General features: G+C 46.1%; 5 protein-coding genes across 13 annotated transcripts; 1 reads left to right on the forward strand and 4 right to left on the reverse strand.

The window, feature by feature from the left end:
- Positions 1 to 3293: 3293 nt before the first annotated feature.
- Positions 3294 to 7783, reverse strand: SUOX (sulfite oxidase). 2 transcript variants are annotated; one of them, XM_036762015.1, is made up of 4 exons: positions 7700 to 7783; positions 6467 to 6529; positions 5932 to 6103; positions 3294 to 5298 (listed from the first exon to the last, which is right to left on the reverse strand). In XM_036762015.1, exons 2-4 carry the CDS (start codon positions 6511 to 6513, stop codon positions 3889 to 3891), a joined length of 1629 nt encoding a protein of 542 aa, XP_036617910.1. In that variant the 5' UTR covers positions 6514 to 6529; positions 7700 to 7783; the 3' UTR covers positions 3294 to 3888. The 2 variants fall into 2 exon arrangements, with proteins under 2 accessions (XP_036617910.1, XP_036617911.1); XM_036762016.1 differs by having other exon boundaries at positions 7653 to 7742.
- A 363-nt stretch (positions 7784 to 8146) lies between these two features.
- RAB5B (RAB5B, member RAS oncogene family) lies at positions 8147 to 28201 on the reverse strand. Of its 2 annotated transcripts, XM_036761714.1 has the most exons (7): positions 28081 to 28194; positions 23516 to 23709; positions 15436 to 15676; positions 14636 to 14787; positions 13998 to 14120; positions 13187 to 13280; positions 8147 to 12881 (listed from the first exon to the last, which is right to left on the reverse strand). In XM_036761714.1, exons 3-7 carry the CDS (start codon positions 15596 to 15598, stop codon positions 12766 to 12768), a joined length of 648 nt encoding a protein of 215 aa, XP_036617609.1. In that variant the 5' UTR covers positions 15599 to 15676; positions 23516 to 23709; positions 28081 to 28194; the 3' UTR covers positions 8147 to 12765. The 2 variants fall into 2 exon arrangements, with proteins under 2 accessions (XP_036617609.1, XP_036617608.1); XM_036761713.1 differs by lacking the exon at positions 23516 to 23709 and having other exon boundaries at positions 28081 to 28201.
- Positions 28202 to 29131: 930 nt separating this feature from the next.
- On the reverse strand, positions 29132 to 36574 carry CDK2 (cyclin dependent kinase 2). 2 transcript variants are annotated; one of them, XM_036761716.1, is made up of 8 exons: positions 36306 to 36574; positions 35401 to 35478; positions 35108 to 35228; positions 34188 to 34358; positions 32587 to 32688; positions 31429 to 31584; positions 30929 to 31132; positions 29132 to 30541 (listed from the first exon to the last, which is right to left on the reverse strand). In XM_036761716.1, exons 1-8 carry the CDS (start codon positions 36419 to 36421, stop codon positions 30437 to 30439), a joined length of 1053 nt encoding a protein of 350 aa, XP_036617611.1. In that variant the 5' UTR covers positions 36422 to 36574; the 3' UTR covers positions 29132 to 30436. The 2 variants fall into 2 exon arrangements, with proteins under 2 accessions (XP_036617611.1, XP_036617610.1); XM_036761715.1 differs by lacking the exon at positions 31429 to 31584.
- A 2248-nt stretch (positions 36575 to 38822) lies between these two features.
- Positions 38823 to 47030, forward strand: PMEL (premelanosome protein). Its single transcript, XM_036760750.1, has 10 exons — positions 38823 to 38859; positions 42030 to 42146; positions 42300 to 42446; positions 43127 to 43288; positions 43606 to 44409; positions 44770 to 44856; positions 45176 to 45260; positions 45425 to 45630; positions 45724 to 45811; positions 46895 to 47030. Exons 1-10 carry the CDS (start codon positions 38823 to 38825, stop codon positions 47028 to 47030), a joined length of 1869 nt encoding a protein of 622 aa, XP_036616645.1.
- A 211-nt stretch (positions 47031 to 47241) lies between these two features.
- On the reverse strand, positions 47242 to 60065 carry DGKA (diacylglycerol kinase alpha). Of its 6 annotated transcripts, none has more exons than XM_036759937.1 (25): positions 59940 to 60065; positions 57652 to 57702; positions 56044 to 56122; positions 55457 to 55533; positions 54953 to 55085; positions 54656 to 54736; positions 54187 to 54236; positions 53718 to 53792; positions 53393 to 53512; positions 53123 to 53240; positions 52866 to 52954; positions 52571 to 52690; positions 52206 to 52304; positions 51829 to 51900; positions 51415 to 51488; positions 51158 to 51232; positions 50595 to 50680; positions 50412 to 50501; positions 49724 to 49884; positions 49286 to 49350; positions 48921 to 49011; positions 48347 to 48542; positions 48094 to 48214; positions 47817 to 47877; positions 47242 to 47524 (listed from the first exon to the last, which is right to left on the reverse strand). In XM_036759937.1, the coding sequence occupies exons 3-25, from the start codon at positions 56105 to 56107 to the stop codon at positions 47444 to 47446; spliced, it is 2199 nt and encodes a 732-aa protein (XP_036615832.1). In that variant the 5' UTR covers positions 56108 to 56122; positions 57652 to 57702; positions 59940 to 60065; the 3' UTR covers positions 47242 to 47443. The 6 variants fall into 6 exon arrangements, with proteins under 6 accessions (XP_036615832.1, XP_036615829.1, XP_036615833.1 ...); XM_036759934.1 differs by having other exon boundaries at positions 56044 to 56194; positions 59940 to 60027; XM_036759938.1 differs by lacking the exon at positions 57652 to 57702 and having other exon boundaries at positions 59940 to 59990.
- Positions 60066 to 62276: the final 2211 nt, after the last annotated feature.

Below are 62276 nucleotides of genomic sequence, written 5' to 3' on the forward strand. Positions count from 1 at the left end.
AACAATGTTTCATTTAAGAATCCACAGTATCAAGTCAGAACCAAGTTTAATTGTCACAACCAGCAAGCACCAGAAAACAAAAGAAGTGTGGAAACCAATGGACAAAAAGAGAAAGATGAGAAAAGAAGGCTGCAGGGGAAGGATTAGATAGATTGGTCCTAGGATCCCTTTAGCACTGAGGAAGAAACAACTTCCCATCCTTCTCCAAATCTGTTCCTTCAACTTCATGCCTTTGGTCCTATCTGGACCAAAATCTCCCTCTTCCAGACATTTCTTATTATCTGTCGCTCATAGATTCTGTACCATTCCCAGCCCTGCTTTCTGGATCTCCTAGATCTCTCAATGAATAAAGCCCACTTCATTCTTCCACCCCTAGGCATTTCTTTCTACCATGCAAATCTTCCTTTCCTGCTATTTCTTCCCCACCTTCCCTCTTTACTTCTTAGCCAGGACCCCAAGTCCCTTAAACTTTCTACCTCCCACTCATCCTCTCAGTCTCATTGTGCTATCTCTCCCCTATCCTCTCAGGCACCCTGTACTTTCCCCTCATCCTCCTAGTCCCCTTGTACTTTCCTCCATCCTCTCTGTCCTTTTGTACTTCACCCCCATCTTCAGTCCCTCTGTACTTTCTCTGCCCCCTATCCTCAGTCCCCCTGTGCTTTCTCCCCCCATCCTCTCAGTGCCCTGTATCCTCCCCCTCATCCTCAGTCCCCCTAGACCAGAGGTGGGGAACCTTTAGCCTTGAGACTACATGTGGCCCTCTAGGTCCTCAAGTGTAGCCCTTCAACTGAGTTCAAGTTTTACAGAACAAATCCTTTTCTGTGAAGTCTGGATTTAGTCAAAGGGCCTTATGTGAGGACCTAGAGGACCACATGTGGCCTCGAGGCCACAGGTTCTCCACCCCTGCCCTAGACTATCCTCCACCCTCTCAGTCCCCCTGTACTTTCCCCCCATCCTCCTAGTCCCCTTGTACTTTGCTCCATCCTCTCTTTACCTTTATACTTTCCTCCCATCTTCACTCCCTCTGTGCTTTCTACCCCCACCCTGTACTGCCTCCTCATCCTCTCAGCCCCCAGCCCGTGCCTTCTCTCCCCCCCTCATCTTCAGTCCCCCTGGACTTCCTCCCCAGCCTCTCAGCCCCCCTGTGTTTTCTCTCCCCCTATTCTCTCAGTCCCCCTGTACTTTCCCCCCACTCTTTCAGTACCTGTGCACTCTCCTCCATCCTCTGGGCCCCTGGACTCTCCCCCCATTCTTTCAGTCCCCCTAACTTTCCCTCATCCCTTGAGCCCTCCTGTCCTCTCCCCCAGCCTCTCGGCCCCCCTGTGCTTTCTCTCCCCCAATCCCACTTGTTCCCCCCCACACCCCGGGTTCCTCCCCCTCCATCCCTTGCCCCTCTTTCTTTCGCTCCGCGCCCTTCTCGGTCTCCCCTCCCTCTAGGGCTACCGACCAACCCCACCCCCAACCCGGCCCATGGGGGCCATGCCCCCTTCCCCCCTCCCCACCTCTTCTCCCTTCGTCGCCTCTGCTCACCCCCAGACCCGGGCCCCGAGAACCCGAGGCGTCCCAGGCCTCCCCCCCGCCCCCCCCACTTCACGCCCTTGCCCCCTCAGGCCCCGCCCCCAGGCTGCCAGGGCCCCGCCCCCCGCCCCCCGCGCGCGCCCAAGCCCCGCCCCTCACTCACCTGAGGCGGCTCCGCGCGCGCGCGCGCGCGTGAGCGGAGGGGCAGGGAAAGGGGGGAAAGTGTTGGGGACGAGGGGGGCGGGGCAGTGGGGGGGAGCCCCCCGGCCCGGCCGGCTCGGGGCTGGGGGGTCACGGGGGGCGGGGTCACTGAGGCGGTGGCAGCCGGGCTGGAGCCGGGGTGAGGGCGCTCGGCGGCGGCTCCATCTCCATCGGCTGCTTCACCTGAGGAGGGACGGACCCCCCCCTCGAGCCCCCCCCCATCACAGCCGTCCCCCCCTCCCCCGAACAACTTCCGGTCCCACTGCCAGGCGACAGGCTGTGTGGCCGAACACCGAGGGCTCCGGCGCCGGGGAGGCTGCTGGGGAAAAGGAGCGGAGTCAGGTAAGAGCAGCCGAGTACCGAGGGCATCGAGTTAAGCTGGCACCCTCCGGGAGGTGGCGGTGCGCTACGTGTACCAGCCTCTATATCTACCCGTATGATCTGCATCGTCCTCATTCGGCTGTGGGACACCCCTGCACGCCCCCCAGGCTTTCCCCACCCGTCTCTTTACTTCGCCCTGGAGAGCCTCAGAACAGTCTCCAGTCTGTTAACAAGTAATTTAGAAAGGGGCGGGACAGGGAAATTCTTTGCCCGCTTGCTTTCTGGTAGTTCTTGCCTCGCTCTCAGATTCAGTTCAATCTTTAAGTGCCTTCTGGGTACCAAGCTCTTAGATAAAAGGAGTGAAAACGACACCGCCCCTGCCCTCTAGGAGTTTACAATCTCCTGGGGTTGGGGGGCGGGGCTTCAAGAGCGCCAATGAAAGTACCCACCTCCGCTGCTCTCTGCTACACTAAGTCCTTAGGATCGCAGAGTTAGAAGGCTCTTTAAATACTATTTATTCCAAGGCTCTCATTTTCCGGATGAGTGAACTGCAGCCGAGGTAGATTAAGCAAAGAGCTGAGCGACTGGGGAAAGAAAACTTAAGGGACACAGTTTCCTTAAACTATATGCGACCTTGAGCAATTTGGTCGGGATTTAAAAGCCAGGTCGGCTAATTCCAAATTCAGAAAGTTTTAAAAAATCAATTTTGTTGAAATCTTTTGGGTTTACATTGTTTACATTTACCTATAAGTATTATCCCTCTTCCTCCGCTAGAGAGCCATCCCTTATAACAAAGGGAAAGAAAATAAAAGCAAAACTAACCAATATTGGGGGAGAGGAGTCTTCTGTTATCTGCGTTATTCCACACCCAAAGCCACTCACCTCAAAAAAATAAAAATAAAACGCAGGAGGTGCCTTCTCTTCTTTGAGGTCAAGTTTGTTAATTATAACTTCACAGCATTTAGTTTGGATTTTGAATAATTATGTATATTGTTTTCCTAGTTTACTTCATTTTACATTAGTTCATAAGTCTTCCCGTTTCTTTGTATTCTTCATACTCATTGTTTCTTACAGCACAGTATAATTCCATTACATTAAATGTGTCAGGCATCTCCTTTGCTGCTGGTTCTTTGTTGTGACCATGCTGCCACCCCCTCATGTGTACACAGTTCACACGTGTGTAAAGCCTCCTACCCTGTATTTCTTTTCCTACTCCCTTCCTGGCCCTTCTGCCCAGGCAACAGGCCCAAGAATAAGCAGAATAAACAGAAACTTTATTGATATAATTAGAAAAATAAGAAGGGGCTACAATCCGCCTTTTTTCTTCAGAGTCCCCTCTGCTCTGGGAGCTGGGGGCAGGTAATAAACAGCAGCATTAAAACACATTATGTATAAAATGGAAGACAAAATAAGGCCCCAGAGGTAACATGGAAATTAAGACTGGAGAGAGAAGAGGTGGTGGCAGCTGTTATTAAATTGGCTGATAACTTCCACCCAGTTCCAATTGCTGCCCAGACAGCTTGCAACTCAATCTCAGAGTCTGAAGGGCCACAGAATATGAGGTAGATATCACAATGGAATATAGAGAAAATCATAGGAGGAAGGCATGAATGGGAACGTGTATGCCTGGAGGCAGTTAGGGAAGGGGATATGTATTTATATTTGGGGAGAGGAGGTGGGAAGGGGAGGGCTATCCCAGGGATAGAGTCTGAGAAGTAGAGAAAACCAGAAGATAGAAGAGTTTTTGAATGTCTATAGAAAAGGGAAGAGTCCAAGATAGAAATAGGTTGGAAGGGTAAGATATTGAGAAGGGTGGTTTATAGGGTGTCAAAGCTGCAGTAATTATTCTTATGGGGCCACCAGAACATGGATACGGTGCCAGGCAGTAGTGAGCACACCTCGAAGGTTCCAGATAGGGGCCACAGTGTCAGGTTGCACATTATATCCATCATCCACAGCCTTGCATATAATGTTCAGTTCCTTGCACTCAGTAGGCACTGGTGTTGTCAGCTGCCAAAGCTGCCATGCCCAGGCTCTCCTTGGTGCCTGTGCCTCCCCTTCCAGCTTTGCTTCTTGCCAGGTCAGCCCACCATCCAGAGATACATCCACCCTGACTATAGCCCTGCCACCCCCACTCCAAGCATAGCCCTTTATGGTCACCTCCCCAGGCTCTATTGTTTGCCCTTCCCTGGGCTCTGTGATGACTGACTGGACAGGGAGCTCCTGAATGGCTGGAGCAGAGTCAAAGTCCACTTTGTCCCAATCTACTGAGGGACAGAAACCTTTGTAATCACGCCGTTGCCAATGGCTAGAACTTTCCTCAGGGCTGACTCTCACCTTCCCCAGCCACTTGACGTGTCGGGCACCCACTACACCAGGCACCACGACCCTTACTGGGAAACCATGGTCAGGGGGCAGTGGCTGCCCGTTCATCTCATAAGCCAGCAAAACATCGCCTTCAGGGTCCATGGCCCGAGCCAGGGGGATAGAGGCTCCATAGGCTGTCCCTGTGGGATCACAGTCCAGCCCTTCAAAACATACATGGGCTTCAGAGCCAGAGAGTGAATGGCCAGCCTGGATCAAAACATCTCGGAGCCGGGCACCGCCCCACTGGGCTGTGCTAATGGCTCCTGCCCCCCAGTTTAACCCTTTTACAGGCTTGACTTGGGCCATCTCACTTCGACGGTTACCAGCACACTGAATGGTGACTGTCACCTGGTGCTTGGGGAAGCGACGGAGATCATCTAGTGACAGGCTCAGTGTCTGACCGCCTGGGGGCCCTTCCACTTGCAGATGGTATGTGGCAGGGTCTATGGTGGGTACAGGCAGGTGATTTCGAGTGAAAAAGAGAGGATTGGGTGTGATGTAGCTGTCACCCAAGAGCTCAAGGGGTGGTTCTGCATTGAAAGGCTTCTGGCTGTTGATCTGCAAAGCAGGATGTCTGGGGGGATCACTGGCATAAGGGTCAGTGGAAACTAGGTCAGAAGATCTTTCCTCATCAGGGCTTAGTTCCCCAATCTTATACTCAGCTAGGAGCTCACGAACATGTGGCTGGTTGTGGGTTGCATAGAGAGCCCAGAAAGGCTCCAGTGGTCCCCCTGCAGCAAGCAATAATTTAGATGGTCCACCTGGGTGTATGGCCACAAAGTCTGTGACATCAAAGACCTCATGACCCAAGGTTACCCAGACCCGTGTCTCAAGACTTCGATGACGACTCACTTCTGCCTTTGTGTATACAGGTAGTGAATCTTGGACAGCCTGTGGGGAATGGAGAAGACAGAAGGAAAAAATTGTGGGGGATGCTGTCAACCTTTTCTTCTCACCCAGCCCAGTCCATATAGTGTATGGTACCAGGGGGCCTGGGAGTCATAACATTGGGGTTAGGGTTTCCAATCCTGGCATGCTACCGATAAGTCATTTAGTTTCCTCAGCTATAAAATGCAGATAACTCTTGCACTACCTATCTTGCAGGGTTGCCCTGAGCAAATACTTTGTAATCTTTAAAGCCGTATACAAATATAAGTTATAATTAGTCCTGGCAGCAATTCCTCCTCTTCAATGTGGTTGCAAAGTGGCACAGCGAGTAGAGTGCTGGACCTGGAGTCAGGAAGAACTGAGTTTAAATCTGGCTTCCTGTACTTAATGTGTGATCCTGGGAAAGTCATTTAACCTTTGTCTGCCTCAGTTTCTTCTTCTGTAAAATGAGGAGCTAAATAATAGCACATTCCCAGTTGTGAAGTTCAAATAGTTGTGAAGATCAATGAGATAATATTTGTAAAGCACTACACAAGCCTAAAAGCACTATATAAATGCTAGCTAACTATTATTTAATTCAACAAACATTTATTACTCCCTTGCAACCCAGTCAACTTAGTCACCTTTCCACTCTACCTTTTCTCTATGGTTTCCATAGGCCAGTACAGCCCCAACGCCCAACAGTGCCCCTGCAACTGCCCAGTATCCAGAAGGAGTGTTGCCATTAGAAAAGTGAGGTTTGGGGCTTTGGAGATGAGAGGAACCACTGGTAAAGCAAACGTGGGGACACAGCTTTGGGACAATCAACCTGTAAAGAGGAGAGAAAATCAGTAATATTCCCTACCATGCCTCATCCCAGAAGGAGCTACATGCATGGGGTTTGACAGGTTGATGCTATCCATACCTATTCAAGGATGAAAGAAGGAGATGTCCCAGGCTAAGCTATAAAGGGAGTTAGATAGCTGATCTTTTCACTTCCTTAGCTAGAATTTGTTCTTTCCCAGGAGCAGGTAGAATTAGTAGGATCCATTTTCCCTACTTACAGTCCCTCTTAGTTATTAAAGGCAGTTAACTTCCCCAGGCAGATAAGATAAGATAACAAATCATAAAATACTGAAACAGAGGAGATAGAAAAGTGAGAAACTTCTGGACTAAGGCATATCGGTCAAACCTGGAAATTCGAAGGCCAGAGACAGCAACTCTTTGTACCAACAGCATTATAGATACTGGGGTTCTAGGAAAGAGGGAGAAGCAAAAAAGTAATCACCATGGAGCAAGGGTAGGAGGCCTTCAGAAGTGAGACTTAAGAGAAAGAGGGTTGATGAAAGGGACCACTGCCAACTTCATTAGGAAAAAGGTAACTGAGAGAATCCCAAGCTCAGTCCTTCAGAAGGACAGACTGGACAAATGACACCGACAGGTACAAAGATAATACAGGACTGGATATGATGGATTGTCCTCTCCCTCAATCGCTGAGAACACTACCTAGTCTAGTGCCCATACTCTACACTTATGCTATTACCAGAAAGCAACTTATTTTGTTTTGTTTTAGCTGGAGAGCAAGCTAAAACAGGGAGAAATGAGGTAAAGCAGACCCCTCATTCTCCATAAAAAATATCATTAACTGAGAATCAATATGCCTGGGTCCCCACTCCTATCATAGCCATTCCCTTCTTCCTGAGCTCAGCAAACTGAGGGGTTATTGTCCCAGGTGTTGCTGAACAGGCTGAAATCCTCTATAGGGTAAGAAGGGAACTTCACAATTCTCACTCCAGCAGCTCTTTCTGTCTCGTAGCCCCTTAGTCAGAACCAAAGTAATGGAAGGAAAGCAAAACACTAGGAAAATCTGGACCCACGCAGGGTGCTTCCTGCCTGTTGAAGGAGCGGAAAGTTGGGGTTTAACTACTGAGGAAACCAGCCTAAGAAGCCAGAGAAAATAACCAGGGGATGTCAAGGAAGAGAAATCAGTCGGGGAGATCTGTGACCTTGGAAAAGAGGGGAAACTGAGCTGTATTCCTTAGCACCCTACTTCCACAACCCTTTACATCACACACGGGGCCATTTGGGGCAAAAAACCCTGCCGATGCCTTCCTGCCCTGGTTTGACCGAAGTGACCTTTTAATGGGCAACATCCCGCCAGTGGGGGTTACCCACAATCTATTTCCCCTGGAGAGGAAGGGCAGGGCCGGGAGCAGGAGGCGGTACTCAGAATGAGGGGGACAGTTGCCCAGGCCCATGATAGATATGGAGGGGAGAGGAGAAAAGGATTCTAGAGCAATACCTTGCACCCCACCCCATGACGCACGCATGTCCTTCCCATCCTCCGCGCCCCCCCCCCAAGGTGCTCTCAGACCCACCCCGTTCCCCCTTTATTTCGTCTTCCTTTTTTCTTCCAGTCTCCTACCCGGAGCAGCGTTCTAGCAGCAGCAGCAGCGCTTCTTCAGAAGGTCTCAGCCAGCCCGAACCTTTGGCGAAGAAGGCGGGGATTCCAAGTGGTGACGTCAGGGCAGGATTTAAAGGACCACTCTTGCCCCTGCACAATTATCCGCCAACCATGGACGGCACGAGGAATCCCACGGAAAGGTATTCTCACCCTAGTTTACCTGCTTAGCTAGCTTAGTAGGGGACAGGCAGATGAGGGCTGGGAATTCGGATGGTTGTCTTCTGCTGGGTTTCCTGAGTTAATGCTTCAGTCTTAGGGAGCCAACAGGTTTGGGGAAATTAACAGACCAGGTGGATGGAGACCCCTCTAAGTACCAGGAACCCGAGTAGGAAAAGGTAGAAAGGACCTTAATGATATGTCGAGGGGTGAGGTGATTGGGGACGACACCCACCAGTAACTGATCAATAGTCGACGTTCAGGAAATATTTATTAAGCGTCTACCAAGTGCAAGGTATTGTGCTTGGCGCTGAGCATACAAAAAAGAAAAACAAGGTCCCTGCCTCCCAGAAGCTTACATTCTATTGGAAAGTATACATATGATTTCCAAGACTAATCGATCTGTGAACTCATCGATGTGGGTTATTTCCTCCAAAAAATGCTGCTGGTAACCCAACCATTGTGACTTTCCTTCAAATTCTCTCATAAAACTGCCACAGGGGAGTCCACCAAATGTGCCTACGCATTTCTGCGTTCTCTTGATACGTCATAGGTATCAACATACATATATAAGAAGGGGTGGGGAGTGATGGAATAAGAGAGAGCCAGTGTCCTAGGAAAGCACGAGGATGAGACCACTTAGAGCTGAGGGTTCCAGCGAAGAAGGTGAAGTCTAAGGCTTGACGATTTTTTTTTTTAAAGGCAGGATGGAGGGATTGCATTCCTGGGAGAATCCACAGGACTGGTATGTCCAGTCTAGGTAGAAGCGTAAGGGAGGAAGGTAACAGAAGCATGGCTACAGGAAGCTAGAGATTTGAGGTCAGTGGAACGGTCATACCTATGCCTTCAAATGATTTTGGCAGCTAGTCTCCCTCTAGAGAAACAAGTCGAAATACTGAAATCCATCCGGAGAGCAATATTTTGCTTCTCCTGCATGACCCAGACATTGGAGTACAATCTAAAGGGGATTTCATTTGTCTTTAATCTTCAGTATTTAGCGCTGTACCTTGCCCTTGGGCACAGTGTGGAATCGAGAGGGTGATGTGATTAAATTCTCTCACCTGCAACTTCAAAACCCGTCCCTTTAAAAAGTGATATGCTCCTGCTTTTCCGTTCTTACTGGTGACGCCTCCCTTCCGTGACCGTTTGCCCCTTGAGGATACGGAATCGAGGTCAAGACATGATTCTCATATACCCAGGTCGAGGCAGAAGTGAGTAGAAATGAAATCTACGGGCTAACCTGCAGTTGGGGGTCTTGTGTCTTAACATTCCCACACCGCCCCCCAGTGACAGGATGACCCTATTGCAACATTAGAGCTAGAGTGCTTCTATCATGCTCCCCCACTCCATTAACAGAAAAAGCCTGGCTGGTGAAGAGAAAAGGAGATAATAATGTGAATAAGGGAGTCCTGGCAGTACTGATTGTATCAAAGATGCAGTAAATCAAGTCAGAGAGAGAGTATGGTAAAAAGCTCTTAAGCAGTTATCAACCTAGACTCAGGCACAAACTAGTGGTCCAGGAGGCCTGATCCCTACCTGTCTTACTGGCAGTTAGAGCAAGGCTGACACTTCAGCTTAGGGAAAAAAGGGGGCTCCTTCTCTTCCACTTTCTATTCCTTGGGCATATTTAAATCCTGCCTTCCATTCTCTTTTCCTCTGCTTTAGGAAGAGGAGGGAAAGATAATATCAGAGGAGACATGGGTCTCACAAGGGGTCCATGAACTTGGATGGGAAAATTTTTACAACTTTATTTTCACCAAATTCTAACTGCAATTTAGCATTTCCCTGATTACGAATTTTAAAAAAAGATTATCTGAGAAGGGGGCTATAGCTTTCACCAAAGGTGCCCATGACACACAAAAAAAGGTAAGCAGATTGGAGAAACTCCAAAGGGATCTAATAACCTTATGAGTGATTTGCTCCTTTAGAAACAGAGAAGGACCTACCAAGAAAAAAAAAAACCCAAAACAGTAATTTTGGCCCTTTTTGAAGCCACCTTCAATGTCCTGGAGGAGATGGAAAATGGAATCAAACTAGACATTTTGATTCAATGTAGCTGTCCCCTCCTTTCCCAACATCTAGCTTCAGCTAGAAAAATAGCAGGAAAGAAACACTAATACACTTTTTTCCTCTTTTTTCCCTCTTTTCTTTTTTACTTACATTAAATACATTGGTAAATCAGCAGGTGCATTCTGTTACCATGATTGTTATATTTAGGGAAGGGAAAGGGAGAAAGACAAATGATTTCTTGGAAGCAAAAAAAAAAAGTCTCAAAAAAACCCCATAAAAACAATTGATCAGAAAAAAAAAGCAGAAAAATTAAAAAACTCTCAAAGCCCAGTAAAGCTACCATCTCACTGAGCCCAGAGGCAAGCAGAAAAAGGATGGATGGATGGGAAGTAGAGGGAAGACAGCAGACAAGCTAAAGAAGCTAAGGTCAATCCTGTTCCTTAAGTGTGTGTGTGTGGGGGAATAAAGAGCAGGTGTGGGGGGGCGGTGTGGTGGTGTAGAGACAGAGAAGAGATTCTTCTGGAGAAAAGGCTCCAATCCCAAGGCAAAGAGATACCTTCACTCCAAGGAACAGACACACGAATATGCAAAGATCTAGAGATCCCTCCTACTTCCCCAGCTTCTCTGAAGAATGCTGGGTGTTTGATGAGTTGATGGTAACCTGAAGAGAAAGAAAAAGAATCTGCCAGGCCCCCACGGAATTAAGGATGACACTGGGAAAAGCTCAGCTGAAGGGCCTAAAATGAATCCAACAAGGTTGTAGGGTTATAAATTTCGCAGCTTTTTTTTTTGGTATGTTTGAGATAGGTAAGGCAGTTCAAGTGTCTGTGGGCCAAGAAAACAGGTAGGACCCAAACCCCAGGACTCAAAAGTCAGCCATGGTCCTGTTTAGTTTTCTCCTAAATATTAGACCACTTTGCTAATGATGAACAAGAGGAAACCTGGAGCAACAGTAATCTTCTACTTCCTCCTAGAAATTGCTCCTTTGACAGTTTTTCCCAAATACTCTAGGTCCAGGCCCTTTTCCACCTACCTTTACCTCAGAGATCTATACTCTGGATGCAGCAAGTATTAATCCCTCTTAATGGAGTAACACTATTGTGAAGAAACTCTTGAAACCAGCTACTTCACTGGCCAGAAGAGCAGCTAGTATGATCTGTGGGACTACAACCAGGGCTTTGTGGCTTATGCTCCCTTGGAGGGAGTAGTGACAAAAGAGCAGGATATGGTGGCCATAGCTCCTAGGAATATATGTAAAGGGGTAGGGTAGAAAGAATGAATTGTCATTCTCCCTCAGGGGTGGGATGTTGACCAATAACCCAAAGGAGTAGGGGTAGGTTAAGGCTAGGGACCCTGATAGAAGAAATAGGGTGTGACTGGGGCCTGTTCGGAAGCCAAATGGCATGACAGACTGTACAATGGGGAAAGAGATCATCATACCTATTTACAGGGAAGTAGAAAAGACAGCAGGGATAGGGCATCCAAATGAGTGACTCCCATTTGAGGGAAAGGTAGCTGTCCTCCCCTCTCCCCATACCCCTGCTCCTTGCCTGGGACATGCCTTAATCTCTACCTTGGCCTGTGCTTCCCTGAGCACTCTTCAATCTCAGTCTCCCCACCAGGTCTTCAGAGTGTTAAGGTCTCAAGCACAGCAAAGGGTTGAGGAGTGGACAAGGTGGAGAGGAATCAAAGTTTGGGGGTAGGGTTAAGGAGGAGAGAGGGTTTGGTTTGGGTAGCTGCCACTGCCCTTTCTCACCTACCCCACAGACCTCATATACACCTCACTTTTCACGTAGTTAGAAAAGGAAGGTGCATGCGTTAAAAACCCCATAAAACAAGCATCCCAGATAAACCAACCATCAACTAAAGTGCAAACCGCAGTGATAGGCCATGCCCAGGGTTGAGAGAGAGCAGGTGATGGGGCTGAGGCCAATGAGCAAAACAATTCTATATGTATATCAATCAGAGGATGGGTATCAGAGACTGGTCCCTCCTCCAACTAGACCACAGCAGAGCCAAGAAAAAGGCACCCAATAACGGTTCTTTGGAAGACCCTGGGGCTGAATCACCACGGGGGAAGAGCCCCCAAAGGCCAAGGAAAAATAAAAGCAGAGAAAATACTATAGAGTTCACAAGGAGCCCTAAGCCTCTTCATCTGCCCAGGTTAACTAACTCAGCATGACCCTGCACACTTTTCTCCCTATTCTCATCTTTGCCCAGAAGTTTCCCATCCACCCACCCAGGGGTAGAAGAAGATGATCATGGACACTGCAGCTTTCTTCAAATGTGGGAAATACCCATTATATAATGAGAAAAAAGGAGCTGTTTTCCTGCCAGACCCTATTCCCCCCTCCCCTCTACCCCCTTCCCCCCACCCCAGGTTACCAATGTGGATGTGCTGTTAACCCCTTCTCATATCTCAAGTCCACCTCTCCAACCCTGGAGAGAGGGGAACATCAAGGTGGGGAAAGGGACCAAAACCAGTTATTGATGGAAAGCAGAAGGAGCAAGTGACAAAAATGTTATCTGAAGACATGGGGACGAAGGATGGGAAGAGAAAGATAGATAAGTAGGTTATTGTCTTGCACCTATAATACAAAGTGAAGAAAGTTTGTTTTGGAAGGTAAGTTCCAGGGGGAACTAAGCACCCCCTTGAGCCCCAGGGCAGAGGGTGGGAGGCCGGTGGCAACAGCTGCCTGTTGTTGTTGGTTGCTGAAGCATTAACAAGTGCCATGACGGAGCTGTTGGGAGCCAGGGCTCAGTGTGCTGTTACCGGAGGGGCTGTGTGCTGAGGGGTGGGGACTGAAGTTATGTCTTAGCTCTCGGGCTTGCTCCACACTCATTCGATGCCAGCCACCCCATCAGTTGCTACAACACTGGCTCTTGTTCTGCTGCGACTGCTCATGAAGATCCACACCTCGGCTTCGGCCTGCTGTACCCCCCATGTTTTGAGGTTCACTCTTGGGCAGTTTCTTAGCTAGAGACAAGAGACAGAGACAGAAAAAAGATGATTTCACTCCAAAAAGACAAAGTCTTGGTGGGGAGGGGACACCAGTGGAATGTTCTAAGGAAGATGGAGGTCAAGATTCTCCAACTCCACTGCAGTCAGGGGGTATGGAGAAGAGGGTCTGAGACTACAATTAGAAAGGAGAGACCAGAGAGCACAAAGGACTCTCCATCAGGAAGTTTCTATTAAAAGCTGGCTAAGGAATTTCCTTACCTAACTGGTGTTGGAACTAAGGAAGGGACATTCAGAAGGATGTTGGGTTATACTGCCCTTACCTATAGCCAAGAAGAGGTCATTCACATTCATGGCTGTCTTGGCCGACGTCTCCATAAACAATAAGCTGTTGTCATCTGCATATGCCTGGGCCTCCTGCAAAGAATCAGGGTAAGGCATCAGGAAGTTCAGAATGTAGAGCTGTTTTTCCAAATCTGCATCAGGGTTAGGCAGTACCAATGGTTCCTTCTCTTTAGTTAACTCCCAGCAATCCTACTGTCCCACTCCAACTTGCTGGACTGTTTTGGTGGTTATTCCAGCAGGGAAGAATGGCATCTACAGGATTCTAAACTCATGTTCTTGGACAGAGATACTTATGAGAACCAACATGTGGTGGTAAGGAATAATGGATAAGTTGAGAAACTTGAGATGATCCTGAGACTTAGGGACCCTCATATATTAAATTACCCACCTTCATTCTTCTCTTCATATTGATACTCCTATTTCCCTCTAACCCTCTGTTCTGACATTTCCCAACAATTCACAAATCCCCCGATTCTTATAGGTGTCAGTCTGCTATGTTTGGCTCAGTGCTGAAATGGGAAGGGAAGAAGTGTCCAGAAAAGGAAGAGATAAGAACAAATTGTCTTGCAGCTAGGTGGCCCACTGAGTAGAGCACTGGCCCTGGAGTCAGGAGGACCTGAATTCAAATGTGGCCTCAGACACTTGACCCATGTACTAGCTGTGTGATGTTTGGTAAGTCACTTAACCCCAGTTGCCCTGCCTTCTCCAATCCAAAGGAAAAAAAAAAGAGAACAAATTGTCTTGGGGAAAAGTGAAGCTCTTGGGGAGGAACTCTCTGGGCCCCCTTACTTCATATTCCACCATGCGCTTGTTGGCCAAGTCAGCCTTGTTTCCTGCCAGGGCAATGACAATGCTGGGACTGGCCTGTCGTTGTAGCTCTTTCACCCATGTCTTTGCTCGGGCAAAGGTTTCCTGGGGAGATAGAGGGAAGTGGGGAAGGAGGTCATTCTGAACTCCTTTGCTAACTGATGTCCATCACCTTCCAAATCTCCCTCCTACATGAAGACTTTCTTCCCTGAAACCACATTAGTGATAATTCTTCTTATGTACTTGTACTTATATATTTTGTGTCCAAGGATTTTACAGTACAGGTAAGTTACTTCAAATGTGTATATCTTGTTTTCCCAACTAAACTTGAAAATAAAGTGGAAAGAACAATACACTTAAGAGTTCTGGCTCGGATACTTGCTAGCTACATAATTAGGCCAAGTCACTTAACCTTCTGAATTTCAGTTTCCTAGTCTAGAAAATGGAGATAATATTTATACTACCTGCTTCACATTGTTATTGTGAGAAGAGCAGACTGTAAGCTGTAAACCACTATATAAATGGATAGTACCTCGTCCTAGACTCTGCTCACATAGATTAGATTCAAAATTCTGACTAATTCCCCTAAAATTGGGGAACACTATCTTCACATCACTTACCTGGTTAGTGATATCATACACTACAATAGCAGCCTGGGCACCCCGGTAGTACATAGGTGCCAAGCTGTGGTATCGTTCCTGTCCTGCTGTGTCCCAGATTTCAAACTTGACTGTTGTGTCATCCAGACAGACTGACTGTGTGAGAAAGGCGGCTGTGAAGAAAGAATTTGGTAGGGGGGAGGGAGGGCCAAGGCAGAGGAGGAACAGAAAAAGCAGCAAATGAGGAGGTGACTGGGAAAACCCTCTCCCCCATCCGTTAAACTTAGCACTTCTAAGTATAGATGTCATTCAAATTCAGGAAAAGACTAGGTTCTCTCTAACACAGCTTCCATAAGTTTCTCTAGAGACAACAACCTCTCAAGGATATGATTAAATTCTTTCTGACCAGAAGTTTTAATAGATGGGAAATAGCAGCAATTCATGAATTATCAGGAACTGTGAGACGGAGAAGAGGATGAACTTAAATAGCTACATTTATATATCACTTTTCTCACAAAATTGATATGAGTGATAAGCACTTGTCAGTCAGTTAATAAGCATTTATTGTCTACTATGTGCCAGAGATTGTGCTAAGTGCTCATGATACAAAGAAAGGCAAAAGACAAAGACAGTCCTTGCCCTCGAGAATCTCACAATCTACTGGGGGAGACACTAAACAAACTATATACATAAACTGTATACAGGTTAAACTGAAAATAATTAACAAAGGAAAGGTAGTGCAGTAGAATTAAGAGGGACTGGGATAAAGGCTTTCTGTAGGTGAGATTTATTCTACACCAAGGACTTCACCTAACACTTACCTCCAATGGTGCTCTCCTGGTATTCATGGAATTGCCCCTTGACGAATCGCAGCACTAAGCTAGACTTGCCTACTGCAGACTCCCCCAGCAGGACAAGTTTGAATTGGCAAATCTTGCTCGCCTGGGGCTGGCCATTGGGCCGAGCTGTGCCTCTGCTTGTCATGGTCAAATATTAGGGTGGGATGGGGTGGGGATGGGGAAGGGGGGGAGGGGAAGGGGGCTTCCCAGCTTCTCAGCAGTCCTGTGAGAGAAATTAGGTAGTTACAATGTAGACCCATTCCAATCTCTCTCTCTAAGAAAGGGATGGAGACTCCTATCTTCCTTTGTCACCAAGCAGCTCAAATTTATGCAGTATTTATGGCTGCAAAGCAGTTCTTTCACAATTATCCTGTGAAGTCAGTAGTAAAAATATTATCTCTGTTTACAGATGAGAAAACTGAGGCACACAGATTAAGTGACTTATCAAAGGTCAGAAAGCTGGTTAGGCAGCACTAGAACTCAGATTTTCTGACTGTATGTTCAATACTCTTTTCACCATAGCACATTTCCTCTAGGAGTACCTGGAATCTGACATCTTAAGACAAATGGAAATGTAACAAGAAATCTATATACGTAATAAAACTCAATTAACCCCATACCTCAAACCTCCAAAACAAGCCAAAAAAACCCCCAAACCCTAACCCTTGACCTGCTTTCTACCGACAAGAGAGTTGACATGGAATTTGAGATGGAAAGTAGTAAGAGAAAATCCCTACCCCTTCTTCATTCTTTCCGGGATTTTATAACCTCCGAGAACTTTCTTTGACTCCATATAAACCTACTCAGCCTGGAGAAAACCCAATTCTACCCTTTAGCTATCCTGGTACATCCCCAGGTATTTCCTTACTACTTTTGTGCAGGTTTTCAAATTGCCCCCCCAGGGATGGGGTGGGGCCCTCTCAGATGGGTGGTTAGGACTCCTTACGCAGTATAGTACAGTTTCTAGTCCTACACCCATCACACCTATCCAGGTTATTTATAAAAGATCATTTCTAAAAATTCCAACCAGTCTTCAATTCCCAGCCCACTGTCTTTTCCAGCTGTAGTTCAACTCTTCAAACGCAGATTACAGAAAGCCATCAAATTGCTCAGCAGACCACAATTGCTCTTGGTGAAGTGGAAGAAGCAATGTAAAAACAACTCCACAGCTAGGTTTTAACACACATGAGTCAGCAAACCCTCCCTACAGTCTCACTCACAGCTGTCTTCCTGGTATCTAGGGACTGGATTACACTCACCATTCCATGTGGGCCTGGCAACCACAACCCCAGGTTAAGGGTAGGGGGAGAGGTATGTCAAGGAGTTTGCCTTTGGCTTCTAGCCACCTATATGTTAAGGGATCATTTGGAAGATAGCAGGTTCCCTTCACTTACCTCCCAAATCAAATTAGACTATGCTTCATTCCCCAAATATATTTATAAGTTTTCTAATTCTGAGACCCTGCTCATACTCTTTTTTTCTCTCCTTATGAAATATCTTCCTTCTCTCATCTCCACCTGCCAAAATCCTACCTATCCTTTAAGGCCCATCAGAAGATCAATCAACTAGTATTTGTTAAAGTGCCTACTATGTGCCAGCCGTTGTGCTAGGTATTCATGATGACAAAGACAAAAATGAAACAGTCCTTGTCTTTAAGGAGCTGACAGTGATCAGAGGAAACAATAGCTAAATATCAATCAACAAGTCTACATTAAGCATCTTATGTACTAGACATTGTGCTAGCCCTGGGACTACAAAGCCGGAAGTACAACAGTCCCTGATCCCAAGGAGCTTATACACTCCACAGGGGAGACAATCTGTAGGCATACATGCCTACAGAATATATACAAGATGAATACAAATAAGTTCTGAGAGGGAGAAAGGGAAGTAGGGAGGGCTCTAGCAACTGGGAACCAGGATAAGCTTCATAGAGAAAGTCTTGAAGGAAACTGGGACTTCCATGAGTCAGAGGTGAGGAGAAAGCACATGGCAGTCAGCCAGTGTGGAGATGGGGGTGAGGAACAGCGAGCGGGCCAACATGGCTGCACTGTAGACTGCTTGGAGGAGAGTGATGGGGAAGAGCAGAAAGGGAAGAAGGGGCCAGGGTGTGAAGAGCTTTAAATGCTAAACATAAGAATTTGTATTTGATCATAGTTTACTGAGTGGGGATACTGGAAATTTACATTAATGCCTGTGTAGATGATGGACTGGGAGAAGGGGGTGTGTATGTGAGACAGAATAAAGGAAGGGAGACCAATTAAGAGCTTACTGCAATAGTCCTGGTGAGAAGTGATGAGGGCCTTCAATTAAGATGGTGGCTATGTGAACAGATAGAAGAGGATATATGCAAGAAATGTTATGGAGACAGAAATGACAAGACTTGGCAACTGACTGGATATTTGGGGTGAGAGGAATGTCAAGGTTATAAACTCAATGACTGAAGTTATAAATCAGGGTGACTGGAAAGATAGTAAGTACCCTTAACAGTAACAGGACACTCTGAAAGGAGGGGACTTGAGGGGGAAAAACTCAAGGAAGGAGAAGTCTCTCCAAGAGTGCTCAACTGTGTTAAAGGCTGAAGAGAGGTCAGGAAGGGGGAAGACTGAGAAAAACCATCAGATTTGACAATTAACAGATCTATGGTAACACTGGAGAGACCAACTTCAGTTGAGTGATGAGACCGGACGCCCAAATGTAAAAAATTTAGAGGAAAATGAGAGAAAAGTAAGTGGAGGCACTAAGTATGGATGGCTTTTTCCAGGAATTTGGCTAAGAAAGGGTTGAGAGAAATAGAAGGACAGCTTTCATGGATGGTTAAGGGTTTTTTAAGGATCAAGGAGACCTAAATGTATCTTCAGGTTTCTGGGAAGGAAACAGTAGACAAGGAGAGACTGGAGATGAGATAATGGCAACTTTATAGAGAAGATGGGACAGGGTGGATGGAATCAAAAGTACAGTGGGAGGTTTGCACCAGAGAATGGAGTAAAGGAGGAAGTAGTGGAAATGAAGTCAAGGGATTGAAAGAAGAAGGAATAGATAGAAAAGATATACAAAGTAAATACAAGGTTAGTTTTGTTTTGTTTTTCAGCGGAGCAGCTACAAAGAATGAGGAAAGGTTTCCCAGAAGAGGTAACACTTGAGCTGAATTCTGAAGAAGGATGCTCCTGGTTCTAAGGTGTCAGTGAGAAGGGAGGGTATTCCAGACACAGGATAATTCGTGCAAAGGCACAGAGATGAGAAATGGAATGTTATGTGTGAAGGACAAGTAGACTAAATACTACCTCTTCCTTAATGAAGCTTTCCCCGATTTCCCCCAGTGGGAAATGATTTCTCTGTCTTCTAAACTCAGCATTTTTTTATCTCATATGTACTGAAAACATCATCTTTTAATTTCCTTAAAGGCAACAAGTCATATTCCCTCCCATAGAACGTACTCCAGAAGTATTAGATAAAGATTGTTGAGTACTCAAGATTCATTCCAAACTCATGCCCTGTATTCCTGGAAGTAACTGGATAAGTTAGGTTTAAGAGTAGGATTTTGTAAAGTGCCTCAAGGGCTATGCCTTGCACCAAGACAATAGTTTGGGAAATGATTTGGCATGTCAATGGCAGCAGTAAGGAACCTTTTTTTTTTCCTATCAAAGATCCTTGAAAAAGGTCAATAAGTTCCATTTATTCCTGAAGGTTAAAGCAGAAGCAAAATTAAAGCAATTCCACAACTATAATATGTGAAGCTCTAAGTGTAAAAGAGTACATTTTTAAAAAAGGAAAACCTTAATTTAACTGATTTGGGTTTCAAGAGAAATAGGAAACAATCTAATTTATATGTTTTTAGGAAGAGAGGATGATACTTCATTTATTCCAATGAAGCCTAGTTTATGACAGTGAGATCCACTACCACTCAGGGATCAGCCCAAACATCTACACTAGTGGATAAAAACCACTCTCACTGCTCAGATTACAGCAGCAGTCAGGCAGAAAGCCCATTGACTGCTGATGAACAATAAGCCTGGGTCCAGCAATGAAAAGGAAAAGGACTGGATTCTATTTGGGAAGTTTTGGGGTGTTTTTTCTTTACTTTTTTTTCCCCAAGGCAATGGAGGTTAAGTGACTTGCCCAGAGTCATACAGCTAGTTAAATGTCAAGTGTCTGAGGCTGGATTTGAACTCGGGTCCTCCTGACTCCAGGGCCACTGCTCAATCATTTGCAGTGCTTTCACTGTCACCTGTACTAATATTCTCCTTGTCACAGAATCTCAAAGATGGAAGCAAGCTAAGAGGTCATCTGTTCCAACCTGTAGCTAAATGAAGTAACGATGCTATACGGCACCAAAGCACAGAAAAGCGAGATTTCAGAAGAATTAAAATTTCAGATGACCTTAAAAGCATTACTGGAAAGATCTATGGAAGGTGTAAGTAGACTACAATGTCTAAAAAGGAAAAAACACCATCAAGGACAGATGTTCAGAAAAGGAAGGAGGCTCATCATGTAGTAAGTAGCAAGAGTGAGGGATAAAAATGGACAACCTCAGTGCAGCACTATAACCAGAGAAAAGCTTTCAATTTCCTTCAGTCTGCTGGATAAATGATCTGTAGAGGATACAGAGGGATAGGTCTTCTGGATCCACCATTACGGAAGATGCCTAGAGTACTTGGATGCAAGGATCAAAGCTACATGCAATTGGGAAGAGAAGCCCATTAGCAGGAGAAAGGGAAGGAACAGAGATGGGAAGAAAGGGTACAGAATAGAGCTCCCAGCAAAGAGATATAAAGACAGATACAGAATATCAGTACTGATGTACTAGAGATGAGGCTCATCTTTTCCTCATCTTCTTTCAAAATGTAAGGTGGGAATTTTCCAAGGTTCTGTCCTCTACCCTCTTTTCTCTGTCTATACTTTCTCCGTTGGCAATCTATTTGCTCTCAGGACTTAACCATCAACTCTACACAGATAATTAACCAAAGTCTCTCTCCAAGGGTGGGGAACCTTCAGCCTTGAGGTCACAGGTTCCCCACTCCAGTTCCATACCTCATCCTCTCTTCTGAGCTCAGTCTCCCATTTTCTATGTGTATGTATCAATATATCAACCACAGGCTGCATGACTACCTGTAGCTATGTTATAGTGAGGATTTCTTTTGGGCATAAGTTAGACTAAAGATGGTTGCTGATATCCCTAACTCCAAAATTTGGGATATACAAAAAAAATTAGCTTATTATCTTTTCTGCAAAATTAGCTTCTTATTTTGACTTTGCTGTTTTTGTCAGTAGCACTCATTCTCCCGTGTCTGAAACTCTACTGTTCTCCTTTTTCTTCCTTCCTCACTTTTCATAGTCAGTTATCTACTCTGGTCAATTCTACCTAAGCATCTCGTGCAGCATCTAACCAATTTTCTATTCCCACGGACACCCCACTCCCCAGTAGTCTCCTAACAAGCATTTCTACCTCCATTCTCTGCTCTACCTGCCCCCAATAATCTATCATTCACAAAACTGACACACTACTGTCTGTTGAACTGAACTGAATACTCTATAAATGTGGTTAGGTTACTCTCCTTTGTTCACTAATGCTGACGAGTCAAGTTCAAACTCCTTTAACTGACATAAAAAGATCGCTACACTCTGGCACCATACTACTTTTCTAGACTTAACTCATACTATTTCCCTCTATGTATACTAGGACCCAAACAAACCAGACTGCCTAATGTTCCCAGTACATGCCCAATACTTTTCTGCCTTTGCTCAAGTTCTCTATGCATAGAATTTCCCATCTCACCACCAATTCCTACTCATCCTTTAAAGTACAATTCAAATTCTACTCCCTACAAGAAGCCTATCATGACCTCCCAACTTCACCCAGAACTATTTGTACCTTTCATATTCATTTATGCATTATTTTATATCACAGTCATTTGTGCTGTATTGTACACCCAAGGCTGAGGACTGTATTATCCAAATTTTGTATCTCATCCAGCATTTGCTAGAATGCTCTGCCCCGAAGCTTCTTAACCTTCTTCCTCTCGCTATGGAAACACTGAGAAGAGCTCTATGCTAAGTGACAACACCACTGTTCTGAAATAGGCAAACATGGCCCGTGAAGTTGAACTAGGTCCTCATTTGCCAGTCACATCAATCTAGGCCTAGGGAAAAAAATAAGGGGAGTGGAAAGTGGGAGACACTAATAGATACAGGTTAACTACCACAGACAGATGGAAGATGGAGACTGTAAAACTCCCAAGTCACAATCACTGAACTCTCAGTTGGAAATGACTCTCAACTAAAAGGGAAAACTAGGAAGGGCTAGAACTTGACCAGTCAAGTCAATTAAAGGAGGCTTGCTGAATATAGGAAGATTCCCAAGCAGGACAGAAAAGGAGGTTTTACAGAAACAGTTTCTTAGTCTGCTAGTCCAGCAAGGACAAAAGTAATTTTACACCTTTACACCCTTCTACCTATCAATCATTCCACCTGTGTTTGCAGCATCCAGGAGCGTATCATCCAGCAGTAGGTTTCAACTCCCTGGCAAAGAACTGGGTGGTCCAACCCAGTTCCAAAAGTTAACTGCACTATAGACCACTCTAATATGTTTTACAAAACAAGGCCTTGCCACCAAACCAATGCATTCCTTGTAATCACTTGATTCAGAATATTACCATCTAGGCCTTCCTCCACCTTGGTATCTCTAAAGCCAGTAGTTTAGAGGAGAAGCGGCAGCACCTTTACAGAGATGACAGACTATTAAAGTGGCCAAGGAACCTGTCAATCATAGGACCCTAGATCTAGAGCAGGAAGGTTCTTCAGGAGCCAGCAGTTTTATAGATCCATTTTATAGATAAGAAAACTCAATGCTAAAGAGGCCAAGTGACTTACAGTCACACAGGTTGTAAGTATTAGCCATGGGATTTTGATTCAAGCCCTCTAACTCAAGCCAGGGCTCCTTCCAATACATCAGGTAATATAATAGAATCCCTTCCTTTTACAAATGAGAAAATTAAGGAACAGGTATCAATTAATTTGCCCACATCACACATGGACAGAGAGAAAACTAAATTCAAGGAACTCCCAGTAAGATGCTCTTTCAACAACACAATCCTGCCTCTTAGAGAAGCCAGAACTCTAGAGAAAGCTCAAGGTTTAAGGACAAAGGTATAAGAACAAGGTATAATATATAAGGTATATATATCTTATACAAGGCATAAGAACAAAGATTAAGCATTAAATCCAACTTGGGCAAAAACCTATTCCCTGATTGAGCAAATTAACAAAGACTAATTCTCCACATGAACTGTTGAGACCAACCTTATTATAAAAAATATTCTATCAAATCTGAAACAGGGAGGTGCAACCATATCTAGCAGTTAAGAGATGATATGCCCCATGTCATTTAATCAGTCAGTGGTTTAAATGACATTTATGCCACTTCTACTCCCATCTACATCTCCCCAAAAGACAAGCAGAATCTTTATCTCTTATCTTCAAGGTGGTGCAAACCTTTCAATGCTAACCTAGAAAGATTAAGGAGGGGAGAACAGAATCAATTCTACTCTCCTTCACCACCCTATTCATTACAATCTTCTCTTGCAGGAAGACTAATAATGCTGATGAAAGGGACTCTTTCCTATCAGAGACCTCAATTTTATTGCCTAGTACCCTCAGAAGCCCTCTTGGACAGAACTCCACCCCCTTCACCAGCCTGTGGGACTTGACCCACAAGGCATTACAGTAACTCACATGAGCTAACTGTGCTTCCTGTCACCCGTTACTACAACTCATATGTCCTAATCTCACCAAATAAGTGGTCTTCTTAACTTCAGTACTAGGGTGACTACAATTTTAAATAATTTTTCAAGCGGAAAAAACCCCAAACACAACAAAGTCCCAGAAAGTTCAAAAACATTCTCAGTTACTACATGAATGGCCAGAAAGTCCTGAGTTATTACCCCCACTATGAATCCCTGAAGAAGTCTCAGGCAACTATTGTCATATTAGAGCCAGGAAGGACTCAAAGGAAATTCTGGGCAGAAATCACAACTTGGCTCAAACGTTAGTTATACCCCTTCCTCACCTGGGCTGCCCTTTGCTCAGTTCAGTCACTGGTCATGTTCGTGATCTCATCTTTTCTCAGATCCTGGGGGAAGGAGTTGGGAGGAGTGGGTTGTGGCATATGAAGACTTTAATAAATGTTAAGCAAATGAATTATGGCATCTGTCCTCCCATAGGTGCTCCATTTTCAACCTCTTTGAGACTCAGTTTCCTCATCTGCAAAAATGGAGATGACACTTATACAACCTATCTCAAAGGGTGGTTGTGAAGAAAGTGTTTGCAAAGCACTATATAAAAGTGAGTTATATTAATATTTTTAACGTGTAGCCGTTGACCAAAACATTATTGTGAGTCTCTCAGGCTACACTTACTGCCCCCACCCCTATGCCTGATCCTTAGGACCTTCTAAATATGTAAATATAAGAGGAGTTACAAAACTGAATTAGTTTTGAGCCCCTCAGATGGAATTTTGTTTCATTACTTCTATGAAACCAAATTCTTCCCCACTCAGAAGTATTATTTTTAATGCCCTTGACAGACTTCATCTGGAATATTGTGCTCAGTTTGGGGCACCATAGTTTAAGGGCACTGATAAGCTAAGGAGTGTCCAAAGGCCAATGAGGCTGATAAAGGACCATGTCCATGACATATGAGGATCAGTTGAAGGAACTAGGAAATGTTTAGCCTGGAGAGGAGATGGTTCAAGGTAGACCATGAGAGTTGAATCTTCAAGTATTTTAAAGGCTACCATGTGGAGGAATTTGTTCTGATGGCCTAAGAGGATGGATGGTAAACAATATGTGAAAGTTGCAAATAGGCAAAGTTACGCTTGATTTCAGGAAAAACTTTCCAACAATTATAGCTATCTAAAAGTGGAATGACCTGCCTTGAGAGGTGGTATTTACCCCTCAGAGGAATCCAACTAGAGGCTGCAGGGCCTCTTGTCAGGTATTTTGTAGTAGGGATCCCTTTCCTATGTGAGTTGTACTAGATAGCTGCTAAGGGAGAGCTTCCAGCTCTCAAATTCTGTCACTTGGATAAAGGTATGAATGAGATGACTATCAAATGTGTAAATCATACAAATCTATTTGGATGACAGAACCAAGAAAGAATAAAAAAAGGCCTAGAACAATAGGCTGGCTTTAATGTGATAAAATCAACAGAGATAAACCTAAAATCCCTTTAGCTGAGCAAGTACAGCAGTGAGGACAGCCACCCTCAAAATAAAGATACCCAGGGTTCGAGTCAAACCTCAGACGCATACTGAACTGTATGACCCTCAGCATGTGACTAATCTCAGTGCAACTCTCTAAGTGTCTAAGTTGCAGAGTACCTGATCTGCTTTGGTAGAGGGAATTTCCTCACTAAATGTTCCCTATATGAATGAAATCACTGGTTCTAATTGTACAGAATAGGAAAGACATGAATACAGAATAGTTCACGTGAAAGAGATCTGGGTGTTTAGAAGACTGCAAGTTCAATATGAGTCCACAGTGATATGGCAGCCAAAAAAGCTAATGGAATCTTTATGCTTCTGGTAATGTTGCTGTGATCAAAGTAAACGAGGGAATAGTCCTGTTGTACTTGACCCTGGTCGCAACAAATATGAAGTACTGGGTTCAGGTCTCCACAAGACATTTTAGGAAGAAAGGTGGAGCAGGCCAACCAAAATGGTGACAAAACCAAATTTTCACTCAATATAAGGAAATACTTTCTAACATGTCTAAAAATGGACAGGACTGCCTCTAATAACAGTGAACTCTCCATCACTGGAGGTCTTTAAGCTGAGACAGGATAACCATTTTTGAAGTATTATCAGAGAAGATTTCTACTCAGGTACAAATTAAACTACATGACCTCATCATGTCCCTGCCAACTTGGATTCTATGACTGCTTGTGTGGTAACCTGTGGCTGGTCCATAAAAGTGGAAACCTAAGGGAGGGAGTAAAGGAAGGATCTACCAACTATGAGATAAAAAATGAGGAAGAATGGCACATAAGGAACTTTGTCTACCTCACAATTTTGTATAGAGCTGGTTCTGTGGATAAGAGAATGGGAACTCTGGAAAGACAAGGAATTGAGCATTAAAGGAATGCTGACCAGAAGCTTCCTAATACCAATAAAACAAGCTTAATTCAAAAGCTGCTGGCCCATAATATGAAATACTTTCTTCTAAGAAAAGTGATTCAAGTAGTACTGTAGAATCTATATAGAAATCAATTGTGGAGCCAGGGAGACTCAAAGACTTAGTAAGTCACTGGTGCAACCAACACATAGACCAAAGGGTCCAAAACGTGAGAGAACCCACGTATTGGGGTAAGGAATTAGCAGTCCTAAAGATTATATGGCAGTCAGAGACCCCAAACTAGAAGATAGAAGGTCTTGGATTTTTCATTGGAGAATAGATCTCTCCTAAGAAAAGTACTGTATTTAGGTGGCCATTCCAAGATTAGAAAGGCATTTGGGCAATTTGGTTGGGAAGAATGTCCTAAGTTGCCTAACTGCAATCTGCAGAAAGATACATAGATGGGGAAATTAAACCTAGAATATCAGGCAATAGGACCATTAGCAAAGAAGCTATCTGCTTGAACAGTTGCAAATGCAAAGTGAACAAAGTATCTGCTCAAGGAGGCAAGAGGGGCAAGGTAAAAGGAAACAGAACTGTGATGATCAATCATTGCAGAGGGACTAAGACAGGCACACAGAAAAGGAAGATGGATATGGAATGGGTTAGGAGGCAGACGTCAGGGGGAGAGGGTAGGCAAAACTATCTTTGGCTACGTAGCCTTCTAAGTGAGAGAGATAGGGTTGGGGAGAGAACCAATGTGGTCTGAAGTGCTTTGCCATCTCTTTCCTTTTTCAGGTAAAGTAGTGATGGGAAAGTAAGATAATAAAAGGCAAACAAGGAATAATTAAAAAGAAAAAGAAAAAATTCTCAAGGAGGAAAAAACCAATAGGCCTCCCACTTTCAACACTTCTAGACTACCCTTCTCAGGAGGTCAATAATACAGTTAGGGCTTTGCTATGTAGGGATCTTGGAGGTGAATAACAACAGGGCCTCTCATCTCTGACTCTACGACCTATCAGCTCTCTCATTCAAACCCCACAGATGCTGCCACTGCCCAATACCAGTTCCCAATAACAAAGAAACCAAGCCTATTAGTGACAGGTAGCTATGGACTGACAAACCAAATTCCTGAGTAGAATTTTTCCACTCTAAGCCAAATCCTCTCCAGAGTAACCTCATCCAAGTTTCTTCAGAAAAAAATTTGGTCCACCCAACTCCATCACTAGCTAAGAAAGCCCAGAGAGTCCCACAACAGTTTCATCTAACTCAGACAGGTGAGGACTCCAAGCACCTTTCTAAGATGATTCAGTCTCTTCCATCCTCTACTTGGGGGGGGGGGGGTGGTAAGAGCACCCACCTTACCTTATTATACAGTTAGGTGGGAATGAAGCTAATCATAGTCTCCTCAAACTTTCTAGCTCCCTCACAAGTATAATTCTCAGGGAGACAAAAATTAGAAAGACTTAACACTTTGCATGGAGTGGGGAGGGGAGACTTGAGTCTGGGGTTGTCACCAAACACAGAAAAAAACAAACATCATACCCTACTGGTCTCTATTACTTCTGCTCTCTAACTCTGTGACTACTAAGAATCTCTGCCCACCCTCTCTCCAATACTGGGATCACTCAAGTGGACAAGTAGAGTAATTTCTTTCTGGAATACAGAGCCTCCCAAAAGCTCCTTAACTGATCCCAAAGCGTGTGTCAAGTTTCTCAACTTCTCCATTCCTGTAGCTTAAATAAAGCTTACTTCTTTAGCCTCAACTCTTTCCACTGAGTCCAAATCTCCCTCAGCTAAACTCCTTAAGTTACCATTAAAGTTCTGTCACTTTTGGGATCTTCTCCACTTAAGCTTGACTCCAATATCACCCACCTAAGAATCCTTCATGGATCCTCACAATTCATCCTTATTCCCATCCATTAAGTGGCTCCCTTGCAGCCCAGCTCCAACAACCCCCTCACCTCCTCGCTGCAGCCCATCAGGTTGTCTGTCAGGTGTGGCCCCTCCACCACCCACCCCCACCTTGGCGCCTTACAAATGGGATTATTTCATCCACTCCTCCAACCCCTTTTCTCCAGGGCCTAGATCTAGTTCTCCCTCTTCGCCCCCCACCCAATTAAGCCAGCCCCTGCCCCAAGCAATCCCCTTTAGTCTGCAGGGCCCAACCCCCCTTGCACCCCTCACCTCCAGAATGCGCCAGGCCCACCCTATCGCATCCCACCCCGACCAGAGCCAGGCCTAGCTGGGTCCAGTCACCTCCCAGCCCGTCTTCTCATCTTTTCCAATACATCCCAGACCCCTAACCACAAACTTAGCTCTCCCTTGCCGCCCGTCCCCCGACTGAAGAGCTCCCCGTTAGGCCTGCCCATCCCTGCCTCCTTGATCCACAGTCCCTCCCTGGCCCCGGAGGGCGCCGAAGCACGATCCCCTTACCACCCGCAAAGTAGAGCCTCCCTCCTTCTCAGTTTACCGGCGTCTCCTTCCGCCCCAGCCCCTCTGGCTCCACCAGCCCAAGTACCTAAGCCTCCGTCTACCCAATCGGGCCCGAGCCTGTGTCGAACAGACAAACAGCTGCAAGTCAACCAAACCCTTCTCCTCCTCCTCCACCTCCTCCTTGTCCTCACCCTGGGGCGGCGGCCTCGACCAATAGCAGCTTCCCCCACCCACCGCCGGAGGTGGGGCTTACGTCGACACATTCGCCAATCGTCTTTGGGGAGGTGGGTTCTTCCGGCATTGTCGCTAACGGATACGAGAAAGAGCCCTGACGGACGAAGCACGCAACCAATAGACAACGAAGCTTCATGCAAATGAGCAGCCATTAAAGAGCGAAGTTTCCGAGGCAAGGGGCGGTGCACTCTTAACAGACGCCTGTAGGGACCAATAGAATCTCGACACCCAACGAACCCCCCCCCCCACCTCCTCCTTTCGACTCATAAACATCTAATCAGGTGAGCAATGGGGGGAGGATCATGGCAGAGAACTGACCAATCGCGTCACGACTTAGAGTTTGATTGGCAAACGAGGCGGGGCAAAAAGGAAGCCTGATGTTAACCTTCGACCCCCAAGTTTGGGGTTCATACCAGGTGGTACCTCCCGTGAGAAATTTGTAGATCAACCCTAAATATTTTTTAACTAGAAGGATCGTCTCACTGGATTGGACGGGCGAAAGGGGAGGGGAATGAGGGTAAAGAGAATGTTCACTTCCGGGGGTCGGGGCAAAGGTCATGACCCCTTTTGCTTGGTCCCTGCCTTTTGACTGGGTCGCCAATGTGGAAAAGTCTCATCCTGGGGCTTAAAGGGTAGAGAGATACAGGTGCTGTATATCTGCGGGGTCCGAAGCGCGGACCCGATGGTCTGTGTGACCCCACTTAAAGCAGGGGGGGCAAGGCGGGAAGAATGAGCTTCCTCCCGCCAGCTTCCAGAGCTTCTCTCTGGCCCTGCATGACTCCGGTCATTTATGTCGGAGGTTCAGCCCTGGTGAGGTCTGTTAAAGGAAAGTCCAAGACCTCACCCATCACCAGATCCTGCCCTCCGTCTCCCCGAATCCCAAGGATAAAAGAAACAGGGTATAAAACTAGGAACTTTGTTTTAATGAATTACAAACTAAATTACAAATAACATTAACAGGGATTGGTTGTAGGGGTAGGGAGTGAGGACACACAAGACCATAGGAAGACAAAAATATTTTTTTAAGATTTCCCTTACAAAACCCTAAAGGTGCACATGGCAGCAAAATTCCTCCCCAATTAAAAAAACAACAACACACACAAACAAAAAACTACTACAACCTGGAATATAAATAGTATTGTCTTTCCTTCTTTTAAACAAATATTCTCTGGCATTCCCATTGCCCAGTCACAACCTTCCCTTTAAAAAGTGTCAGGCATTCTCAAAATGACTTTTAACACTAACCCTTGGCCCCAGTTTTGAGTTTCCTTCATTGGAGGATAGGAAGCAGAGATGCTCAACAGTTAACTGAAAGAAACTAGAGGCCAGTTCCAAAAGGGGTGGAAAAATCAAACACCTCCCACCCTTATAAGGCAGCAGTGAAGTAGTCATGGATCAGAATGAAGAACAATTCTCCCTCTCTTCTCCCCTTGTTTCCATCCTTCACCCCAAGTTCAGTTTCTGCCAAATGGACAGAGGGGGTGGCAGACAAGGGAGCTAGGGCTAATTAGTTCTGTGGCAGCACTTACTGGGACTGGACTTTTATTCCTCCAGCCTGTGAGGGGAGATGAGCATTCTGGGGTACAAAATCTGGTTTTATCTAATTTTTAAAAAAATTCACAACAAGGAAAAGCACACACATACACACACCAAAAACAAAAATACACAATTATTTAAAAGGGGCCTTGTGGAATGTTCTTTCAAAGCTTCCCACCTAGCCCTCTGCTTATAGTAGGTCCTATATAAACAGTAGCAGCAGGAGGATGGGAGGGGTATGCTGAAAATCCTATGTGTCACTCCCAAACTCAGGAGACAATCATCAGCAGACGGAAGTCCTAGGCAGGGGGTGGTTTGTCAGACAGTGGGGAGCCCTGAGGTCCTGTCTTTTGTCCATCCCCCTCAGCATAGATCAGGAGCTGAGGCTTCAGGGTCTGTCTCACTGCTCATGCCCTAGAAGGGGGCAGTGAAAGGCAGATGTTGGCTTAAGTGCATTGAATACTGAATCTCCCTTTCATTTCCTACCCCTCCCAATCCCCAGCTATCCCAAAAATGGGTAGAATGGGAAAAGGGAGAAAGTAAGTTGAGAGTTAGGGGCAGCCAGATTGGCTTTCCCCAACCCCTAAGTTCAAACAGCCCCGGAGCCAGACCAGGGCTGGTCTACCCTAGAAGGTGAGGACAGGATTGGGGGGGTAGGGACATAGCATGGCTCAGAGTCGCAAGTGGGGTACAGGCTTAGTAACATCCAGGAAGAACGGATGAGTTAGAGCTGCCTTGGCTGAAACACGCTTGTTAGGGTCATAGTGCAGCATTTGCTGGAGGAAGAAAAGGAAATTATTATTAAGAGGGATCTCTCTGTGTGGAGGGGGTGAGGGACAAGCTACTAAAACAGGATCCCACCCACCCTCCATTCTCCACACAGATGGACCATTTCTGCAATTCACTATGCCACATGACTCAATTTCAACCCCTATTCCCTCTGAGTTTTGCTGGGCAATCCCTGGGAAACCACCCAGGAAAGACAAAGCACAGAAGCCTCCTCTTTAGGAAATGGTAAGACCTTTGAGTCCAAGGGACCTGACCTCTTCCTGACTCTCCATATGAGAGGCAGTGTGGGTTGGGTTGGGGGAAGGAGGGAGGGGGCTCCATTCTGGTACTGTGAGGTACAAAGAGGTTGGTTTCTTCCCTCCTTCCAGGCTTACCGATAGCAAGCTCCGTCCATCTTCATCTAGTGGAGGCACCACCTTACTGAAATCTTGTCGTGCCCACTTGGGGAAGCTGGGTTTATAATCAGGCATGGAGGTCACTCCTGGCCAAGCTACCTCATCTGGTGTCCCCAGTGTCCGAAAGATCCTGAATAGCTGGTCAATTTCAGAGTCTCCTGGGAATAGAGCCCTACGGGTAATCTAGAAAGTAGAAGGGGGGACAGGAGTGACGTAGGTGAACTCCTCCCTGCACATAGAGTAGAGGTTCCCACAGGCAGTGAAAGGTCAATGGGACCCCATGACTCCCCCCAGGGCCCTTCATGGGGTCAGTCACACTTGAGCCTGAGACAATAAAGCCCCTTTATTATCTCCATGCCTCCTCCTTCCCTCCCCCAACCATGGCTTTTCAGATCCCCCTAGGCTGGGGTGGGGTGGGGGCTGGGGTGGGGGTGAGTGGGGGCCACTGATGTGCAGCAAGGGGATCCCAAGCCACTCACGGGGTGTGGGGTGGGCATTGAAGTCATCCCCCCTCCTTGTGATGCAGCCACTTCTAGATAGGAGTACAGAGGGCAGGGACTGTGTCTTCCACTTCTTCTGTTATCCCCCACAGCACCTAGCACAGTGCTGGGCACACAGTAGGTGCTTAATAAATCCTTGTTGATTGATTGAAACAGGAATATGGGCAAGCGTAAGGTAATGCATTAAGGGACAAATAACCCATACTATATTTTTAAGATGATGGGTTCTGAGCCCTTAGCTCAGTTTCCTCATCTATAAAATGAGGGGGATGGACTAGATGACTTTCAAGGTCCAGGAAAGGGACCTGGGAATAAGCTCTCAATAAATATTTGCTGTTCTTTTGAAGACACTGGGCCAGTGTGTTGCTTTGGCCAAAAAGACTGACAAAAGGCTTGGAACTGTCAGGGAAGGTAGTAGGTTACAAAAGAGAAAGCATTAATCCCACCCTTGTCCAAAACCATGGTACATCGGAATACCAGGTACAGTTCAGGTCACTGTACCTCAGGAGAGATTATCATTGAAACTGGAGAAGATTCAGAAGGATAACTTAAAGAATCAAGGGGGGGGGCTCCCATATGACCAAAAATGTTAAGAATCTTCTGTTGGTAAAGTCAAAAGTTGAGAGCATATACTCAAAGTCTATGAAATAAAAAATGGTATAAATAAAGCTCCCTGAATTCTGTGCTATTAGAACCAGGATAGGTACCCTAGAAAGCTGAAAGAGGAAACTTTAGGCTCAGTACAGGAGCAGGTAGTAAATTTTTGGAAAGCATGAAATAGCTATAAAAATGGGTTGATCTGTAAATTAATAGTGACAGAGCTACAGTAGACTATTAAAAGATTTTTTCAGGGAACTATCCTACCATTTCAAGTCATTATCAGGGAAGAAAAGCATACTCACCCACCCCATCCCACTTCCACAATACTTCCCTTGCTGTCAGAAACTAATGCCGGGCTGGATGGAGCATAGGTCTTAACCAGTGTGGCAGTTTTTAAGTGTTCTCATGCCATGAGGTAGAAGGGGATACGTGTGTGTGTGTGTGTGTGTGTGTGTGTGTGTGTGTGTGTGTGTGTGTGGTAGAGGGAGTGAAAAGGTTGGGGACTGGTGAGGATTAGGGTCAGGGTCTACAACATACCATCTCAGCAAAGATACAACCCAGGCTCCATATATCTACAGCTGTTGAGTAGTATTTACAACCCAAGAGGATTTCTGGTGCTCGATACCACAGGGTTACCACCTGAATGGAATGGAAAGGTTGTCAATGTTTAGATAGCAGGGAAATCCAAGCCTCTTGACACCATTCTCTAAAAACTCTAATCTTTAGACTAAATTTTCCTCTCTCCAGCCTGTTTCCCATTGATTTCCCCTCATAATCTTTTCCAATCTCAAATCAGTCTAACACGTGGTCCTTACCCTTGCCATGCAATTTGTTTTATGTGCCTTCTATGTGCTTCTATCCAACTATCCCAGCTTTGTGTCTAGTTAATCTGATTCCACAATGAATGGGATTAAATTCTGAAATCTTCCTGGAGTGTCAGGGGTTCTTTCCCTCTAATTATTATTACTGTCAATTATAATATGCTCTAGCATACATACAACATGATAATAGATGACATTTATATGCCACTTTATGGTCTACCAATATTTTCCATTTTATAGAGGAAATCTCTAAGTCCCCCAAACTTAGCCCCTTCCAAAACTATTTCTATCTCCTTCCTTCCAATGACCCGTACTTATAACCTCAACATCATCCTTAATTTCTCACTCCCTCACCCTACATATTTAATCAGTTATCAAATCTAATTACTTCCAAATCTACAGTATCTCTCCCATATAGTTCAGGCCCCCATTACCTTTTTGCCAAGACCATTGAAATAGCCTCCTCCTTGGTCTCCTTGCCTCAAGTCCCTTTTCATTCAAATCCATCCCCTATATAGTTGCTAAAGTAATTTTCCTAAAGTATAAGTCTTACTACGTCACTTTAGAGGCAGCTGGTGGTACAGCAGATAGAGAGATAGGCCTGTAGTCAAGAAGACCTGAGTTCAAATCTGTCCTCAGACACTTACTGGCTATGTGACCCTAGGCAAGTCATTTAACCTTTTTTGCCTCAGTTTCCTCAAATGTATAACTAGGATAATAGCACTTACCTCTGACAGTTGTGGGAGTTTTCTTCCCTCAAATAAGACAATCTACAGTATCCTCTCCTACTTAAACACCAGTGGCTCCTCACTGTTTCTGGGATCACATGTATTATCTTCCGTTTTGCTTTTAAAGCCTTTTATACCTGGCCCCAACTTACCTTATTACCTCTAATCTTACTAAAATTATTTCCTGTATTGGCCTTCATGCTGTTCTTAACACATGCCATGTGATCTTTGCAATACCTGTCCCCCATGTAGGGAATGCCCTCCCACTCACCTCCACCTCTTAGTATCCTCTTTTGTTTCCTTCAAAACTCTACTTAATTGACAAAAGCCTTTCTTGATATTCCCACCTACTAGTGTCCTTCCCCTTCAAAAAAATTACCTCTTATTTATTTTCCATATATTTCTTTATGTACATGTTGTCTCCCTGAATAGAATGTAAACTCCTTGAGGGGAGGGACTGTTTCATGTTTGTATCCCCAGCACAGTGTCAAGTTCTAAGTAAATTTTAGTGACTTAGTAAAGAGTATATAATGACTCCTGGGAAGTGCCTATAAGAAGATTAGAGGGGGACAGGGGATGGGCCTCTTACCTCATGAGTATAGGTACGAACGGGTACTCCAAAGGCCCTGGCTAGTCCAAAGTCAGCCAGCTTGATGGAGCCTTCAGCATTGATGAGGAGGTTCTGTGGCTTGAGGTCTCGATGGAGGACTCTGTGAGAGTGGCAGAAGGCTAGACCCTGGAGGAGCTGAAACAGGTAGCTCTGGCAGGAGAAGTATATGGAAGAAAGAATAGCATGAGGGGACACAACTCTCCTTCCTTATAGTGCCTTGTACACAGTTGATGTTTAATGAATTTTTTTTTTTTTTTTACTGATGCACTGAAAATAGCTTCCTAAGAAGAACCCGAAGCCCAATCCTTCAAATGCAGCCATCGTCCCTCCCAAGAAGGCATTCATAATGCTTTCATGTCACAAGACGGGATGAGTAAACTACAAAATTTTAGCTAAATGAGCTGTTCTACCTCCTCTAAAACTCTCCCACCATCTACATGAGCAGTTAATAAGGAGTTGACTCAGTGTAGTTGCAATTTTTTTGGTTCCTCAGCTCAGCTCAGCTCAGCCCAGCCCAGCCCAGCCCAGCCCAGCCCAGCCTAGTCTAGCCTAGCCCAGCCTAGCCTAGCCTAGCCTAGTCTAGCCTAGCCCAGCCTAGCCTAGCCTAGCCTAGCCTAGCCTAGCCTAGCCCAGCCCATTCCAGCCCTACCCAGCCCTACCCAGCCCTACCCTACCCTACCCTACCCTACCCTACCCAGCCCAAATTAATGAGCTACAAAATAGGGCACAAATGAGATGGGGGGGGGAACCTGAATTACCTGTAAAATATTTTGTTTTAAACCCATTACTGTAGGTAGAATCCCCTATTTGCCCTGAACACAAGGAATATAGGGACATATTCAGGTTGTTATTATCAAAAAGAAGAGAATCAAAGGCCAGAAGAGGAAGAGGCAAGTCACCTTAATGAGGGGCAAAGGGATGCCTGTGAGTGCAGATGCATCCATGAACTTCTTCAGATCCTGATGCAGAAATTCGAAAACCAGGTATAGTTTGTTTTCTGTATGGATAACATCCAGCAGCCTATAGAAGAGAGGTCAGGGTGACCAAAGGGAGGGAGGGAGGAAATGAGATCACTGATACTGATGTATTGAAAACAGGTTTATATCACTATGAGAAGAGATGGGGTAATCAGTAGCCCACTCTGGAGGGATGAATATGTAACATATCAGAGTCTCCTCAAAGACATACTTACTTGACAATGTTGGGGTGATTAAGTTCCTTGAGTAGAGAGATCTCTCGAATGGCAGTACTGGGGACGCCCTCTGTCTCACTTGGAGAGGATGGGGGAGCAGAGATGGGAGTTTAGCAAGAAGGTCACTCCTCACAGCCCAATCTCCCTAATTAGATCCCAACTGCTAACCAAGGCCCTTCCAGGCATCTCTGAGAAGAAGGTTGGGAAGAGACTAAAGAGAGAATGCCAGCCTACAAACTACTCCTGCCCATGCAGGGTGGGGCTCACAGGCCAGGGAGTGGCTTTTGGACACATAAAGGCCACCATTTCCTCCCTCCCACCAGAGTACAATAAGGTGCTAGGAAGTGAGGCCTCTATCTAACTCTCTTACACTGTAGGAAACTGAGGCAAGCAAGGGCAATGGGGAAAAGGTTTGAGGGGGGTGATCCTAACCTCCCCCAATGGGGCCAGTGAAGGTTCAACTGCCATTCTTTTGAAAGAGCAGGGAGAATTCTAAGGTAGGGAAGAGGGGGAAGACCTGTTGGCAGCTGCTTCCCACCAGTTGGGGTCTCTCTGCCACCCCTCTCCCTCCTTACTTCCTACAAAATCCAACTCCATTGGGTCCCACAGGCCATTCTAGAAGTTTTTTCCCTTTCCCTTAAATAATCCCTACACATTTAGGGCATTGTCACAGGCAATTTTAGGAAGGGGCTTCCCACATTCTAAGCTTCCTTCAACTGGGGCTGAGAGACCCCTCCCAACACACCACCCAGGAAGCCACGCTACCCTGTCCCCCCCAAAACCTAGAACCCCACTCCAAAAGAAATTGCCCCTCCATCTTCCGGTCCCGTCGACCCCTATCTAGGATGGGGACACCCCAGGAACCCTCGAGGTAGTGGGGTCGAGGGTAGGAGGGGGCCACTCACGTGTCCAGACGGATCTTCTTGAGCGCCACCACTTCTCCAGTCACCTTGTTCTTCGCCTTATACACCACCCCGTAAGTGCCCTCTCCAATCTTCTCCACCTTTTGGAAATTATCCATTGAGAGCCGGGGAGCGGGGCCGGCACGGCCCGGGAGTGGGAACTTGGGAACTTGTGGGAATCCTGAGAAGAGCAGCCTGGCTCTAGGGACAGAGTTGGAGGGCAGGGGGCCGGCGCAGTGGCCCGAGCCCGGATGGAACGCTGTGTATCCTTTGCCCCTTGTCAGTCAGTTTCTTCAACTTGCAACAATGTTGCCGCCTCCCCCCTCCCGCGCCCGGCCTCCTCCAGAAGCCCCGCCCCAGCTTCCCGCGTTTCACTCGCTCCACCCCCAAAAGGTCTTATTGGTCTACGTCATTACAGGGGTGGGGCTGAGAGCCCTGTCCTGTCTTACTGGCTCAAGTAAAATACTCTAACGCCCCATCCCTTTTTTCCGCTCTGCCAAATCTTTACCTAGGTGAACTTTTCTTGCTTGAAAGACCTGAGGAATGGCTATTTTGGTCATGGCTCTTGTCTATGTCCAATAATTATTCACCCATTGTAGATAATCTCCTATTTCCTATAGCCATATACCTCTCTTGAATCCATATCCCCTGCCCTTTGTATCTTGGATCTGCAGAAATTCCCTAGTCTCTTGTCCACCTTTTTGTTACCAATCCTGATCAAAGGAGTAGAATAATATCTGTCATTTATATAAGTGCTTTAAAGTTCACAAAGTGTTTTTCACCCATATACTGAAGAAGCATATCTCTACCACTGTTAAGCATACTTTATTTCATTTGATCACCACAACAACTGTCAGGTAGGTTGTGTTAGTTATTATCCCGATTTTACAGCTGAGGAAACTGAGGCTCAGTTAAGTGACTATTAAGCACCTAATATGTGCCACCCTTCCAGGCAATGTGCTGGGCCTAGTAAATGTCAGAGGCAGAATTTGAATTCAAATCTCTCTTGACTCCAAGTCCAGATTTTTTTTTTTCATTTTCTTTTCTTCCAAGGGAGTCCTGAATAGAGAAATGACCTTGGACAGGGAGAACTATGGTTCTGAGTCCAGGAGATGTCCAAAGGTGTGCTGGAGCCAGTTCAAACCAGCTCAGGTGAGAGTCAATTGTTAAATTTTCCATGTGAGAATTTACACTTAAGAAATCAGCAAATGCTACCAATCAGGGCTTGATTAACTATTTTGTTGATTGTCCAAACTTAAGAAAATTAAAACTTAAAAGTATGTCATTGATACTTTTTTTCAGAGAGTTGGTTGTTAAGCATTTACCAGCATACCACTGTGTATGACTATATTTCTATTATAATAATGGAGGCAGCAAGGCACAGTGGATAGTTTCCTGTATTTGTAGTCAGAGTTTAAATTCCTAAATTCAATCCCCTTTTGACTTCAAACTTTAAAGCCCTAAATAACTGCGAGTTATTAGACTAACAATATCACATTAGTACTAGCCTCATAACTAATATTTATATAGCACTCAAAATATACAAAAAGCTTTTCATCCTTGATTTTCCCCATGATGGTATAAATATAGTCATAGATGGTTTTGATAGAATACTTTATACTCATTACCTGATCTGATCCTCACAACAACCCTGTTTGGTAGGTAGTACAGGTGTGATTGTCTCCCTTTTACAGATGAAGAGTCTGAGGATCAGAGAACCCAGGTGGCTTGTGAAGAGCTATACAGCAAGTAAGTGTCTGAGCCAGAGCTCTAACATCTTCCCCTCTCCCCCACACTACAAATCCAATGTTCTCTCCACTACCTTCATCTTTCAATTTCTTCCTGTTTCTGTCTCACAGGTTGTCATGTAAAGAGGATCTGTCTCCATCTTTTCATGAGGTCCCTGATTTGATGTAACTAACTCTTTGGCTGAATCTCTCATGCTGAATTATTTATGTAGCTATAGAGGAGGGAAGTGGAGATGGTTGGTAGGATGAAGAGCTCTAGAGAAATCCCTTGATTCTTGCTTGACTCCTGTCTAACCCAGAGATTCAGACTACCATATAATTAACAATTATCTGGGGGTGTTGAGGGAAAACAGAGCTAAAAAAATCTAATCACCTGGTGGGGCTCAGAACATCCAGCAGGTTTTGAAGTAGGGAAAAGTTTTCAAAGCATTTTCCATACATTTCTGTTTTACTGATGTGAAACTGAGGCTCAGAGAGGTTATAGTCATACAACAATAATTAGTAAGAGCAGGAATAGAAAGAGAACTCACATTTTCTGCTACCTAGTGCAGTGTTCTTTTTCCTACATCACACCACTGTCAGTCCCATCCACCTCTCCTCAATTCTTCCTTTCTTCCTTGGAAATTTTGAAGGGAAGAAAAGATAGGCAGGGCTATGCAAATGAGTAGAGTCCCTTTCTTATAAAGGAGCTAGCACCAGCCTCTGTACTCTGGTTGTTCAACTGACAGAAAGAATGAGACTAGGACCGATGATCTGGTTTTATAATACGGCCATGACCTGTGTCCTTTTGACTACAATAGCTGCTGATGGTGAGTATGAGAATAAATATGAATGTGTTGGGAGGATGGGAGGGGATGGGCAGTTTGAGCTGGGACTATCTCCTAGGCTTGGCTTCCCTATAATCTTGAGGACAACAGCTCCCTCCCCAGGCAACTTTTGACCCCCTTCCCCCATCTATTTAGAAGGACTTGAACATTTAGACTAGGCATCCCTTCCCCTCTAGAAATGTGGAAAAGTTGAACTGAAGCACCTCTTGAAAAGCGGAGGAATTTTGGAGTGCTTGTTGTTTAAGTTTTAAGACTCCACAGGGAATGAAATAGCTCAAATCAGGGTTTTTGAAGGTGAAATAGACCATCCCTAAAGTTGGTAGATCAATTGCTCCTGCCTGTTCTGGTACCTGGCACTTTAGGGGCATGGATGTGAAGGAGGCAGTTTTGCGAAAAGAAGGAAATACATGAGATCAAAAGGTTAAAGAGGAACCCCCTATTCCTTTGGGTGTAAGAAGGGGGCCTATTGTCCTTGCCTGCTATTCTGGGGCTAGGACGGCATGGGGGTCTCAGCTGAGAATCACATGAAAAGGATCTGCTGGGGGATTGGGGCCTCGTGACTGGGAAGGGGGGTTGGTCTGGAATATCAGAAGCTACAGTAAGGGAGGAAAGTGGGGAGGAGAAAGGAGAAGAGGAGATCTTATTACTCCTTTTATCCTAACAATGAGATACTCAGTAAGATTATTCTATGTTCCTTCTCTCAACCTCTAAGTCCGTAAGCCCTTTTCTTGCCCCTGTTGTCCCTCTGTATCCTGGTAAGTCAGGAAATCCTATCTCCCCTAACATCTAACCCAGCACCTCTCTATTTTTTTTAGTATAAGGATAGATTTTTTAAAAATAATATTATTAATATCTTTTGTTTTTCATCGTTTAAAATCCATCCTGTATTCCTGCCTTTTCCAGAGATCCATAACATATAACAAAGAATTATTTCATGGAAAAAAGAAGAGGAAAAATGAGCATAACTGACATATATATAGATACATATATGTAAAATCTCATGATCTATGCAATGTTCTACACTTGTGGACTGCTGCATCTCTACAAAGGAGAGGGGGAAGATTTCTTCTCCTATTTCTTCTCTAGGGCCATGCTTGATCTTTGTCGTTTTGAAACAACCATTTGTGATTATTCTTCCCATTTACATTGTTGTAGTCGTTATGTATATTGTTTTCTTGGCTCTGATTAATTCATTCTATATTAGTTCGTATAAGTCTTTCAATCCTTGTCTGCATCATTGTGTAAGGTCCTTTCTTAAAGCACAGCAATATTCCCCATTCCGTTTATTATGTTTACAATTTATTTAGTTGTTACCCAGTTGGTAGATACATACTTTGTTTCAGTTCTTCACCACCACAAAGTGTGCTGCTATAAATATTTGGTAAATATGGGGTCTTTCTATTTTTTCAGTGACTTCTGTGGTAAATATGCCTAATAGTGGAATCTCTGGAGCAAAAGTTATGAACATTTTGTCTGATAGATTTCTTTCTTCTTTCTTTCTTTCCTTCTTTCTTTTTCTTTTTTTCTTTTCTTCTTTCTTTCCTTCTTTCTTTTTCTTTTTTCTTTTCTTCTTTCTTTTTCTTTTTTCTTCTTTCTTTCCTTCTTTCTTCCTTCCTTTCTTTCTTCCTTTCTTTTTTCCTTTCTTTCTGCCTCCCTCCCTCCCTTCCTTCCTTCCTTCCTTCCTTCCTTCCTCCCTACCTCCTCCCCTTCTTCCATCCTTCCTTCCTTCTTTTTTTTTTAAACATCAAGACTGGTGGCAGCTAGGTGGCACAGTGAGTAGAGCACTGGCCCTGGAGTCAGAAGGACCTGAGTTCAAATGTGGCCTCAGACACTCGACACATGTATTAGCTGTGTGACCTTGGGCAAGTCACTTAACCCCAATTGCTCTGCCAAAAAAAAAACCAAACCCAAAACAAACATCAAGATCATTTCACAAACCCCTCACCTGGTAGCAGTTGTACTATTAGTATCCATTGATTGAGAAACATAACCAAAAGCTGCTATGAATTAAGTAACATTTTAAAATTAGTTTGTATTTTATGAGTAACAGCATCTATATACAGTTGGAATGTAGTGATACATAAATTCATGCAACATTATTTCATAGGATTATAACTTTGAGCTAAAAAGAACCCAGAGTTAATCCAATCCAACCCCCTCATTTTTCAGATGAGGAAACTGAGGTCTAAGATCACATATCAGAGGTAGGATTTAAACCCAGGCCCATTGAATATTTATTCAATCTGTAAAAGGTCTGTTTGACCCACTGTAATATATTCACTTTCCACAAGATGGAAACCACTGAATTCACCTATCTGCAGCAATTTCATCCCTGATGACTTTGTTCTCCATTAGAGATTTAGAACAGAGAATTGGGTCATCATATTCATTCGACCAAGGGCTCTACCGTTCCTTTAGAATTCTCCTCTATAGCATGTATTTTCCTACTTATCTTCTTCTGGTTCCTAGCCCTTTTCTAGACCCTTCGAAGATTTCCCATTCTTACTAACCTAGAGGATCACTTTCCTTGATATCATGCCCCTCCCCTCACAGTGTTCTTTCTGATCTATTGTGATATGGCATTCATCACCTAAAAGCAGTGAGGCATGGCAGATAGAGGGGCTGATCTTAGAATCAGGAAAACGGATTCAAATCCTTTTTTCTGACACTTGCTAGTGATGTGACTATGGGCTAGTTACTTAGTTTCTTCGTGTCCCAGGTAAGAAAGGGTGTTTTCTTACTCAAATACGAATTACAGAGCTATACCAATATATGGTGTTTCCATACCAACAAAATCACAGGTCCAAACAAACAAAACAAAAAAAATATTCTTATTATAAATAATAAGAATAAAACTGCTACTGCTACTGCTACTACTACCACTACCACTACCTCTACTACTACCACTACTGCTGCTACTACTACTACTACTACCACTGCTACTACTACCACTACTACTACTGCTACTGCTACTACTACTGCTACTACTACTACCACTGCTACTACTACCACTACTACTGCTACTACTACTACTACCACTGCTACTACTACTACTACTACTACTACTACTACTACTACTACTACTACTACTACTACATGTTCTCCAAGTAGAAGAATTATTAACTCTGTTTCTTGTGGTTTATTCTTTTTAGGGCCAAGTGAACCAGGCCGGAAAGGTGTCAGGAATCAGCCCCAAGTTGATGTGTGGGACTCAAAACTGTATCCAGAATGGATGGAGGCTGGAATTCAGGGTCCTGACTGCTGGAAAGGTGAGAAACAGCACTTGGGATAGCTGGGGAGGGGTGGAATTAGGAAAATGGTGAGAAGAACAGAGTTAGAAGTGGGATTAGAAGATAAACCATAAAATGAAAAGAGGCATGCAGGGGTCAGGATCTCCAATTAATGCTCTTTCCTTAATCCAGGAGGCCAGGTGACCCTGGAGGTCAATAATGATGCTCCAACTCTGACTGGTGCCCATGTTTCCTTCTCTGTCATCCTGCACTTCCCCCCGAGCCAGCAGGTCTTGCCCAACGGGCATATTATCTGGGCCAGCAATGGTACCATCAATGGTAAGGGACCTCTCTTTGTTCCTGAGTATAGCCTTTCTGTGTACTCCTAATATCCTCACAGATTTAATCAAATGCCTCATGTGGCTAGAATGTTGCCCCAATGAGCCACTGGCTTAACTTTACTCAGTCAATGCCTGTAACCTCTTTCTTGATTAGTGATTAGGATTGGGGTAAAGAAGACATTAAGGTTAAAAAATGACCCTATTTCTTTCAGGGAGCCAAGTATGGGGTGGACAACTTGTTTATCCTCAAGATTCTGATGCTGCCTGTGTCTTCCCTGATGGGCAACCCTGCCCATCTGAGGCTGCACCTCATAGGAGCTTCGTCTATGTCTGGAAGACTTGGGGTAAGAATCTTCTCTGAACCTATCAATATATTCCAAATCCTTTCCCCTATTGTTAGGAACTCTGTTCATCTCTGGGATCATCTTAGTCCTGGCCTCCTTTCCCTTAGACCCTATTCTGCTCTTTCAATCCTGGGATTCCCTCCTTCCATGGTTCTATACCTTGAGTCTTTTTTTTTAATTCATACCCACTTTGCACTCATTTGAACATCCTGCCAAAACTAGCTTTTGCTCTCTCTTGACATTTCTAATCTCCTTTGACCCTACCCCAATATATACTCTGTCCTCTCTGGGTCACACACCTGACAGTCCTTAATCTTCTCTACCTTAACCACAGGGAAATATTGGCAAGTTTTGGGAGGCCCAGCGTCCAGACTGAGCATTGAGACACTTGGAGTAGCTACAGGTCCCCATACCATGGAGGTGACAGTTTATCATTACCGAGGACCTCGGAGTTATGTGCCCATTGCCAGAGGCTTGTCTGCTTTCACCCTCACTGGTAGGAGCAAAGAATAGAATCAGGCATGTGGCAAAAATAGATAAGAAGTCTAGGAAGGGACTGGGCCTGAGAGGGACTAGCCAGGTGCTGGGAAAGGTTTAGGGAAGTATTCTGTTGTGGGGACTGAGTCAGGGAATTTACATGACTATAGGGGTAAAGGGCTAGTGAAGAATCAATGCGGACCAGGAAATGAAATACTCTTGGAAATGGAGTCTCCCATAATTCCAGCTGTCCAGGTCCAGAGAGTGTATGGGGTTGTGGGAAGAGTCAGGAAAGTCTTTGGCCCTTCATTTTACCCTTTCTGACCCCACTCCCAGACCAGGTTCCCTTCTCCGTGAGTGTGTCACAGCTTCAGGCCCTGGATGGGGGAGAAAGGCGCTTTCTGAGGAACCAGCCCTTGATCTTCAACCTCCAGCTCCATGATCCTAGCAGCTATCTGTCCCAGGCTGACCTATCCTACACTTGGAATTTTGGAGATGGCAGTGGGACCTTAATCTCCCGTGTACCCACTGTCACTCACACGTACCAGGTGCCAGGCCCAGTCACTGCCCAGGTGGTTTTGGAGGCTGCCATTCCCCTAGCCTCCTGCAGACCCTCTCCTGCTCCAGGCACTGTTCCCTCAAGCACCCAGCCTTTGGGCACCACAGCTGGAGGGATAGCAACTTCAGAGGCCCCTGGTACTACATCTGGGGAGGTACCAACTACAGTGGCCTCTAGTACCACAGCCACGGAGGTACCAACTGCAGTGGCCCCTGGCACCACAGCCACGGAGGTACCAACTACAGTGGCCCCTGGCACCACTATTAGGGAAGCACAAACTGTACAGGTCCCTGGGACCACAGTTGGAGAGATGTCAACTGAAGTGTTCCCAGGCACCACTGCTGGGGAAATGCCAACTGTAGCACCGACCAATAACACAGATGAGGGAAACTCAGTTGCAGATGTAATAGGGAACACAACAGGAGTAGGGCAAACTGTGGAATCTGTGTACACCTCTGATACAGTCATGGTAAACCCAAGCACCAGCACTGCTATTCCTGCAGCGGGCACCTCAGAGGTCCCCACAATCCCTTCTACTACTCCTTTAAGACCAGAAGCCACCAACCTCCCTGGAACAACAGGTGAGTCTAGTTGGGATTCGGGAATCCTGGGTCCCTCCCCTGTCCCTGCCATGGGGAAAAGCCAGCTGGTCCCTAGAATTAAAATGGAAAAAAAGGTAGGGATGGGTGGTAGACTCTGAATTAATCTGCTTGAGGTTTACACTTCATTTGTATGTCATTGTTTCACATTTAAATGTGTAGAAATCCCCTAGCCCTTGACACATAACCCCAATTGTCCCAAACACCCACTTCAACTAGTTAATGCATCTGGTTGAGCTGGCCCTAGCTAAAAAAACTAGAACTCCTGTCTATTTTTTCTACAACCTTATTTTCCCACTATATATGTTAAAGGATTATCAGCCCTCCCCTCTGCTGGCACAGCTGTCCTGACGCTGGTGAGGCGCCAGACCTCTCTGGACTGCATCCTGTATCGATTTGGCTCCTTTGCTCTCACCCTTGACATTGTCCGTGAGTTCTGTCTGCTTTATTTGGGAGGGGTTGCAGAGGGACAGGAGAGAGGCAATAGTCTCCCAAAGCCTTGAGAGGGAAAGGCATGTTGGCAAGATCTCCACAAAAATCCTGGGGCTCTGAGCCAGCTCTGGAGTTCAGGGGACACTCAGACAATGGATCCTTATTTGGAGGAATCAGCAAGTTTCTCTCCAGACTAGACAGAGTTGGGGGAGTAGCTTGATTCTCTGAACCTGTTTCCTTGGAGGTTGGAGATGACCTCCAAGGTCCTTTCCCACATAAACCCTAAGAATTCCTGTGTGATTGTCCATCTCCACAGAGGGCATTGAGAGTGCTGAAATCTTGCAGGCTGTCCCCGTCAGTGAGGGAGATGCAATTGAGCTCACTGTGTCCTGCCAAGGAGGGTGAGTAGTCTCAGAGGGGACACTGACCCTTGGAAATGTTTAATTCCGGGGACTCTCCAGTGCTGATTAATAGCACTGACTTTGTTTGCTCAGTCTTTCTCCCCAGTTCCCTGGCACAAACTGACTCCCGTCCCCCCCACCCCTCCTCCATCCCCCATATTCAGGCTGCCTGATGAAGTTTGCACAGAGATCTCATCTCCAGGGTGCCAGCTCCCTGTCCAGAAATTGTGCCAGCCTGTAGTATCCAGTCCAGACTGTCAGCTGGTTCTGCACCAAGCTCTGGAAGGAGGTGCAGGGATCTACTGCCTAAATGTATCCCTGGCTGATACCAACAGCCTGGTTATGGCCAGCACTCAGCTCATAGTCCCAAGTAGGTATCTGAGGGAAGGTCGGTGGTGGTGATTGGTAGGTTTCAAGAAGAGAGGAGTATTAACAGTGAGGACACCTGGGGCTGTGTTCACAGGACAGGAGGCAGGAACCCAGAAGGCTCCGCTGCTGGTAGGCATTATGCTGGCTATAGTGGCAATAGCCCTGGCATCTCTAATGTACAGGTAAGATGTCTCCTTTTCCATGTGCCAGCCTGTCTGCTGTAGTTTCAGCCCTTCCCCAATCATGCTGTCCTCCATAAAGATCTGAAACAGAGAAGTGGGTCTTGAGATTCACCCAGCCTTCCTTTAGCCTTCTTGCCATGGTTTAAGGGGCTCTAGATTTGGGGTTAGAAGCCCCAACTTTTCCAAGCTTTGCCACTTGGGAGCTGTGTGACCCTGGGCCCCATTTTGATTCTCATTTTCAGAAGTATGATGTAGTGGTGAGAATTTCTATCCTGGATCTGCCAACTTATTAGTTGTATGACCTTGGGCACAAAGCCCTTCCCCTCTTTCGGTAACATGAGGTATTCAATCAGTGTAGGAGCTTTTTAACATTTTGGCAGTTGGTGAAACCTGTGGATCTCAGAACACTGTTTTCAACTGCATAAAATAAAATACATCACTTAACCCCAATTGCCCTGCCTTCCCCCCTGCAAAAATAAAATAAAATAAAATACATAGGACTACAAAAGAAACCAATTATATTGAAAGTTACCAAAATATTTTTAAAAACAAATTCAAAGACCCCAGGTTAAGAGCCTCTGAACCAACTGAACTCTAAGAGGCCTTCCAGCTCTAAATTCTTATTCTAAAATGGGAGTTAAGAACTTTACTACCTTCTTCATGGGGCTACTGTGAAGATCAGTGAGAATGTATATATGGACTTCATAATCATAAAGTGCTGTACAAATGTATTCTCATATTAGGGTCTATTATCCCTCTCCCCACCAAAGGGGAAAGCATTGTTCTGTATTTTGGAGAGATAAAACAAGTGAGAGGCTGAGCAGACTGGGGTTCCCCAAGGTTTGTGGGCTCTGAATATGAAGCCTTTAGAGGGAGATCTGTCCCCATGTAGGACAGGCAGAATGAAAAGAAATGGCCTCAACACCTAAGTGGAATTTTGTGGTGGTCAGACACCTTGAAAATGAGTGATATGTCCCTTTCTGTGAGATAGTGCACATGAAAATCCCATGTGGGCCAGGCAGGGCAACTTTAAGAAAGATTTTCCATCCCTTCTGATCACTGTTTCTCCTCCTATCACTCCAGGCGTGTGAAACGGGGCTCAGCTCTTCCACAATCCTGGCTGCCTCGACGTACAGTTCACTGGCTGAGATTGCCCCCTTCCTTCTATCCAGGTCCCAGTGGAGAAAGTAGCCCCCTCCTCAATGGGCATCAGGTCTAACAGCCCAAAGCGTCTCAGAACTAGTCCAGGGCTGGGAGGAACTCACATCTTCCCCTCCCTTCTTTCCCCCATAGCTGCCCTGCCATTACCTGGATTAAACACTTTGAACACAACACTGGATCTCTTCTTGTCTATCAACAACCCAAAGCAGAGTGGGAGTGCAGAACTGGAGGAGAACAAACCTCTTACTTCCTCAATTAACACAAGATGGTGTAGTGAAAAACCAAACCACTTTATTTGGATGAGGCACTTTCAATGTGTGTGTTGGTCAGGAAAGGAAGCAGAGTGGGACAATAAATACTGTGAGGGGAAGAAAGCCCACCTAAGCTCACCAAGGGAGGAGCAGGGGCGGTAGCGCAGATATAGAGGGAGAACCCAGGAAAATGGAGGATAGGAGCTGAGGGGCTCTCTCCTCAGGACCAAAGATTGAAGAAGTTGGAGGAGCGTGGAGGGCCCATAAGCATGGGCATCTGATTCTTGTGGGTGATCTGGATCTGAAAGATAAAGAGCCCAGGTTCATAGCAAAGGGAGCTGGTAGGCTAAGGGATCAGGCAATGAGAGCTCCAGGGAAATTCTGCGGAGTCTGGGTACATATGTGGCCTACCTGGCTCATTAGAAAACTGCTCATGTTAGAAATAGTGCAGCAAGGGGCTTGGGAAGAAATGATTTGGGTTGGGAGCTCAGAGAAGACTCAGGGAACATGTCTGCTATGTACAAGATCAAGACACTGGGGTGTAAGTCACGGACTAGAGAATCTTATGGAATTAGGTTTGGGGAAGAACTCACAGTACACGGTGCCTGCATCCAGGGTTCCCCGTCGATCTGCATGGGGAGGGCTTTTCTAGTCCTGTGAAGCCCAGAGCAGATATCAAATGGAGGGGAGGGCAGGGAGAAGATATGACCCAACATACAGATTTCCCCCAATTTGCCTTCAGGGACTTCGGGCTCTATCTCACCAGAGAAGGGTCTCTGAGCACTTGGAATCATTCCATTCTCATGTTCCCTCTGTATTGCCTGCATCCCTCCCATTCCCTCCTGCCACTAAGCCCTGGGTCTTCCTTACCGAAAAGTAATTTGGGAGCATTTAGCAATCCGATGTCCAGCATTCTTCAGCCTGGTGTATATCTGACCCATCTCAATTGCTCCTTCTAGTCCTACTACCTCCAGTCGCTTGTCACTCAGATCTGGGGAAAGTTGAGCCGCAAGCATAGGAAAAAAACAGAGTATTCCCTGCCCTGCTCCCACCATTAAAAGGGCCAGTCAACTCCATCCCCAATTTGGCCAAGTGACCCATAACCTTCCCAAGGTCCTTTCACCTTGTACACAGGTTTTCAGGGCTTCAGGGTTGGTGATCGCTTCAGGAGGCACAGAGGCATTCTCCAAATCCTGAGTGTCTTTGGTGGGTCGCTTTTTGTCTCCCCAGAGGTTGGAGCCTCCATGCATGCTGGGAATATTTAGCACTGCAATGCCTTCTAAGGATAGGTCACTCAGTTTCAAAGGTGTCCCACAGATCTGGGGTAGGTAAATGAAAGACAGAACTCTGGAGCTCATGTTCCCACCCCCCAAAGAGAGTAACAGAGGTAGCTGTGCTTCTCCCCAAGGCCCCTGTTCCCTTCTCCAATCCTTTCCCATGACTGGGCACCATTCCACCCTATGCCTTGGGTACTGGGTACCTTGTTGGTGGGGTGGGGTTGGGAGAGTTTGGTTGGAAGACTGGGGGAAGGGCAGGGGCTTGAGAGCCTGGGGGAAATATAACAGAGTCTGGACAATGTGTGGCATTTGGAAGTTAGAGAATTGGGGTGTATCAGAAAGTGAAAGAAGGCAGGAGGGTTAGGGTATATCTTTTGGGTGTGAGGGCCAGGCCATGTTTGGAAAGTGTCTTAATCTCACCTCCACTGAAACAGACTCTTCCAGCTTTTTGCATGTGGAGAAGATGGACTCAGATGTGGCGAATTCCAAGTACCATAGCTTGTTCTTCATCCTGCCTCAGCCCCACGCCCCAGGCCCAGGGGGGAGGGGGCAGGTTACATAGGCCAGGTTACATACGCCCTGTGAGAGGGCGAGGGGGCAGAGGAGGCAAGAGAGCGCTCCATCTCCAGTCTTAAGAGGTACAAGGGAAGCTTGGAGGTGAGAGGGTGTCCACTTAGTGAATCTACTGCCTTGTTTGGCCCATGCACACAGACAGTAACCAAGCCTGGCCCCCTCCATTACTCTGTCTACCTACCCCATTCCCAATATTCCCAGACCTCCCTCACCTGCTGTTGAACTTCTCAGGATATTTCTCCCTCATGACATGAAATCGGTGAGCAATAGAAGCATCCTGGGTGAGGAAGGCAGAAGGTCTTTGACAAGTCCCAACATCTTTTTAATCAGCAAAGGCCATCCCCACCCCCCCTCCAACTAGCTCAGTATCCAAATAAACCACATCTAGGGACATTCCTATTTATCTGCTGCTGGTAGCAGCAGGGAAGGGAAGAGGAGGTGACTGCACAATGGCCTAGATTTTGAGTACCAATGATTCCAGTAACTCAAGTGTCTATGAAACCACAGTCTTATTCCCTGTACTATTTCAATGAGCTTGAGAATTTCTCTCAGACTTCTTGTTCCCTTTCTGTATCCTTCATTCACGATGATTTGAGCACCCCCTTATTCTCTGACCCCTCTCTTCCAAAAAAAGAGCAAAGTCCACTGACCACACCAATGGAGAAATAATTATTGATGATGTGGTAGGGGACTGGATCACTCTTCTCCTTAGGATCCAGAGGAATCACCTCCACAGACCATCGATCCATATACACTGTGGCACTTAACTCCAGGTCCTTGAGTATCTTCCCCAGGTTCTCCCCGTCATAACCTAGAGGGAGGAGAGGAGACGGGAGGGGAGAGGCAATTGAACAGGAATGTCATAGGCCTTCAGGTTCAGCCAATTACCAGGGAACATCTCACCTTGATTCTTCAGGAGCTCATGGCCCATGATGTGCATGTGTACACAGATGTGGTGTCATGGCAGGTGAGGATGGGAAAGGTTTTCTCTGCTTATCATATTCCAGCTCCCTCCTATTTCTTTCCCTCAAGTCTTTAGCCTGGCTCTGGTATTTCTCTTCTCAAATCTAGTAGTTTCTCTATTGGAGTCACTCTCATCTCCAACACCTCCTTATCTCTGCAAACCCTGAGAAGGGTGGTTCACGTGGGCCAGAGAGCAATTAACAGAAGAGTGACTCCTCTAGCCTTTTAAAATCTAGCTCCCCATGTTTCTTGATTGTAGTCTTATTCTCTTGTAAGATACTACCTGCTCATCCACACCCCCATGGTCAAGGTCCTCTCAGCTTCCTAGGCTCTTTTTACTACCACCTCTTCCCCACTCCCATTCATGGCACTCACCTCCTCCCCATCTTAGGCATCGAGCTAGGTCATTCCCTGTGCCTAGGGGAAGCACAGCTACTGGCGGTGGATTGGGGAAGCTGGCCTTGTCTGGGCATAGGAGAGACAGGAGTGGAGAGTCAACCCAGGAAGGCCACCACTCCCCTGGCCCTCAGACCTCTATGTTTCTCCCCTAATACTGACCAATGGCATCCAGGATCCAGCCTACTGTGCCATCCCCCCCACATACTAGCACTCGGAAATCTGGGAGGTCCTTGAAGAACTTGAGCCTGAGACAGAGGAAAGGAAGAGGGGGTCATGATGGTAAATTAGATTGGAAGACCCTAATTCCTTGACCCCCTAGACTCAATGAAATTTTTTTCTGGCTGATCCCCTCCTCCACCACCCCACTCTAGGGTTTTGTTCATAACAAGGAGAACCAAAGTTAGACTGATGGCAGAGAAAGGGAAGAATCTGAAATTGTATAAAGAAAACAGACTTTAAGTGGGGCTTGTTGACAAGTGAGGAAACAAAGGATCTTCTTTGGATATCCCCATAACACAGGAAAAGGTATCAATTTGTGTGTTTAAAGGTATAGAGGCAGGAGAAAAGAAGATGGTTCTAGAGGCAGTTCTAGAGGTTCTATTCTGAATTCCAGATCCTCAGTCTCAGCACAGGTACCCCAGCCTTCCCACACATTTATCCCTGCTCCTCATCACACAACACATAGACATTTAGACTAAACTCAAAAATATTCCTATACTCACCCTGGTTCAGGACCACCCTTTGCAAGGTTGTAAACCTGTCGTGGGTTCAGTAGGTACTGGAACTTTCGAAGCACCCTAGATTTGTAAGGGGCGGAGACGATGAGGTTCATAGAATCATTTTTCCTGTCCTCTCCTGGAATACTTTTCAACCTGCCCCGTTCCCCTTCTCTAATCTAATCCCTGGGAAGACTCCATCCACCTTTCTTTTAGCAGCATTTCCAAACTATGAATCTGTCTCCCTCCTTATTTCCACTTACCTCTCCCCTTGCTTCCCACCACTCTTGGGATTCACAAAGACGAGAAGTGGGTGGGTGTTGGGGATTGGGATAATCTGTTGAGGAGAAGCAATAAAAATAGGGGACGGATATTATGTAGAGCCAAATTGGGTCCCAAAGATTAATAAGGATAACAATAATTCACATTTATAGAGAACTTCAAGATTTACGAAACACTTGATGGGGAGGAAGAGGCAGAAGGCAGGTTCTGGGACTTCACTCCAAGATGCCTTCTTTCCCCCCTTCCCCTTTGCCTACTACTAGTAGGGATGAGGATCTGGGGGCCAGGTTGTATTCCCTGGATTTTCCCCAACTTTATCCCCCCAGTTCAGGGTCTATCCATTCTAGTACCCCAAGCCTTCCCCCACCATGATGCCCGGGCACTGCTGCCTGTACCCGCAGGGCCTGCCCATCAGGGACCAAATGCTGTAATTCGTCGACATTCCTGGAGCTCAAGTTCTGGCGGTCCTGTTCAGAGGCAGAGGTAAACAGAAGGGAGGAAGGCTGAATTTTGTGTATGAGTATTTTTGTCCCTGCTGAGTCCACTTTGTGGGGCCTTCACTATTTCTCAGCCACAGATAGGTATCAGTCTGGTCTGAACCCTAAAAAAATGGGCAAGAGTGATATGTTCTCTCTGAGATCTACAGGTACTCTCTAGGAGAGCTATGAAGTTTGTGGAAAGTCTAGGGCAGGGTCTTTACAGGGTTTTGGGGAGGTTCTATAGGTTCTCTTTCCACTATATCTCTCCTCTTTTCCCAAGTTCAAGTGCTCACCAAGATGCAAGGATAGATGGCAGAGGGAGGCAGGATGTGGTCACGAAGCTGGCCACAGTTACATTCAGGGCTCATGGCAGACAGGCAGTCCTCATGGATCTAGGGTGTAAGAGGAACCACGAATGGGAGAATTACCATTATGACCTCCCAACTCAGGGAGAAGAAAAGAGATAGGAGAGTATTTGGAGATTGAGAGGGACTTTAGCCCACAAAGTAGGAGTCCAGGGGATACTATAGTAGCAAAGGTCTTCAGAGGGAGACTAAGGGAAAAGGTTACTTAAGGAGGGAGCCTGGGGACAAGAAGTTGAGAATCCAAGATGGATGGGAGGATTTGGGAGGTTTAGAGGAAATGGTCTGTTCCTGACCTGGAGATGGCACCACACACAATGCAGTCCTGTCAGGCTTTGGAAATTCCGGATCTTCTTTTGGCAACAGTCACAGCGCCCAGAGTCACAGCCTCCACGAACCCACACATGTGTCTGGGCCTTGAGAGAGTGGGGAATTATCTGATGGCTCAAGGGACCTGAATAACATCTGGGTTAGGTTACTCCTGCTTCCTAGGAAGGGGAGGAGGAATTACCCTTATCCCCAGAGAAATCCAGAGAAGCGGCAGAGGAGGGATAATGAAAACACTGAAAATTGAAGTTAGGGGTCACTCACACCAGTGTCTTTCTTGGACTTGGCATAGGTGCTGACTTTACAGGGTGAGGCCTTTTTGGCACAGCGCTCATGGACTGTGAATTTACAAACTGGGAGATAGAAAAAAAGAGAGAAGAGGGAAAGCTCTTAGCCTTGGTTGGAGCCCCCAACCCATGCTCTGGGCTCTCTTTTGGGGTTACTCACTCATCGCAAGCACAACTCTTTGTGCTCTCCATCACTCAAAGATTGTCTCTCACCGTGTTCCTCAATATACTCACAGGTACAAGACAATCCCCGCTTGGTTATTCCGAGCAGCATTGTCTCACACACATTGCAATAAGCTGGACGGGAAAATTGCTTCAGCCGCCACATGTGCTGACCATCATCCTTCAAGCTCTGGGGAGGATACCACAAGTAGTCTGGATGAGGGGCACCTAAGCCCTTCCCCCAGTTCCACTTCCTTGGCCAGTAATCATAATCCTCCCCAGCAGAGCTTTGAGATGGAAGAAGAAAAATGGAAGTTCATATTCCCTTCCTCCTTGACTCACCACCTCTAGTCCCAACAGCACCAGCAAAGGCACAGTGGTGGATCCACCCCGTACCCACTCAGCCAGAGAGACTGTACCACTGCCATCATAGTCAATCTCTTTCATCATCTCCTGTAGAATCTGAATATCGGAGAAAGGGGCCAAGAAAAAAAAAAGATTTCATGTATACGAGGCCCTACTGATTAAATTCCCAACTTGAGGAGCATGGCCCAACCCAACTCAACAGAGGGAAGGCTAAAACAGGTACAAAGTCCACGGGAAAGTGATAGGAGACAGTATACAAGGATAGGGCAGAGAGGCATGGGGAAAGAAATAACTGCCTTACTGGTCTCAGCTCAGTCACATCCCAATCCAGATATCTTGCCACTCGCATCATCTGGGTAATAATTCTGTCCACTTCCTAGAGAGAGCCAGGATCAAATCTCTCATCTCCTGTATTAGGTGCTGATTTTCCCTTAAGCCCCTTTTCAGGGTCCAAAATACTGAAGTCCCCACCTCTAGGTCTGCCTCCCCCATAGTCTCATCTGCCTTTGGAAACTTGTGGTATCAGAGGGACTAGGGTAGGAGGGGATGTTGAGTCAGAATAACTCTTACTTCTTGTCCCATGCCCCTTATGTCCTTTCTCTGGGAGCCCAACCCACTCCACCACCCTGCCCAGAAAACTCAACTTCTTTCCCTGGCATCATCTGCACCTGGGGATCCAGCAAAGGATGGATGCTCAAGGAAGGGAGAACAGAGACAAAAATATATCCATCACCCACATCCCACCCCCTTTCCCAGTCTTCAGAACTCACTGAGCTGTCCAGGAGTCCATTTCTGTCTGTATCATATAGCTTGAAGGTAACTGTGAATTGGGTGGGGGGCGGAGCTAGGGTCAGTTTGTGGAGGCCATTCCCATATCCTGCCCTAAACCCCCCTGATTGAAGAGTTCTGTTCTGGGGGATAAAGAGGTAAGAGAGACATAAACTCTGCCTTCAGAAAGTCTCCTGTGGGAGCCAATACATTTATGAACGTATAACTAATGATAAGAGTAAGCTATGTATTATGCCAGGAAAGGGCTATTTAAGAGAAAGCTAGGGGAAACAGGGGAGTGGTAAGAGGGACCTGAAGCCCATTCCTGGGGGTTCCACCTCTTCCTATGGATGCATCAGTGACTAGGAATCCTGGAAGAGCGGGGGGAGGATGGCTGGAAATACCTTCTCCCCCAACTTTCCCCCTTACCCTAACCCTCCCCCCAATAGTTCTCTTGCTCTGATGACTCACACTCTAGCTTGTCTTCTGGCCGTCCACCCTCCAGTAAGGAGAAGTAGCAGGAGACGTCACTGAGACAGATCAGGGATACTTCTGGTTGAGGATAGTTCAGCAAGGTCAGGGCTTTCCTCTGATCGAGCTAGTGATTCCCCTCCATTACCTTTGCCCTCTCCAGTCATATAACAGTCTAAATCACCCCTCCCTTCTCCAAACAGACTGAGCAAAGACTATCAACTGAATTAGTCCAGACCCCATGTGGATTTGATCTTGCTTCTAAGGCTCAGCACTTGCTAACTCCTAGTTCCATACCTTGTTCATCACCCTGTTTCTGAGACTCCATTGTCTGGAAGGATCCAAAAAGTGCTTGGCTCAGTTGTGGGGGGACATTATTCACCTCCAGGTAGGCTTTCAGGAAGAGCTGAAAGCCTTCATACCCTATGGACTAGTATAGGAATGGGAATTACCCCAGGAAAGGAATGATGAGCTAGGGGCAAAGGGAAACCTTGGGGGCGTCTTAGGGTGAGCCATGATCACCTGTGTCAAGAATGGGTTTCTTCACTCAACAAGCTATTCCTCATCTTTCCACCCTTAATGTTATGGGAGTCAAAGAAAAGTCTGGGAATGACGTTGTGAAGTTCTATGGGAAATGAGGGCCCCAGAGGAAGAGACAGTAAGATGTAGGATTCTGGGAGGGAAGGGCGTAAAATAGGGAGAATAAGAAGTGATCCCTGGAAGTGGGGGTCTTGAAGAATATCAGGAATTCCACTGGGGAGGGGCTGGGAGCAGGGAAAAGGTTTTGCAGATGCCTCTCACATCTCCCTGGAGATACTGAGCCAATTCTCCATCTTCATTGAACATCACTAGAACATCACTGACTTTCTTGGTTGAATCTGGGGGAGGGAATAGGTACATTCAGGGCAGGATCTCCTCTCATCCTCAATATACAGATCTGCCCTAAAATCATGGATTTGTAGACCTTTGGAGGTGGAGGGCACCTTAAAGAAAATCTAGTCCAACCACTTCACTTTATAGATAAGGAAAGTGAGACCCATGAAGGGGAAGTAACATTCAAAAGGACAGTCCATAAAGAAATAAACTCTGCTACTCAAAGTGACAGAGATACAGAGAAAGAGACACACACACACACACACACACACACACACACACACACACGAAATAGGCAATTATAGAAAGTTTTGAAGCACAGAGTAAGGGATCAATTATTTGAAACCCCAGTCATTCGCTTCCTGCCCCATATCCTGATTATGGCATAAGACAGCTCAAGGTTACTTGGAAGATTGAGGGCCAGGCTGGGAAGGGGTGTCCTGAGGAAAAAGGCATCTTTGGAAATGGAGGTCATGTAGGGGATCCTGGGAATGGGGAGGGTACAGAAGACTCACAATCCATATATTCCTGTAGTTGGGCAAAGTCCTTGGGGCTTAAGGGGCCCCAGTTCTTCAACATCTTTCCACCTGCTTCCTAAGTTGGCAGAAGAATTGAAGGTTGAACTTCCTATGGAGGGGTGTGGAGTAGAAGTTGGGAAGGGGGATACTGAAGGAAAGATGCACAATAGTATGAGTTAGCCAAGGGTGAGATGCAGGGTGGTGGTGGTGTTGGTACTTGTATCTCTTTCCCTCCCTCTCTACCTCTCCCTGGCCTGCTGGGAGAAACCATTCCTCTGCTCCTCCCTCTACCCCCACCTCTCTCTGTTTAGCTATTTCTCTGTCTCTGGTCTCTCCCATCCTTCTGGTATATCCCCCAGTCTGGTGTTTCTCCTGAAGAGGGGTCTCTCCCTGGTTCTTACAATGGCAATGGACGCCTACCCACACCTCCATCTAGCTCCACCTTCCAACCCCACCCCACCCCACCACCTGCTGCTCTCTGTTCCAAGTTCAGCCTTGGCTGCAGGGCTACCAGCAGGGCAACTACCTCAAGCACCCCTGAATCATGAGGTGTATGAGGTTCTGCCCCCCATCCCACCCACTGATCTACACTTGGCTACTGCAGAGGGAGAAGACATTGGACCCTGAGTAGGTAGGAAAGGGAGGCGTGTAACTAGCTTCCCCGAACTTTACGAAAAAGGAGGTAGGGAGCCGTGGAGATGGGTGGGAGGCCTTATCCTTCCCTGGCTGAACACATCTCTGGAACCCCTAGTCTTAGCCTCCCCACTTTAGACTTGGCACTAGAGAAAAGGAAAGGAGTAAACTGAGGGCACAGTCTGTTTGCTTTTTTTGTTATTGTATCTCTGGTGCCCAGCTGGGTGCCTGGAGCAAAAGAAATACTTATCGAATTGAATTAGACTGCCTAAAAGGCAGGAGACATAGGGGACTAGATTTCATTTCCTCCTAAAGGATCCCTGAAGGGAAGTTTCTGGGACCTTCTTCTCTTGTCTTAAGGACAGTTTGGTAAGGGAAGGAGGGGACATCTCCCCAGGAAGGCAGTTGAAATCTGCAGGGGTGACCCTGGCTCTTTTCCTTCCTGTGGTAGCCAGAAATTTGTGCTCATTCACCTCTCTGCTTCCCCCTCCTACTCCAACCTAGCCTTTCCCTAGAGTTTTTCTATTCTCAACCTCAGCTTGTATCTCCCAGCCTGGGTCTCCTGGGTCCTCCCTACCCCCTCTATGTCTGGAATTGAAGCACTCAGAGGCTCTTTGGGAGCACTAGGACTGTCCCAGAGCCTCCTGCTGCTGTGAAGAAAAAGGGCTATTCTCAACAGGGACCATGGTACACCCAGTCTTGGAGCCACTGTTTCCATTAGATCTAATGGCTATCAGTAACTAACAAGACATAATGTCATAGATAATAAGGTCTGGTTCGGTTAATGAGCTTCCCTTCCATAAACATCAACCCTCCTTCCTCTACTCTGAGCACAGATATAAGGCTCTATTTCTGTCCACCCAGTGTTTTCTCCCACATTTTCCCCTGCATATCCAAGAAGTGCCATCTGGAGAGAGGGACAGGGGGAAGTGTCAGGGAAAGGGAGCAAAGGACAGGCAGTTTCTTTCTTACCCTTTTCTTTTTTGTTCCAGGATCCAAAGGTGTCTCAGTTAGAAGATGAAACTGAGGCAAAAGGGTAGAAAGGTATGTATGGTGCCAGGAGAGTGGGAAAGGGGAGCTATTTAACTTAGGAAGAATTAAACTCCAGGAAATCCCAGCACATTATCACTCCCCAACACAGCACAGAAGAAGACCATTCTAAACTTCTCCATAACTCTCCATAACTTAAGAACCCTTTCTTCGATCCCCCAACTATGCTCCTCACCACCCTTAATCTCTAATAACTACTTCCAATGTTGCCAGAGGGTGAAAGGATCTAGAAAAACTCAATCCAAATCTGTCTCCCAAGGGTACCCAACTGGCAAGCTGGGAAAGACCAAAACCTATGTCAAGGAAGAATGAGAAGGTAGGACAGCCCACTGAGTGGACAAGAGACTCATGCATCTACCTGCCCACACTTGCTAAAACCAAGGTCCATAATCTAGGCACCCCAGCTCCCAGACAATCTTTTCCAGTTTCCCCTATGCAGAGGGACCCACCCCTTCTGGTGGGACAGAACTAGTCCCTGGAACTGGAAGTGTCTAACAGCGGTGCGGAACCTTCGGCCTCAAGGCCACATGTAGCCCTCTAGGTCCCCAACTGTGGCCCTTTGACTGAATCCAAACTTCACAGAACAAATCCTCTTAATAAAAGGATTTGTTCCATAAAACTTGGACTCAGTCAAAAGGCCACACCCAAGGACCTAGAAGGCCCCATGTGGCCCTTTTGATACAGGTTCCCCACCCCTGGTAGGAGCTAGTTGAGGCACCAGAATATCCAGAAAACCCTGGAGGGTTTTTTTGGGGGGGTGGGGGTGGGGAGAGAATAGGAGAGGCATAAGATAATGTGCTTGTAGAGACTGGGAGTTGTCAGTCCTGGATCTGGTAAGAATCAGTCAATGGCAACAAAAGAGTTTAGGAATTTGGGTACATGGGTTCCTCTGGCCCTGCCTGGTTACACTCTCCTGATTAATTGTAAGCTGGGCTAGTCCAAGCAAAAGCCTGGGTAGGGGCAGGGCATGTCTGCTGCCCTCCTCATTCTGTGACTCATCCTTCCCTCCCCTCCCCTCCCCCTTCCCCAGGCTCTCCAGGTTCAGCATAGTAAGGAAAAGAGTCAGTCAATCATAGATGCAAGAGAATTTAGATATCATTCAGTCCAACTCCTCTTCTCACTTAGACGTGAGAAAACTGGGGCATTGAGGTTAAGTGACTTGTGTTCAAGGTCATACGTCTTCTAGATCTTCTAGCTGGTTAGCGGAGAGACTAGAACCCATGTTTTCTGACTCCACGTCCAGTGTTTTCTCTACTCTATTACACTGCCTCTATGTTTCGACTCTTATTTTAACTCTTCTTTTGCCTAGGGCTACTGGTATTGAAAGAAATCAATGCCATGTTCAAAACATTTTGACATTTAGTATTTTTCCTTAAAAAAATTCAAGAAGTTTGAAACAGATTGTTATTATGAAACAATATAGCTTAGCCTTTAAGGGAGGCTCCCAAGGCCATGGAGGCTTTGAGCTCAGAAGTCAGTCTTGCAGAAGGGAACGTTGGAAAAGGATAGCTGGGAGCTAGGCCACCTGGGTTGACGATCAGGCACTTCCACTCGAGTCCCTAGGCCACTCAGTGGGCTTATGTTTTGGTCTTCCCCAGAAGCCAATTGGGTAACCCGGAGGCGGAGATATAGATTAAGGATTTCTAAATCACTTCACCCTCAGGGAACGTTGGAATAAAAGTTGGGGTTAAGGGTGGCATGATTTGCCTACCAAGTTAATTCTCCCCTATAAAAAGAGTAACAAATGGAATATGGACTCAGGAGAACTATAAATGCGGCAGGGGGGAGGAGGATGAGGTGAGATGGTGGACTGCCTGAAGGCAGAGAGAGTAAAATCGGACTTAGATCTGGGAGGGAGAGGTCAATTAGTCCCTACTCCCACCCCTGGAACTCCAGGAGCCACCACTGTTCTTCCCTCCGAGGAAGCCAGGTGCCTAGGTTCACTCCTCCCAGCCATCCACTTCTGCTCCCCACCCAGGGCTGATCCTCCACTCCCTTCCCCCCAATATCCCCAGTCTTCAATCCTCCCCCCCCCCCCGCCTCTTCCCCCTCCTCCCCTCCCCAGCCTACGATTCTTTCCAGTCCTATGGGTTTTTTTTCTGACTGTTCCCGCCGTACTAATAGGAGACACCCCGCAGGCCTTTACTCTCGGGCCCTCCCCCTGGAGATGAGGAGAGTAGGGGAGTTAATGAGGGGTTTATGGAGTTTACCTTAAGGAGACCGGGGCTGCGCGGGAGAGTGCTGCGGCGCCGGAGCTGGAGCTAGGAGCCCGAGCTGGAGCCCGAGCTGGGTTTGGGGAGCCGGGCGGGGCGGGCTTTGCCTCCAGAGGGCCGCCCAAAGACTGACGACACGGCCTCTAGCTCCCGCCCTTCAGCCTAGCGGGACTCGCCCCCACCCCCCAGTTCTCTCCCCATTCCCCAGCCCATGTCAGGGACCCAGCTGGCTTACTGCTCCCCAACAACTAGATTCCCCCGATCTTTCTGTTGGCCACGATAATCTCCGTGACGTTATTATTCATTCTCACAGGCCAAGCCCCCGACCTTAGTAAATTCTTCAATTCTCCTCCCCATTTTTTTCTTATTTCTAGATCATCCAATGACGTCCCTTTCCAATTTCACCTTTCCCTGACCCTGAAGGACAGGAGATAGGAAGAAGAGCTGAGGGGCTGGGAGGACACCGTCCCACTCTTCTGTTATCCTTTTCCTAAAGGAGGCAGTGTCTTGTAGCCGAAATCGGTAGGCAGAGGACTTGTGTTCAAGTCTTAGCTTAATACCCGGGTGATTGAGCACTGAATCTCTTTGGGCCTCAATTCTCTCACCTGTAAAATGGGGGTCCAATCAGATGCCTCTTAAGGTTCCTTCTAGATTTAAATCATTTTATGGTAGTTATGGCCACCTCCTCTCTTAGCCTAGTTATTTCCAAGCTCTTTTTCAGAGCCCATGGATTTCAGTCACTAGACACTCTCAAAATCACATCAGATCAAGGGAGCTCAGACCTAGACTCCTTGCCTAACCACAACTTCAGAGAATCTCTAGACCCTCATGCTATATACCTCACAGTCCACAGATTGCCAAACCCTAGGTTTCTCACACCCCAAGTGACACTATCTCCCTATTCTGGGAACATTTCCATTCCAACTCCACTTTACTTTGTGAAGTAGAAGGGAGGGTGAGGGTGTGGGTGTGTGTGTGTGTGTGTGTGTGTGTGTGTGCAATGTTACCCTCTAATTCTTTTATTCCCTGCCCCTCTTATCTGCCACTTTAACTGAAAGACTATCCACGCTTGATCAGAAATGAGAAATTAAAAATATTATGCTTCTCCTACCTCAGAACAGGTAGTTTGGGAGGACTGGTTCTGTGTCCCAGAGAGACTTCAGCAGAGAAGACTTTGGAACCCAGTAGATAGCGGGGCTAGAAGACTGGAAAAGAGGGGTAAAAGGCTTTGGACTTGACTTACAGATTTAAGTATTCTCTCCAACCCCATCCTATCTCCAATAACCAGGATTCCCTTCCTTTATTAAATCGGGGCAGAGTAACCAACTACTGTTTCCTGGAATCTCTTCTCTCATACCTTGAAGTCTGGGGGTGGGAGGGTTGTATAGACCAACCTCTTCAAATGTAATGAGATTGGAAAGAGAGATATCCAAGAAGTTCTTGTTTAGCCCCAATACAGACACACTTGGGGGATCCTCCCTTATGTTCCCCAGAAAGGAAGCTGCAAAGTAAAAATTTCTGGTAGGAAGAGGTTGCTGCTGGTTATCTTAGCTAGAGATCTGGGGCAGGTGTCTGAGAGGCAAGACTATGTAGTTTCTCTCTGTACCTTCCTTTAGAGAGAATAAAAAAAATTATTCATATTTCCATAGCAAATTTAAAGTTTCAAAAAAACACTCTCCTTACAATGTCCCAGTGAGGAAGAGAATATTATTCCAGTTTATAGATGAGAACACTGAAATTCAAAGGTGAAGTAACTTATATGTGGTCCCACAGCTGTGAGAACTGAGAAAAATTTCACCCCTCTGCTTTATTTTTAGTTTCCTACCTATAAAATATTATGCATGTGTAATTTATAATAATGTAAGAGGAAGCATAGTAGCAAAATGGATAGAAAACCCAGCCTAGCAGCCTGGAAGACCAGGGTTCAAGTGCTGTCCCTAAGATTTCTAACCTCTTCCACAACAATGGGCACACGTCACTTCCACTTTCAGCTTGTGAGGCAACTGTATAAATTAGAGACCAACTGCCAAATCTGCATGGATAGAGAAGCTTCCTATACTAGGAGTTCCCTGCAGCAATGAAATCACAGGTCAAAAAATTCCCCATCCCAGGAATGGGTTGAACTTCTCCTCTTTCCTATATCCTTATAGATCTCCTTTCCCAGCAAAGAATATTCATGAGGATGCTGGTGTATTGTGGGAAAAGAGAATTTTGAGTCAGAAGGCTGGGATTTGAATCTAGCTATGTAACCATGGGCAAGGCATTTAAACCCTATGAGGCACCTAGGTGGAGCGGTGGAGAGAGTGCTGGTCCTGGAGTCAGGAAGACCTGTGT

Source organism: Trichosurus vulpecula, chromosome 5 (assembly GCF_011100635.1).
Source record: "Trichosurus vulpecula isolate mTriVul1 chromosome 5, mTriVul1.pri, whole genome shotgun sequence".
Lineage (NCBI taxonomy): Eukaryota > Metazoa > Chordata > Mammalia > Diprotodontia > Phalangeridae > Trichosurus > Trichosurus vulpecula.

Bases quoted from the DNA above. Each gene is read 5' to 3' on its own strand.
- SUOX (XM_036762015.1), bottom strand. From the start codon at position 6,513: ATGCTGTTGGTACAAAGAGTTGCTGTCTCTGGCCTTCGAATTTCCAG. The intron at 6,104-6,466 runs GTTTGACCGATA...TCCTCTTTACAG, and splicing joins TCTGGCCTTCGAATTTCCAG to GTTGATTGTCCCAAAGCTGT. The intron at 5,299-5,931 runs GTAGAGTGGAAA...CATTCCCCACAG, and splicing joins ATGGAAACCATAGAGAAAAG to GCTGTCCAAGATTCACTACC.
- RAB5B (XM_036761713.1), bottom strand. From the start codon at position 15,598: ATGACAAGCAGAGGCACAGCTCGGCCCAATGGCCAGCCCCAGGCGAGC. The intron at 14,121-14,635 runs GTAAGTGATGTG...CTATCTCCCCAG, and splicing joins TGTATGATATCACTAACCAG to GAAACCTTTGCCCGAGCAAA. The intron at 12,882-13,186 runs GTAAGGGCAGTA...TCTTGTCTCTAG, and splicing joins TGACCTCTTCTTGGCTATAG to CTAAGAAACTGCCCAAGAGT.
- CDK2 (XM_036761716.1), bottom strand. From the start codon at position 36,421: ATGGATAATTTCCAAAAGGTGGAGAAGATTGGAGAGGGCACTTACGGG. The intron at 32,689-34,187 runs GTAAGAGGCCCA...CATTCCATTCAG, and splicing joins TTCGTACCTATACTCATGAG to GTGGTAACCCTGTGGTATCG. The intron at 31,585-32,586 runs GTATGTTGTAGA...TCAATCAACAAG, and splicing joins GTTGTATCTTTGCTGAGATG to GATTTATTAAGCACCTACTG.
- PMEL (XM_036760750.1), top strand. From the start codon at position 38,823: ATGACCTGTGTCCTTTTGACTACAATAGCTGCTGATG. The intron at 38,860-42,029 runs GTGAGTATGAGA...TATTCTTTTTAG, and splicing joins GACTACAATAGCTGCTGATG to GGCCAAGTGAACCAGGCCGG. The intron at 45,812-46,894 runs GTAAGATGTCTC...CTATCACTCCAG, and splicing joins CTGGCATCTCTAATGTACAG to GCGTGTGAAACGGGGCTCAG.
- DGKA (XM_036759937.1), bottom strand. From the start codon at position 56,107: ATGTTGAAGAACTGGGGCCCCTTAAGCCCCAAGGACTTTGCCCAACTA. The intron at 53,241-53,392 runs GTGAGTCAAGGA...TATCCTCCCCAG, and splicing joins TGCTGTTGGGACTAGAGGTG to AGCTTGAAGGATGATGGTCA. The intron at 51,901-52,205 runs GTGAGCACTTGA...GCCTCTGAACAG, and splicing joins CCATCTATCCTTGCATCTTG to GACCGCCAGAACTTGAGCTC.